Source organism: Oncorhynchus keta, chromosome 25, assembly GCF_023373465.1.
Source record: "Oncorhynchus keta strain PuntledgeMale-10-30-2019 chromosome 25, Oket_V2, whole genome shotgun sequence".
In the NCBI taxonomy this organism is placed as follows: Eukaryota; Metazoa; Chordata; class Actinopteri; order Salmoniformes; family Salmonidae; genus Oncorhynchus; species Oncorhynchus keta.
Window position 1 is genome coordinate 10350104 of NC_068445.1, and position 66137 is coordinate 10416240.

Consider the following 66137-nt stretch of genomic DNA (forward strand, 5'->3'; position numbering starts at 1 on the left):
CTAGATTCAATATTGACAAATGGTAGTCCTTATTTAAACCCATGATACTCTCTCACCATCTCATCATTGTGTGTGTGAGCCTGAGCCTGTCTCCATACTCTCCTTCTCAATCTATGCAAAGCTCTTATTCAAAAGTAGCCCTTGTTGAGAGACCAGACAGGGAAGGGCTATGTAAGAATTCTTCAGTGTTCCTACTCACATTACTTCATACTAATAATAATAATCTCTTTACACCATTCATTGTGCCTACCCAAACCATAATGTGCTAGTTTGAATTTTTTCCTTCTCACACTGCACCTCTGACCTTGGTCCCAATAATCAATCATGACATTTCTCCTCTCTACATTTTATTTTAAGGAGGCACGGCATGATAGAGAATAAATACAAAGAAGAACACCAGCCGCTTGCTCACGTTGCACAAGTACAGAAAATGCAGAAGAGGTATGGAAGGTAAGGGGGGAAAAAAATAAGCCCAGATGAAACCAAAAATGAAGACCCAAGGTAATTGCATATAAATAATGGCCAATATTTAGTTTGTCAAAGTCAAACTGCTGATCCCAGATCAGTTTTAAGAGCATAAATAAGATTGTATGAACAGGTGGAGTCCTGATATGGGACATTTAGCCTTTTTCTATAGACTTTATGTTTGATATTTATATTTGATTTTCAGATTGAGACTGGTGAGGATTCCTTCAGTCAGAAGTTACATGGTGACCCGCACTCTATTTGTCAGCCATTGTAAGTAGTCAAAAAGTCTGACAGAAATAAATGGTCAAAACTAATGTAACATATCCAAGTACTGTCATCTGAATCCAAGATATATTGATGCATTATAAACAAATTGACTTTAAGATTTTCTCAGAGATGAGAATCAAATCCGGTATGGATGTGGACTGAAAGATTATGTTCGGGTTCTGCACAATGGCCGACAGAATCATTGCAGAAACTGAGAAGAGGGGTGTGGCCATGGAGTTGCTGAATCTCTACAAGACGACACTTCTCTCACACAGAGGAGGAGGCTCACAATGGCAATTTTTTAAAATCCATGTTACTGCATGTAAAATGCCTTTCCAGCCTTTCTATTACACAGCCTCTAATTTTAGGTTTGAAGGTCACTGCAGCCATTTTGCGCCTCTTACCTCTTCAAAGAAGATCCAAGTGGGCTGTACGTCAGACAGGGTATGTATTTCCCAGCAGACAAATAAATGCAAAGTTAGTACTGTGTAAGGTATGCTGTGCAAGTCGTGCTGTGCTCAGTTTGAAATATGCCTTGAGTAACCTTTGACTTTTTATTTTTACTTCTTGAAATGTGTAAAATTCCTATCACTTACCAGACCAATAGAGGGGAATCCCTTTTCAGATGAGAGCCACATCCAGCTCTTCCTGGATGGAGAAAAGCTACTCACTGAAAAGCCGTAGGACATCTCCATGGGATTGGGAGTGGCAATGGGGGTCGTTTCCTTCTTCATATTGAGTATGCAGCATCAGTAAAAAGAACTATGCTGTTAATTCAGAAATGTCTTCTGGGAATTGATGAGGGGTTAAATGACCAACAAATGTTGTACGAATGGCAAACCTTTTGCTGTAGAAGGATAAGGGAGACCAGAGATTTCTGTGATGTCTGCAAGTGAGATTTGTGACCACTCAATGTAATTTGTATTTTGTTATAATTCATAACACCCTAAAAAAGGTGCTTTGAGGAAACTTTAAAAGGCTCCTCGGGGAAAAGGTTCCTGGGAGCACCATAAGGGGTTCCGTCAGTGTTGCAATCTGAGGAACCCCTAAGAAGGTGCCTCCAGGAACCTTTTCTTTTTACAATGTACACTAAGCACATCAACCTGCCTTGCCTTCTGATTTCATGCCCTATTTTACATCAAAGTGTGTTGTAGACAAAATATTGAAGAGCGGTCTGGTTGCCTCAGACATTTGTAGTTGAACAAGTCATCACATTTTTCTTTACTTGAATTGACAACTTGTGAATTGACTTGCTCTTAGAATGCACAACGTTACTCAACCCGTTCTACTTGTGACTCAGTCCCACCTTTGCACAGCTGTAACAATAGACAAATTCTCAGAATGTAATGGGGTTGGATTTGATGGTGAGGTATTCCAAATCGCGACAATCATACCATGAGTTATGAAACACCCCTCAGCCTTTAATTTTCCTGGAGTTATTTCTTCCTACCCGTACGATGGATGAGAACCCTGGTGGGTGAGTTGTTGGCTAGACACATTGAAGAGAGACCCATTTCTGCACAGATTGCAGTTCCTTATGTCCCTCTGAAAAAAGATCCTTGCACTGAGCTCGTCTAAACTATTTTACAGGGATTGTACATTAGCAAGTAATATACGCAGAAAGCCTTTGAGTCCTTTAAATCACGGACACCTGTACTTATTACCCTAGCTAATGTCATGCAAGGTCACTGACATGTAAATTATGGGCATTCCCATGGACGCTTTACATTTCTTTTGTACCTGATTCTATCATTTATTGCTGACTGTTTTTACTAATGTTGCTATGCCATGTGTTTCTGCCCCGCTGTGTTGTGATATTTGTTCTGTATTGACTTGTGTCATATGTCCCTATCCTTCTGTGTCATCTGTCTTTGCAATGTTATACAAATGTTCTTTATTTATCCAGGCGAGCCGATTTAAGGTTAAACAAGACTTGGAAGTCTCCTTCAAGCTCCCATTTAAAATAATGTCCAATGCAGCTGTTTTTATTTCTATCAAATCACCTGTTACAATTGAGTATCTTACTGTGATTAATAGTCCAAATGAACTGGAAAACCAGCTGTTATTGGCTGAGAGGAACAAGTCATTGGTCTATTAACTGAGACTGCCTAGTGACTTCAACAGGCGGTCCAAAAACCCCACCCAGCCAAACAAGCTGACATTTCAGCGGGTCTTTTCAAGCAGCTCTTACACTAAAGTGCATTCAGAATTTTAGTATGAAAATCAAATGACTGCCTTGTCCCTTTAAATGTAGCTTAACCCTTTACACTCATGGGAATTGGCCTATATGGATAGTGCAAAATTTAAATGTTTCTTAAACTATGAAAAAGACAAGTTCACCTGCCAAGCATTACACATTTACTGTACTTTGCCGCATTTGTTACGATACATTCAGTAACAAGAATATTCCTGGAGAATGTGGGTTAGGTACAACGTAAGACCAAAAATAATGACTCTGGTTTGAGAGGACTAACTACGGTCTGTCAGTGGTGCCACAAGTCCAAGGTGTGCCCAGTTTTAATGTCAATGCACTTTGACAACTAACCACATGACTCTCAAACTGGATGGAAAGGTATATTTATAAAAATGTTTTAAAAAAGACAGCTGATTGAAACAGGAAGTGTCTTTATAAAAGCCAGCAGAATTTGTTCATTTGACATGGTGGGATCTTTGGAAATGGCGGTGGAAACACCTATACGCAAAAATGTGAAAAGAAACATGAAGTGTTGGTCACATGTTTCATGAACTTAAGTAAAACATCCCAGAAATGTCCATATGCACAAAAAGCTTCTCAAATTTGACATACCTATTATGCATTGGCATCGAACAGCCCCCGTGATATGCAGCTGTTCAGGGAAGCTAGAAACCGTTATACACAGGCAGTTAGAAAAGCCAAGGCTAGCTTTTTCAAGCAGAAATTTGCTTCCTGCAACACTAACTCAAAAAAGTTCTGGGACACTGTAAAGTCCATGGAGAATAAGAACACCTCCTCCCAGCTGCCCACTGCACTGAAGATAGGAAACACTGTCACCACTGATAAATCCACCATAATTGAGAATTTCAATAAGCATTTTTCTACGGCTGGCCATGCTTTCCACCTGGCTACTCCTACCCCGGTCAACAGCACTGCATCCCCCAACAGCAACTCGCCCAAGCCTTCCCCATTTCTCCTTCTCCCAAATCCATTCAGCTGATGTTCTGAAAGAGCTGAAAAATCTGGACCCCTACAAATCAGCCGGGCTAGACAATCTGAACCCTTTCTTTCTAAAATTATCTGCCGAAATTGTTGCCACCCCTATTACTAGCCTGTTCAACCTCTCGTGTCGTCTGAGATTCCCAAAGATTGGAAAGCAGCTGCGGTCATCCCCCACTTCAAAGGGGGGGACACTCTTGACCCAAACTGCTACAGACCTATATCTATCCTACCATGCCTTTCTAAGGTCTTCGAAAGCCAAGTCAACAAACAGATTACCGACCATTTCGAATCTCACCATACCTTCTCTGCTATGCAATCTGGTTTCAGAGCTGGTCATGGGTGCACCTCAGCCACGCTCAAGGTCCTAAACGATATCTTAACCACCATCGATAAGAAACATTACTGTGCAGCCGTATTCATTGATCTGGCCAAGGCTTTCGACTCTGTCAACCACCACATCCTCATCGGCAGACTCGACAGCCTTGGTTTCTCAAATGATTGCCTCGCCTGGTTCACCAAATACTTCTCTGATAGAGTTCAGTGTGTCAAATCGGAGGGTCTGCTGTCCGGACCTCTGGCAGTCTATGGGGGTGCCACAGGGTTCAATTCTTGGACCGACTCTCTTCTCTGTATACATCAATGAGGTCGCTCTTGCTGCTGGTGAGTCTCTGAGCCACCTCTACGCACACGACACCATTCTGTATACTTCCGGCCCTTCTTTGGACAGTGTTAACAACCCTCCAGGCAAGCTTCAATGCCATACAACTCTCCTTCTGTGGCCTCCAATTGCTCTTAAATACAAGTAAAACTAAATGCATGCTCTTCAACCGATCGCTACCTGCACCTACCCGCCTGTCCAACATCACTACTCTGGACGGCTCTGACTTAGAATACGTGGACAACTACAAATACTTAGGTGTCTGGTTAGACTGTAAACTCTCCTTCCAGACCCATATCAAACATCTCCAATCCAAAGTTAAATCTAGAATTGGCTTCCTATTTCGCAACAAAGCATCCTTCACTCATGCTGCCAAACATACCCTTGTAAAACTGACCATCCTACCAATCCTCGACTTTGGCGATGTCATTTACAAAATAGCCCCCTATACCCTACTCAACAAATTGGATGCAGTCTATCACAGTGCAATCCGTTTTGTCACCAAAGGCCCATATACTACCCACCATTGCGACCTGTACGCTCTCGTTGGCTGGCCCTCGCTTCATACTCGTCGCCAAACCCACTGGCTCCATGTCATCTACAAGACCCTGCTAGGTAAAGTCCTCCCTTATCTCAGCTCGCTGGTCACCATAGCATCTCCCACCTGTAGCACACGCTCCAGCAGGTATATCTCTCTAGTCACCCCCAAAACCAATTATTTCTTTGGCCGCCTCTCCTTCCAGTTCTCTGCTGCCAATGACTGGAACGAGCTACAAAAATCTCTGAAACTGGAAACACTTATATCCCTCACTAGCTTTAAGCACCAACTGTCAGAGCATCTTACAGATTACTGCACCTGTACATAGCCCACCTATAATTTAGCCCAAACAACTACCTCTTTCCCAACTGTATTTAATTCATTTATTTATTTTGCTCCTTTGCACACCATTATTTTTATTTCTACTTTGCACATTCTTCCATTGCAAAACTACCATTCCAGTGTTTTACTTGCTATATTGTATTTACTTTGCCACCATGGCCTTTTTTGCCTTTACCTCCCTTCTCAACTCATTTGCTCACATTGTATATAGACTTGTTTATACTGTATTATTGACTATGTTTGTTTTTACTCCATGTGTAACTCTGTGTCGTTTTATCTGTCGAACTGCTTTGCTTTATTGCCAGGTCGCAATTGTAAATGAGAACTTGTTCTCAACTTGCCTACCTGGTTAAATAAAGGTGAAATAAAAAAAGTGAGCATTTTCTTATTTGCCAAGATAATCATCCGCCTGACAGGTGTGGCATATCACGAAGCTGATTAAGCGGGTGCACCTTGTCACAAAACAATGCCACAGATGTCTCAGGTTGAAGTGTGCAATTGGCATGCTGACTACTGGAATGTTTACCATAAGACACCTCCAGTTTGAGAATTTGTCAGTACATCCAATCTGTCTCAACTGCAGCCCTATGGTGTCGTGTGGGTGAGTGGTTTGCTGATGTCAAAGTTAACATAAGTGCCCCATGGGGGTGGTGGCGTTATGGGCAGTTAATAGTTGACAAATCACATTTTATCAAAAGCAATTTGAATGCCCAAAATACCATCCGCCTGAGATTCAATTAAGGTCTGACTGGAATTCTAATTCCTAGTCATGTGAATTCTAGATTATGGCCTAATTACTATTTGTACCCATTACATTCCTAAAGGACAATGTATCTTTTTTTTTTTACATCATACATTTGACACCAAGTACTCGTTATATTGACAGGAAAATGGTCCAAGTTACTTAAAGGGAACAGCCTTCATCTCTGCCTCCGATTTGGCGGACTCACTAAACACAAAATGCTTAATTTGTCAATTCTGAGTGTGCGCCCCTGGTTAGCTGTGAATAAAATTGTGCTGTGGTTCTTAATATAAGCTATTTGAAATAAATTTACATTTGATGAAGTTTTGATAGTACATTTAAAACCACTTGCTCAGGTAGTATTTTACTTGATGACTTAAAATGTAGAACCAGGAACAGATAGCCCTTGGTTCTCTCCAGACCTGCCTGCCCTTAAAAACATCCTATGGCGTTCTGCATTAGCATCGAATAGCCGTGATATGCAACTTTTCAGGGAAGCTAAAAACCAATACAGGCAGTTTGAAAAAGCTGTTGCAACCCCTATTACTAGCCTGTTCAACCTCTCGTGTCATCTGAGATTCCCAAAGACTGGAAAGCAGCTGCGGAACATTCTTGACCCACACTGCTACAGACCAATATCTATCCTACCTTTAGGGTCTTCGAAAGCCAAGACTAAACAGATTACCGACCATTTCAAATCCCACCATAACTTCTTCGCAATGCAATCTGGTTTGAGCTGGTGCACCTCAGCCACGCTCAAGGTCCTAGACAATATCTTATCCACCATCGATAAGAAACTGTGCAGACGTATTCATTGACCTGGCCAAGGCTTGACTGTCAATCACCACATCTTCATTGGTAGACTCGATAGCCTTAGTTTCTCAAATGAACCAGGCGACGTAATCACCAACTACTTCTGATAGAAGTCAAATCGGAAGGTCTGTTGACCAGGCAGTCTATGGGGGTGCCTCGGGGTTCAACTCTTCTGTATACATCAATGATGCCCGTGCTGCTGGTGAGTTTGATCCACCTCTACGCAGACACCATTCTGTATACTTCTGGCTCTTTGGACACTTAAACCTTCCAGACAAGCTTCAATGCCATACATCTCTTTCCGTGGCCTTCAACTGCTCTTAAATACAAGTAAAACTTAATGCATGCTCTTCATCCGATCCCTGCCACACCTGCCCCCCCATCCAGCATCACTACTCTGGACAGTTCTGACTTAGTTGTCCACATATTCTAGGTGTCTGGTTAGACTAACGCTCCTTCCAAACTCACATCTCCAATCCAAAGTTAAATCTAGAATTTGCTTCCTATTTCACAACAAAGCATCCTTCACTCATGCTGCCAAACTGACCATCCTACCGATCCTCAATGATGTCATTTACAATAGAGCCTCCAATACCCTACTCAATAAATTGGATGCAGTCAGTGCCAGCTGTTTTGTCAAAGCCTCATATACACTACCCACCACTGCGACCTGTACGCTCTCATTGGCTGGCCCTCGCTTCAAACCCACTGGTTCCAGGTTATCTACAAGACCCTGCTAGGTAATGTCTCCCCTTTTCAGCTCGCTGGTCACCATAGCAGCACGTCTCAGTCACCCCCAAAACCAAATATTCCTTTGGCCGCCTCTCCTTCCAGTTCTCTGCTGCTAATGACTGGAACGAACAAAATCTCCCTCACGAACTTTAAGCACCAGCTGTCAAAGCAGCTCACTGCACATAGCCCAGCTTTAATTTAGCCCAAACAACCTCATCCCCCTACTTGTATTTATTTTTCCTTCTACTGCAGATCTACCATTCGTGTTTAACTTGCTATATTGTATTTACTTTGCCACCATGGCTTTTTTGCTTTTACCTCCCATCTCACCGCATTTGCATAGACTTATTTTCCTTCTGTATTATTGACTCTGTTTTACTGTGTAACCGTGTGTTGAAATGCTTTGCTTTCTTGGCCAGGTTGCAATTGTAAATGAGAACTTTTTCAACTTGCCTACCTGGTTAAATAAAGGTGAATTTAAAAAAAAAACTTTTACTCAAAACAATGGAGTACTTTCTCCACCACTGCATACAACTTCAGAATCATAAGCACTCGTTTTATAATTTAAATACTTGCAATGTCAAAGTCAATATACAATGTGGTCAGAACCAAATGAGTTAGTTATTGCTGTTAATCCCCATAGATCAAAATTGATTGGAAATGTGTATCAAGAAAAAGCCCATAGAAAATGCAACATCTTTATTGATTAGGAAAAAAAATATTCCGTTTAATTAGTTATGCCACAGATGATGCCACTTCCTGTGAAATAAAACAAAATTGTATTAGGCAAACCTTGAAGTTCATTTGCTTTGAAATACAATATAAAACCTACTGTACCTCTGAAAAGTTAGTGTCGTCAGGTGAATGTTGTGTAGAGGGAGAATCTCCATGTTTCGCCAAGTCAATCATACTGGTCTGCTTTACCACAGGACTGGCTCGCCTAGGAATGGAAAAGTGAATAGGGTCAATCTATTGACAAACAGCTCACATTAGAAAGCATTCTGAACACCAGCAACCTAGTAGATTGACATGTTTAACTAAACGATGGAGCCACACAAGCAGTTGGGATGGCGTACCTTGCGTTTGCAGTCTTGCTCCTGACCACGGCAACGAGGACACTGATAACTACAATCGCAGCACAGAGGCCAACGGCCCCATAGATTAGTGGGCCTTGCATGGTGTTGGCGAGCTGGTCTTGGCAGGAGTCTCCACTGTAGCCTTGACCACAGGCACAGGAGGTGCCCCCATTGGTCTCTACACACTCCCCATTCCCATTACAGTGCTTCTCACTACACTGCTGCTTGACATCCAGGTTTCTCACCAGCCCACTGTTGTCCAGAGAGGTGGTAGAGCCAAGATCTGCAGATGTGGGAATGCTGGGGCTTGGAGGCAGGGTTGGAGCTTTGGACTGGACTTCAGACTGCCCTTTGAGATGGACACCTGGTGGAGAATCAGACTTGTTTTGTATTCAATTGAGGTTAGGTTATGACAGCAAATCATGGTCCTGGGAACCCCAAGAGCTGCACATTTGTTTGCCTTAACACAACTGAATTTTAATCAAAGCTTGTGTTAAAAACACTTCAGGTGTGTAGTGCTAAGTATCCTCTAGGAACAGGTGTGGGAAATGCTGAGTTACAGCTACGATTGTTAATTTCAGGCATTGCTAATGAAAATCTCACAATTCTCATCCGAGGTGTCAAGGCAGTCAGGATGCCCATCACAGAACTTCTCCAGGGGGAGGCATGTGTGCCCATCCAGACAGGGTCTACTACCAGCTGGGCAGTGCTGGTCTAGGGTGCAGTGTGTGGCATTGACTGGTCGATGGCCATGGGCACACCTACATGTCCTACCACCAGGGACAGCCAGACAGAAGTGACTGCAGTCCCCATTCCCATCAGAGCAGAAGTTGAAGCCTAGAAATAGATGTGTATGAGGAAGAGTAAAATGTGAAGAGTCTCAGTAAATAGAGTAGTGTGCAAATGTTGTGGCCTTTCTTACCCATCTGGCTGGACTTGCTGTAGGCCTTCAAACTGACAACTTCAATGTTGACCTCAAACCAAAGTGTCTTGATCAGTTGGTCATCTCTATACCAAACTTGGGTTGTGTCTGAAACATTTGAAATGTTCAACAGCAGTGAATCCAAAACCATGGTGAAAGAACCATTATCCTTAGTTCTAATTTGATTAAAGTATCAGAGCCATCTCCTGGCTACAGTAATGTGACACTGAGTACTGGCGATGGCAGCGGTGTTAAGAAAGAATGATCTAGAATAATCTAAATTACCAAGGTCTGTCACCCAGAGAAGCATGCGGTTGCTGAGTGCAAATGCAATCAGGCCATCCCCAGTTGTAAACGCAATGTATCCAGAACCATCAACTCTGACAGAGCCGATCACCCCAGCGCCTGGAACATAAAATCCAAGTATTCCATCACCACCTATAGATTGACTTAAAGTGAAGGTTTGTGTTGTATAACAATGGTTCCTCACCGATGTCAGCCCAGTAAATCTCCCCGCCATCATTGGAGAAAGTCAGGGAGGTGGGCTGCACAGCATCCTTCCAAACCTGCACTCGCTTCCCCCCGTCCATGTGAGCACACTCCACATGAGCACCTTCCCCCTGCTTGGCAAAACAGAGTCTTCCACTAAGTGGGTGAAGAGCTATGGACTCCAGACTTCCAATATCGTCAATTAACACAGCAGTGTGTTCCCCATTGGAAGAGGTGACCTGCAGGCGTGACTGTTTGGTGCTACTCCAGTACACGTTGAGGGTTATCCAGTCCAGAGCCAGGGCTGTGACAGTGTCCCCTTTAAGTTGCAGGAACTGGCCGCGAGGCACCAAGCTGGTCTCCTTCAGCTTGAAGAGGCCTACAGAGGACTGGCCGGAGTCGGCCAGGTACAACATCTTTTCTCGTAGGGTGTAATCCAAAATAGCTGCCTCATTGACATTGGCGAGAGGTAAAGAGAGGTGCTCAGGCCAGGTCTTCAGGCCCACAGCACTGAGCATGGTCTGCAGGTAGATCTAGAGACACACATGCATATTTCTAAGTACATGGTGGAGAAGTTTGTCATTTACTCCTGAATAACTGCACACAAGTCCAATCGGGCTCGACTCAAAGTACAGGTTATTACTGAGAGCTTAAGAGCTTTTCATTTTAGAGGACAGACTTCGATTCATTAACATGTAGCTAGTGGCATTGAATATTGTGCAGTATCAAGTGAAGTGGGTAAACCTGAGTGGGCAGAGTCCTACCTGTGTGACAACTGTTGGAGACAACACCAAGAGGAAGGCAGAGTTGACCAGGTTGGAGCAGTTGAGGCCATCCTCTGCTAGGAGCAGACCAGAGGGACACTTGCAGACCCCTTTGGGGCCAGGGGCCAATACACATAGGTGAGAGCAATGAAGTTTCTCACAGGGACTATCAGTGCTTGTTTGCAGCAGTGGATGAATGACCTGCATCCCCAGATACATGCAAATCATTACGCACACATTTGAATATAAACATGTTATTTTTGCAATTACAGGAAACCCATGAGATTGCCATCTTATTTATGTGAAATGAAAACTTTACAATTCACACATTAAAATTGGGGAAAAAGATACTTGCTTTGAGTCCAAAGGGTTGTGCTGATCGTTTGAGTAGGACTTTGCAGTTCTTTCCAGTGATTTTATTAGCCCCTTGAATAGTTCCCCTCTTGGCGTCTGACCAGTAGAGCAGGTCATTGAAAACTGTGACCGAGAACGGGTTGGTGGTCTCCGTCAACTGCAGAATCTTCAGGAGGGAAAGGAATAGATAGCGGACATTGAAATATGGCTTTAATAGGTTATCCAACTCCGGTAGGATTTAATTTAAAGTACAAGTCTGATCTAGTCCTATGCAAACACCCATCCATTTGTAGTACCTTGACATCCCCGCCATTCAGGGTGGCTGAGCCAATGCACCCAAGCTTCTTGTCTGTCCAGTAGAGCCGCTCCCCTATTGGGTCCACAGCCAGACTGCCTGGCCAGCCGAGGCTGTGACTGACCACCACTCTCCTCTCAGACCCATCCATTCCGGCCCTCTCAATCTTTGCCTCGTTACTCATCTCCGACCAGAACAGGAGCCTGCAATGAAATCCAAATCAATGTTATTGTTGATTACTGAAAAGGTCGGTCTCCTGAAAACACAATACATAAATCAATAAATAACTTGAGCCTACAATAGGACAGCAGTTCAGTGGAAACCAACTCAAGACCCTGATCAAGAATGTTTAGCAGCATGTATTAATTTAGTCAAAATCACCTCTCCAAACACAAAAGCACTAGAATGTTTGGGTGGGTGCTGTTCAGTCACAACTCCAAAATATACTTGCCCCTTCTGTGGCAGGAGTGCCAGAGAGAGAAGTTGTTCAAATTCCTTGTCAAGAATGACAGTGAGATCCAGAGCGCTTGTAATGGTTGAGTTTAATCCAATAGCAATAATCCGACCACCTCCAATACCATCAATCCAGTACAGGTTTCTCCCTACCCAGTCAACAGCAATGCAGTCAGATTTGATGCCTGTAGAGATTAAAATTGTTTAAGGTTTAACAATTGAACAAAACTTAGCACTGTGAAAACAGGTCTATTTACAGCCTCAATTGTTGTGCTTAGTTTAACCATAATACTAACCTTTGAAAAGAGTTCCTTGTTTTTTTTGGTCTAGAGAGGACCACTTTATGCCCTCTGAATCCAGGCTGACCCAGAACACCCTCTGATCCTTCCAGTCATAGTCCACAGACAGGATGGCTTTCTTAGCAGAGGACACCAGGACATCCAGACTACTGCTTCTCAGCCCAACAAGGAACAAGTCTGTCTGCACAGAGGCCAGAAGATAAGGCTCACCTGTGGGAAAAGAAAGTGGGTTGGTATAGACTGACTGTGTGACATACGAGTACTTCGGCCAACATACCTTGCATTCCCAAAGTCAGTTCACTGTAGTGTACAGTCATTCCCAATTTAAAAAATAAAAATCAAGGAAAGGGAATTTCCATGATTGTCACTAAGCCTTGATATTTCACTACTTTTACCCATGATCTTGCAGTGGCGGCCATCAGATTCCAACAGGTAACCAGGGTTGCAGTGACAGTGGAAGGAGCCCTGAGTGTTTACGCATGAGTGGCTGCAAACACCTCGTTTACCACCGACACACTCATCAATATCACCACAGGACACTGCATCCTCGTCAAGCTGGTAACCAGCCTTACACCCACACCTCTTTATGGGAGAGAAACAGAATCAGTAGAGGTGGTCAAACACAATGAGAAGCAGATAAATATTTGTTTTCACTTAAGAGCATTTCCCCATTACTCACTGTTCCCTGTGGTGTGCTGTCGCAGTTTTGGACACATATGGCTTTGTCTGGACACGTGGTTTTGCAGTCGCCACCCTCATCAGAACCATCAGCACAATTTCTGACTGAGTTACACACCAGGGCCATGTCCAAACACTCTGACGTATTAGCACACTGGAACTGGTGAGAGGGGCATGTTGCCACCTGGCCACCTATTAACAAATGTACAAAACCACCAAGTTAATTGATTTTTTACAAATGTCTAAATAATTGAGAGGCTTATTCATTTTGTATTACAAAGTCAGTTTCAACATAACAATCCAGTAATTAACAAGTCATACACAGCTGGAATAAGTTTCGTTACGCACATCCTGCCTCGTCACTTTCATCAGCACAGTCCTTTGTTCCATCACATCTCCATGCTTTGGGAACACATTGGCTCTTTGATGTACAGGCCCACTGGAACTCGCCACACTTCAATTGGACCATCTCGCAATTCTGGAAGAATTCAATATACCGTATTATATATTATACTTATGTCACATCACGAAGTAAAAGCACATTAGCTACTAGCCTTGCAACTACCACTGCGCTATTGTATAGCGAACAGCCGCGCAAGTGGCTATCCTAAGTCATTCACCAGCAATTGAGTACTAAGGCTGTAACCCATTAAAATAACTCAATTCTACCTATCTAATATTAGACATCCTGCCGGTCAGTTTCTGCCAACTCCTTATGGAATAGCCATGCGAAACAGACTTGCACCCAGGCCAAATATTCCCACCTCTTCATCAGAGCCATCTTTACAGTCCTGCTCCCCATCACAGACCCACTCCTCCAGCAGACACTCCTGGCTTTGTGGGCAGCGGCGGTTGGTGGTGCACTGGGGGAGCTTGTGGCAGCTCTCCTCGTCAGAGTGGTCCCAACAGTCAGGATGCCCGTCGCAGCGCATGCTTATAGATACACACTGACCAATGGTGCAACGGAACTCCCCACTGCTGCAGCTCTCATCAGCTATGGGTAAAGGAGACCAATCGGAAATTTCTTAAATTGAACTTCCTCTAAAATCGAGAAGTTTGGACAAGATTTGACAGATTCAACATGGCCACAGTTCTGCTTAACAGTTTAGTGGTCCCTTGGAAATGGAACAAACCACAGTTGGCCTCGTCGGTGCCGTCCAGGCAGTCCCTCTCGCCATCACAGAGGAAGGTATCAGGGAGGCAGCGGGTCTTGTTGTCACAGTGGTGAGCACAGCCTTCCGTGGGCTTCAGGCAGTGAGTCTCATCAGAGCGGTCCTGACACTGGGCCACCCCATCACACACCTGCCTCTGGTCAATGCACTTCTTCCCATGGGCACACTGAAACTGGCCTGAACATACAGCACAGTTTAAGAGCAGTCAATAACAATGAAATGGTGACCTGTGAGGAATATGTCTAAGATGGAGCTCTAAACATGCACACCATGCAGTAGCCTATGCAACTATGTTCTGTGTGTATATGTTCTATTGGTATATGAGTGAATTCCAGCTAGTTAAAGGTTACAGTAAAGATGCATTACACTAGAGAGCAGTATTGTCATGTACAGAACAATAAAAGCAGGGGGAGGAATATACTTTTCAAAATGTCAAACAATTTGTATTTTTAAGTTGACTGATTCTTACCACTTCCACATTCTAATGAACACTCTTCCTCATCGGAGCCATCTTTACAATCTGCCTCTCCATCACACACATGGCTGTAAAGCACACACTCAATATTGTTCTTGCATGGTTTAGTGCCAAAAGTACACTTGAGGGGTGCTGGTACAGACATTGAGGTGGAATTCCCTTCGTTGGTGCCGTCATCATCTTCAGCAACAAAATAGCGATGATTTTTATGATCAGTGGAGTCTGAATCTAAGGATGAAATACTGACTTTAGTATCAAAGGACAAGAGGCAATATATTATAATGCAACTTGTGTAAAGATAAATAAGGACAATTTTGAGCAAAGCTCAAGCAGCAAGTGTGACAGTGGGGGGGGGGGGCATTACCACAGTTGGCCTCGTCGGTGCCATCCAGGCAGTCCCTCTCTCCATCACAGAGGAAGGTGTCAGGGAGGCAGCGGGTCTTGTTGTCACAGTGGTGAGCACAGCCTTCCGTGGGCTTCAGGCAGCGAGTCTCATCAGAGCGGTCCTGACACTGGGCCACCCCGTCACACACCTGCCTCTGGTCAATGCACTTCTTCCCATGGGCACACTGAAACTGGCCTGAACATACAGCACAGTTTAAGAGCAGTCAATAATAATGAAATGGTGACCTGTGAGGAATATGTCTAAGATGGAACTCTAAACATGCACACCATGCAGTAGTCTATGCAACTATGTTCTGTGTGTACATGTTCTATTGGTATATGAGTGAATGCAAACAGGCTAGCCAGTTCAAAATGTTGCTACAGTAAGCATGTATTACACAAGATGAACTGGTTCCCACCTTCTGCGGTTACTGTACCACCGACTGAATTTCTCTGCCTGAAGTACCCCCTCATGTGCATTTTACCAGTAGGCCTACGGACTCATTAGTCTTGAAGTACCCCCTGTGGATAGGCCAAGTAAAACCCAGGGATCCTAGTAGCCCTGGGTGGGAACCACTGCACTAGAGTAGCATTGTCTTATACAATATAAAACAGGGGAGAAATATGCTTCTCAAAATGACATACACATTTCTATGCACCGATTCTTACCATTGTCACATTCTAATGAACATGTCTCCTCATCTGAGCCATCTTTACAATCTGCATCTCCATCGCACACATGGCTGTAAAGAACACACGCAGTCTTGTCCTGACATGGTTTCATGCCAAAGGGACATTGGAGGGGTGCTGGTGCAGACATGGTGGTAATCCCTTTATAGTTGCTAGAGTCATTTTCAGAAACTTCATCATGATGATTTTTGTGACCATCGGAGTCTGAATCTGGGGAGATTGTGAAACTGACTTTAGTGTCAAAGGACAAGATTCAATAAAAATCTACATGCGTTTACATAAGTTGAAAGACGTAGTATGGACCATGTTAAAGCTAAACTCAAGAAGCAATAGTGACATTACCACAGTCTGCCTCATCAGTGCCATCCAGGCAGTCCTTCTCTCCATCACAAAGGAAGGTGTCAGGGAGGCAGCGGGTCTTGTCACAGTGGTGAGCACAGCCCTCCATGTGCTCTAGGCAGTCCACCTCATCAGAACGGTCCTGACACTGGGCCACCCCGTCACACACCTGCCTCTGGTCAATGCACTTCTTCCCATGGGCACACAGAAACTGGCCTAAATGAATGGATGAAACACTAATTCAAAATGTTGGAGGGACAGAGATGTAATTGAAACTGATGATTTAAAGACCCTGGAATCCATCCTTCCTTGAGGAAATCATTGAGCTAACACTAGATTGGTGAAAGCAATGGAAAGCAAGTGGAAACCTTTAGTGCATGTGACAGTGCAGTCCTCCTCATCAGAGCCATCCCTACAGTCAACTTCACCGTCACACACATGCTGGTAGAGAATACACTCAGATCCATCCTTGCAAGGTTTGGTGCCCAGGTTGCATTTCAATGGAGTCCGCACAGCAACACTCAAAACTATTTGGAAGTAGAGAATAAATTACTCTTTAAATTTGAGAATTCTGAACAAATATACATAGGAATTAAGAGTAATCATTCTGTGAATAACAATGTGGATTGTAGAGGGCGGTCTAGTCAGTTTTAGTACAACTATTGGGCTTTCAATGCTGTTGGGAGTTATCAGAAGTTCAGAGTTATGACTGAAAAGTTTCACTTGAATGACTAAGTAATAATTACAAGTTAGAACCAACTAAAGTTAGGTACTGACCTTTCACCTGAACCAAAGACAACAAATCTAGTGACAATTCCAAACAATATTGATAACATAGTTAGCCAAATGTATTATTAGCAACATTGGCTACTTTATGAAGCTAGCTAAATTCTTACTGGTGGCAGATTTAGTCCAACGTCAAAAACAGTTAAATACAAGCGTAAAGGATTGGTGAAAGCCGTCAACCACAAGCATGCCCCATTACTCACCTGAGATTTCCAAAATTGATATACTCAGAAGCAGATAGAAAGCCATGCCTGATGAATGCAAGATGACCAAATAATGCAATAATGTTCAGGTCAAGGATTTTTATAATGATGCCAGGTGATACTAATTGAACATTGAGCCAATCAGTGAGGGTGAAGGAGCTCTATGAGGACAGATGACAATTTTTTAAAAATTTTACTACTAAAAAACAAGATTACAATGTCTTTGTTCAATGTCCGATTACAATGGCCTCCGACTAACTGATCTACAAATGACCTTGCATCATAAATAACAACTCATTATTTGTAGAACAGTCAGTCATTCACAATTTACCTATGATAAATTGAGGTTTTGATCCTCTCGAACGTAACCTATGAGGACGACTTGTGGAGTGTGGGAGAATCTCAATTTGATTTCCTTGATTCCTTGGATACTCTCTCCTCACCTCCTTCTAATGTGGTTTGAGAAGGAGGTGAGGAGAGAACACGAGGAGGAATCAAGGAATGCAATTGAAATTCTCCCTGTGACCCAGTAGTCGACATTGGCTTCCTCTCTTTGGCAGTGTTCGAATGGATCAAAACGAATGTATAATGGATAAATTGTGACTGACTGATCTAGAAAATAACAATAAGTAGTTAGTTATGATGCAAGGTTCTTTGTAGATCAGTCAGTCGGCAGTTGGCTGCAATATTGAACGCCCAGGGCTTACCTACTTTAAAGGCGATTCTTTTGACATTGCAGCTGACTTTAAAGGTTAGTCGAGACTGACTGAATGATCTACAAATCACCTTACATCCTAAATAACTACTCAATATTATGAGTTGATCAGTCAGTCAGTCTAAATTTACTCATCATGGTTTTGATGCTCCCTAGGAGGAAAGGAAGCCACTTAGACTATTAAGATGATACCATGGTGGTGAATTCGAGGCCCTGTTTGAACACTTTTTAAATTGCTTCTTTCATCCCTTCCTTGATGTGGTCACGAACATATACTAGTGGTGTGGGGGCTGTGCTTTGGCAAAGTGAGTAGGGTTATATCCTGCCTGTTTTGCCCTGTCCGGGGGTATCGTCAGATGGGGCCACAGTGTCTCCCGACCCCTCCTGTCTCAGCCTCCAGTATTTATGCTGCAGTCATTTATGTGTCGGGGGGGCTAGGGTCAGTCTGTTATATCTGGAGTATTTATCCTGTCTTATCCAGTGTCCTGTGTGAATTTAAGTATGCTCTCTCTCTTTCTCTCCTTTCTTTCTTTCTCTCTGTCTTTCTCTCTCTCGGGGGACCATGCCTCGGGACTACTTGGCCTGATGACTCCTTGCTGTCCCCAGTCCCCAGTCCCTAGACCTGCTGTTTTCAACTCTCTAGAGACAGCAGGAGCAGTAGAGATACTCTGAATGTGATCAGCTACGAAAAGCCAACTGACATTTACTCCTGAGGTGCTGACCTGTTGTGTAACCACTGTGATTATTATTATTTGACCCTGTTGGTCATCTATGAACATTTGAACATCTTGGCCATGTTCTGTTATAATCTCTACCCGGCACAGCCAGAAAAGGACTGGCCACCCCTCATAGCCTGGTTCCTGTCTAGGTTTCTTCCTAGGCTCTGGCCTTTTTAGGGTATTTTTCCTAGCCACCGTGCTTCTACACCTGCATTGCTTGCTGTTTGGGGTTTTAGGCTGGGTTTCTGTACAGCACTTTGAGATATCAGCTGATGTAAGAAGGGCTTTATAAATAAATGTGATTTGATACTGTACTAGCGTGCTCAGCCCCCTCCTGTACTCCCTGTTCACCCATGACTGTGTGGCCACACACGTCTCCAACTCAATCGTCAAGTTTTCTGACGAACAAGTGGTAGGCCTGATTACCAACAATGACCAGACAGCCTACAGGGAGAAGACCCTGGCAAAGTGGTGCCAGGACATTAACCTCTTCCTCAACGTCAACAAAACAAAGGAGCTGATCGTGGACTTCCGGAGCCAGCAAAGAGTACGCCCCCATCCACATCAAGGGGTCGCAGTGGAGAGGGCAAAAATATTCAAGTTCCTCTGTGTGCACTGACAACCTGAAATGGCCCATCCACACAGACAGTGTGACGAAGAAGACCCTCACAAACTTCTACAATGCACAACTGAGAGCGTCCTGTTGGGACTGTATCGTCTCCAGAGGGTATCACGGTTATTAATATGAATAGGATAATGCCTTTCCCAGCTAACCAATGAAAGGAAGAAAACCAACAGAACAGGAAAATAATTCATCAGAAACCTGTGAATTTCTGAGTCAGTTGACAGCCTCATTTATCTGTTCAATAGTGGGCCTACCAATAGTTTACCTGCACAGTACAGCTTGGGTTGGCCTGACTGTTAAAGACCAATATGGGATTGATCATTTTCAGAATGTCTGCCCTATGTACATAGTGATTGAACACTGGTCACATTAATAATGTTACATACATACAACCCACTTCATCTGTAAATCCTATATAATTAGTGTTGTACACACCTTTCCTATTTTTATACTGTCCATACGCACCATTATATACATATATATTTTATATTCCGGACTCTGACATATCTTGTTCTGATATTTCTTAAGTTGTTTATTTTATTTTGTGGATTTGTGTATTAATGTTTTGTATTGTTAGGTATGGTGCGTTGTTGGAGCTAGAAACATCAGCATCGATGCACCTGTGCGGGGGTACAGGTTCGTCGAGGTATGTGTAGACCTATGCGACCAATACAATTTGATTTAGGAAGAGCTTTGAAACCTGCCACTCAGATGTGTTAGATCAATGATTTCAACGGAGGAATGGGAGATACACAAGCCGCGGTTGCTACTTTCAAACAGAAACATCATATAACGTTGTCTCATCAACCTGTTATCTAAAGGTGCCTTGATTTTTTTCCGCGTGAAATCTTATCTTTGAGTAACCAATTGTGCATCATTTCAAATTAGGGGATGCCGCTACATGCAATATTTCTGACCTCACCTCTAGTCTTTATGGACTATGAGAAAGGTTTATCAGTTATATCAATTCATATAAAAGTATGTATCGCAAGCTAGTTCCTCACTCTGACAATGTCAACGACAGATTCGAAAAATAAACCATGCTGTCAAATAAACAAAAAAGATTGACATTGCTGTAGGCCAATCCGATATGCTAAAATAATGTGATTGTCTTCTTTGATCCAATCAGGAGGGATTAAGATTCTGCGTGCAGCTAGCCTATTAGGGTGTCTTTCTTGTTCAGGTCTAGCTAACTTGTGAAGCTAAGCGGCTAGCCAGGTATCAGACTTGAGAAAATACAGCAATCTTCTCGTCGAGATAGCGGCTACATTTATAGTTGGGTTTAAAGGAAAGGTTTCCCCTTTGTCTACTGCATATATCGTTACACGGAGAAGAGCTCGAGATTCTCATCATCAAGGGGTAATGCAATGCTTTTAATTTTCCCTCGACTTCTGTTTTGTGTGATGTTAGCTGCTATGATTTTTTTTTAAACATTTGGTATAGCTATCTTATTTATCACTTCAAGGGTTAATATAACATGTAATTGTTATTCTAACTGGCAATGGTGGTGGTGTATCATGTCGCCATCAAATAATTGTTTCATTATAGCTTACGTTAGCGAACTAGCTAGCTCGTCATTTAGCTAACGTTAGCTGTATTTAGAGTAAGCCTGGGTTAGCTAACATTGGCTAACTAGCTAATTGTTGTAGCACAACAATAGGAATGGGCGATAATGTACTCCAACCATACAAGTTACGTACTCAATAATTTCCTTAGCTTTTCATAGCTACCTTATATGAATAATCAATTGTTAACTTGGCTATCTAATTTGACTAGCTATATAGTTAACGTTAGTTGATTTACTGCTGATAAAATGGCCATCAACCAACTGGCCTGGAAGTGCTAGCTAGCTAACGTTAGCTATGGCCCGGATAACTAGCTAGCCCCCCTTACTTAAGCCGAGATAGCTAGCTTGCTACTACTTGTACCTACAATAAATAATCTAACCAGCATTGGAGTTTATCAATTGAACAGTTAATCACTGCAGCTTGCTAACCACCCGGTAAATTAAGATGTGGTGTTATACAGAATCCACCCGCACTGTTAGTATTTAAATATTATTTTTGTACATGTGTATATTCTCAAACAATGGTAGCTATGATGTTAACTTGTTGCTATAGCCAGCAGATCCGACCCACTTGCTTACAGCTGCACTAGGGTTGGACAGCATTCTTGTGTATATTAAAGGGGAATGGAAACACTAGGCTTTAGAACACCAGCTAACTAACGTTAACTGTAAATCGCCATAGTGGCATTGTTGCATCACTGGCAGGTTTTCCAAACTGTCTGAAAGACCATGAACTCAGCGTGCATTACAGAGCAACATTACGAATATCAAGCAGTACATGAAAACATGATACATTTTGAAAGTTGAGAAACAGCCCTTTCAACTATGACATACAATAGCACCACATAAATCAAATGGCAATCAGTCAAGACAAAACATGTGAACATCTATCTTATACGAACATCTACGCTTTTCCCCCAAACTGCCATTTACACAACATGTGTAGACAACATAATGAAGATAGAGGAAACACTTGAATATTGAGTCTTCCTTATTTTTGTAAGGATTGAAACTCAGAATAGTAATATACTACATGGCCAAAAGTACACTACCATTCAAAAGTTTATGGTCACTTAGAAATGTTGTTTCAATGTCAACAGTGAAGAGGCAACTCCGGGATGCTGGCCTTCTAGGCAGAGTTCCTCTGTCCAGTGTGTGTTATTTTGCCCATCTTAATCTTTGTATTAGCCCGTCTGAGATATGACTTTTTCTATGCAACTCTGCCTAGAAGACAAGCATCCCGGAGTCGCCTCTTCACTGTTGACGTTGAGACTGGTGTTTGCGGGTACTATTTAATGAAGCTGCGAGTTGAGGACTTGTGAGGTGTCTGTTTTTTAAACCAGGCACTCTAATGTACTTGTTCTCTTGCTCAGTTGTGCACTGGGGCCTCCCACTCTTTCTATTCTGGTTAGAGCAAGTTTGCACTGTTCTGTGAAGGGAGTAGTACACAGCGTTGTACAAGATCATCAGTTTCTTGACAAGTTCTCGCATAGAATAACCTTCAATTCTCAGAACAAGAATAGACTGATGAGTTTCACAAGAAAGTTCTTTGTTTCTGGCAATTCTGAGCCTGTAATCGAACCCACCAAGGCTGTTGCTCCAGATACTCAACCAGTCTAAAGAAGGCCAGTCTTATTGCTTCTTTAATCAGTACAACAGTTTTCAGCTGTGCTAACATAATTGCAAAGGGGTTTTCTAATGATCAATTAGCCTTTTAAAATTATAAACTTGGTTTGGCTAACACAACATGCCATTGGAACACAGGAGTGATGTTTGCTGATAATGGGCCTCGGTACGCCTATGAAGATATTCCATAAAAAAATCTGCTGTTTCCAGCTACAATAATCATTTACAACATTAACAATGTCTACACTGTTTTTCTGATCAATGTGATGTTATTTTAATGGACAAAAAATTAGCTTTTCATTTCTAAGTGACCCCAAACTTTTGTGTGTGTGTATAAAATACGTGTATATGTATGGGAGAGAGATGGAAATATTTGTCAAATGCGTTATGGAACCATTGTCATTCTCAATGGTTTCTGAAAAAGGTTACTTGCTGTTTTGAGCAGTAGTGAGTTAATTAGATCAGCAATACTATCAGAGCTCCACAAATGGGCCAGGTAGGCAAGGCCTACTTCTGTATGCGCAATCGGGTGCGTACTCAACATTGGCGTAATCGGGTGCGTACTCAACATTGGCGTAATCGGGTGCGTACTCAACATTGGCGTAATCGGGTGCGTACTCAACATTGGCGTAAGCGCACCAAATAAAAGACAGTGAATAAATTGACAACTCTTAAATAGAATTAAATAAACCAAAACTTGTTTCTCAAATGTAGCATAGGTTGTGTGCTCTGCAAACAACGTGTCCACCCTGACAATGGGAAAGGTACATGACTGTAACAATATATTGAATGCATTAAGAGAAATTACCTTAGCCAAACAAACATTGTAGATTTAGAACTGTAAATGTACTACTAGGGTGCCAGCCACACAGCCTCTGCACTTAGACATGTGTGAATCAGGCATGAATGTATTAACAGAAATTACCATAACCAAAGAAATATTGTAGATTAGAAATTATGGGAATTAACTGTAAATGTAGGCTACTACTGATATGTGTAATGGGGATAGACATTAAAAATCAAAGGGTGAACTATTCACACAATTTAAGTTATGAAATGCTGATTGAGCACGAAATGGTGAACGAGCACATTCTGGAGAGAGATGTGCCTTGTGCATCTTACATTTACATTTAAGTCATTTAGCAGACGCTCTTATCCAGAGCGACTTACAAATTGGTGCATACACCTTATGACATCCAGTGGAACAGCCACTTTACAATAGTGCATCTAAATCTTTTTGGGGGGGGGGGGGGGGTGAGAAGGATTACTTACCCTATCCTAGGTATTCCTTGAAGAGGTGGGGTTTCAGGTGTCTCCGGAAGGTGGTGATTGACTCCGCTGTCCTGGCGTCGTGAGGGAGTTTGTTCCACCATTGGGGGCCAGAGCAGCGAACAGTTTTGACTGGGCTGAGCGGGAACTGTACTTCCTCAGTGGTAGGGAGGCGAGCAGGCCAGAGGTGGATGAACGCAGTGCCCTTGTTTGGGTGTAGGGCCTGATCAGAGCCTGGAGGTACTGAGGTGCCGTTCCCCTCACAGCTCCGTAGGCAAGCACCATGGTCTTGTAGCGGATGCGAGCTTCAACTGGAAGCCAGTGGAGAGAGCGGAGGAGCGGGGTGACGTGAGAGAACTTGGGAAGGTTGAACACCAGACGGGCTGCGGCGTTCTGGATGAGTTGTAGGGGTTTAATGGCACAGGCAGGGAGCCCAGCCAACAGCGAGTTGCAGTAATCAAGACGGGAGATGACAAGTGCCTGGATTAGGACCTGCGCCGCTTCCTGTGTGAGGCAGGGTCGTACTCTGCGGATGTTGTAGAGCATGAACCTACAGGAACGGGACACCGCCTTGATGTTAGTTGAGAACGACAGGGTGTTGTCCAGGATCACGCCAAGGTTCTTAGCGCTCTGGGAGGAGGACACAATGGAGTTGTCAACCGTGATGGCGAGATCATGGAACGGGCAGTCCTTCCCCGGGAGGAAGAGGAGCTCCGTCTTGCTGAGGTTCAGCTTGAGGTGGTGATCCATCATCCACACTGATATGTCTGCCAGACATGCAGAGATGCGATTCGCCACCTGGTCATCAGAAGGGGGAAAGGAGAAGATTAATTGTGTGTCGTCTGCATAGCAATGATAGGAGAGACCATGTGAGGTTATGACAGAGCCAAGTGACTTGGTGTATAGCGAGAATAAGAGAGGGCCTAGAACAGAGCCCTGGGGACACCAGTGGTGAGAGCGCGTGGTGAGGAGACAGATTCTCGCCACGCCACCTGGTAGGAGCGACCTGTCAGGTAGGACGCAACCAAGCGTGGGCCGCGCCGGAGATGCCCAACTCGGAGAGGGTGGAGAGGAGGATCTGATGGTTCACAGTATCGAAGGCAGCCGATAGGTCTAGAAGGATGAGAGCAGAGGAGAGAGAGTTAGCTTTAGCAGTGCGGAGCGCCTCCGTGATACAGAGAAGAGCAGTCTCAGTTGAATGACTAGTCTTGAAACCTGACTGATTTGGATCAAGAAGGTCATTCTGAGAGAGATAGCGGTAGAGCTGGCCAAGGACGGCACGCTCAAGAGTTTTGGAGAGAAAAGAGAGAAGGGATACTGGTCTGTAGTTGTTGACATCGGAGGGATCGAGTGTAGGTTTTTTCAGAAGGGGTGCAACTCTCGCTCTCTTGAAGACTGAAGGGACGTAGCCAGCGGTCAGGGATGAGTTGATGAGCGAGGTGAGGTAAGGGAGAAGGTCTCCGGAAATCTTATTAACCACACTCCCCTTCTAGGACCGTGGCTTCCCTGCAGACTCAATGAATTAGCCCTCTGAGAAAAAACATCTATTTTGCTACTTCTCGACCCCAATTGTTTTTATCTCGGCTGACCAACAGCCTATCAACCAAATAATCGACCAATGGACTAATTGGGGTCAGCGCCTGAACCCCTATTTCATAGTCCATGTAACTTATGTGATTTGTTAAGACATTTTACTCCATAACTAATTTGGCTTGCCTGAACAAAGGAGCTGTGGCTACATTTGAGTAATTACTTTGTATTATTTAATTTAAAAAAAAAATGCATTTTTATTTCACCTTGACAGAGTATTTTGAGTAGATTGTTGACAAAAAAAATACAATTTAAATAAGTTTTCATCCCACTTTGTAACACAATTTGAAGAAATCCAAGGGGTCAGAATACTTTTGCAAGGTGATAGTACACAACGACCATTACCAGCTAAACCAGGATGATTTTGTTGCAAAACTGACTACCAGCCTAAGCTTTCAAATATCATAGCTATTAGCTAGTTTTCATCATAAGGGTTAAGCTTCAGTCTTAGTCTACATTCATTCTTGCAATCATCAGCCAGCAGGTTTGCTATTTTTAGGAATCATATCACATATATAAACAGACACCTAATGATCTAGCTAGCTAATAATTATATGGGTATCATACATTTTACTGGTAAAATAGCAATCCTGCAGCCCTCTTAGTTGTGGCTGGTAAGCTATCTGCTGTAGCTCGTTAGCTACAAATCGAATCAGACACTAGCCAGTTAATTTTTAGCTCTTAGCTAGCTAATACTAATGATAATAAATGTTCTTCAAATGATCAATATGAGCACTTAATTTTAGTTATCACAGTCTACATTAACACAAAGACACAAAATGAGCTAAATCAAGTCGGCTGGCAAACTAGCTACCTTGTTTTTGGCTTACTGTCAAAAGTACATTTCACAGACTTGTCTTATCAATCAAAGATGTATATGTATATATTATAATTACTAACATAAAATCAAATTGTTGTCCTGATCTCAAAGCTGTCAAATTTGTGAGAAACCTTTCAGGTCCAGTGGAGGCGAGGAGACTCCCGGTAGTAGCATTCATTCACTTTCAGTCCCCGTACCAAAACTCACAATTTGCTCAAACCTGCCAATAACGCAATTGGCGTCAATCATTACTATGGCAATTCAATATGGCGCTACACATACCTCAAATAAACGTTCAATATAAAAATACTAAAAAAAAAACGTGAAAAGTGTTGGTTTTATGAGCTGAAGTAAAAGATCCCTAACTGCAGTTTGGTGTCGTAATGAACTTTAGTGGACAAATGCTCACCTTCGATAGACACTGGCATACGAGAGAAGTGTGCTCTTCATGGTTGAATCGTGGTTTCAATTGTACCGGACATCCAGCCAACTTGACACAACTTTTGTAAAGCTTTCGGCACCTTGCGAGTCCATGCCTGACAAATTGAAGCTGTTCTGAGGGCAAAAGGGGGGATGCAACTCTCCATCGATAGACACTGGCACGCTAGAGAAGTGTGCTCTTCACGGGTGAATCCCGGTTTCAACTTAACCAGGTAGACGGCGTCGTGAGGGGTTTGATGATGTCAGCATTGTGAACATGGTGGGGTTGTGGTACGGGCCAGCATAAACTACGAACAAAATTGCATTTTATCAATGGCAATTTCAATGCAGAGGGATACTGTGACGAGATTGAGGGCCATTCTCATACTATTCATCCGCTGCCATCACCTCATATTTTAGCATGATGATGAGGATGCATGGCCCCATGTCACAAGGATTTGTACACAATTCCTGGAAGCTGAAAATCAAAGCCTGAGCAACTCTATGTAAAGATGTGTCGTGCTGCATGAGGCAAATGGTGAGCCACAACCCTACTTTTTTAAGGTATCTGTGACCAACAGGTCCATATCTGTATTCCCGTTCATGTGAAATCCATAGACTGATTTTCTTAAATGAACTAGAGGTTGACCGATTAATCGGAATTAATTAGGGCCGATTTCAAGTTTTCATAACAATCGGAAATCTGTATTTTTGGGCGTTGATTTCCAATTATTATTTATTTGTGTTATTATTATTTTTTTTTAAATACCTTTTTATTTAACTAGGCAAGTCAGTTAAGAACACATTCTTATTTTCAATGACTGCCTAGGAACTGTGGGTTAACTGCCTTCTTCAGGGGCAGAACGACAGATTTTCACCTTGTCAGCTCAGGGGTTTCAATCTTGCAACCGCACAGTTAACTAGTCCAACACTCTAACCATTGCACTCCACGAGTAGCCTGCCTGTTACGCGAATGCACTAGAAGCCAAGGTAAATTGCTAGCTAGCATTAAACTTATCTTCTAAAAACAATCAATCATAATCACTAGTTATAACTACTAATCCAGTTTAGCAGGCAATATTAACCAGGTGAAATTGTCATTTCTCTTGCGTTCATTGCACGCAGAGTCAGGGTATATACAACAGTTTGGGCTGCCTGGCTCATTGCGAACCAATTTGACAGAATTTTACGTAATTATGACATGCATTGAAGGTTGTGCAATGTAACAAGAATATTTAGACTTAGGGATGCAACCCAGAACGGTTCCGTATTTCACTGAAATAATAAACGTTTTGTTTTTGAAATTATAGTTTCCGGATTCGATCATATTAATGACCAAAGGCTCGTATTTCTGTGTGTTGTTATGTTATAATTAAGTCTGATTTGATAGAGCAGTCTGACTGAGCAGCACCAGGCCCGTAATCATTCATTCAAACAGCACTTTCTTGCGTTTTTGTCAGCAGCTCTTCGCAAGCGCTGTTTATGACTTCAAGCCTATCAGCCTGATGGCTGGTGTAACCAATGTGCAATGGCTAGCTAGTTAGCCGGGTGTGCGCTAATACTGTTTCAAACGTCATTCGCTTTTAGATTTGGAGTAGTTATTCCCCTTGTGCTGCAAGGGCCACGGCTTTTGTGGAGCGATGGGTAATGATGCTTCGAGTGTGGCTGTTGTCGATGTGTTCCTGGTTCGAGCCCAGGTAGGGGCGAGGAGGGGGACGGAAGCCATCCTGTTACACTGGCAATACTATAGTGGCTATAAGAATATCCAATAGTCAAAGCTATATGAAATACAAATGGTATAGAGAGAAATAGTCCTATAAATACTATATTAACTACAACCTAAAACCTCTTACCTTGGAATATTGAAGTCTCATGTTAAAAGGAACCACCAACTTTCATATGTTCTCATGTTCTGAGCAAGGAACTCAAACGTTAGCTTTTTTACATGGCACATATTTTACATGGCACATATTACTTTCTTCTCCAACACTTTGTTTTTGCATTATTTAAACCAAATTGAACATGTTTCATTATTTATTTGAGGCTAAATTGATTTATGTTTTATATTAAGTTAAAATAAGTGTTAATTCAGTATTGTTGTAATTGTCATTATTACAAATGTTTTAAAAATGGCCGATTAATCGGTATGGGCTTTTTTGGTCCTCCAATAATCGGTATTGGCGTTGAAAAATCATAATCGGTCAACCTCTAATATGAACTGTAACTGTTTTTGAAATAGTTTGTTTTTGTTCAGTGTACGTTAGTGTATGCACATGTTTATTATTAGTGGATGGAATATATCTATTTGCTTGGCTTGACTTCCAACGGTGTTTCCATTCCCCCTTTAAGACACCACAGAGCCAGCGTGAGATATGGCTCGGAAAAAGTACCTCAATCCAGGGATGTACTCTGAATTGTCCCGTTACACCGAGAAGATTGAACAACTGTTTTCCAAGCCACATCGTGTCTTGATATACACTGTGTACCAAATATTAAAAACGCATGCCTTCTCCATGACCTAGACTGACCAGTTGAATCCAGGTGAATGCTATGATTCCTTATTGATTTCTCTTGTTAAATCCACTGCAATCAGTGTAGATGAAGGGGAGGAGACTGGTTAAAGAAGGATTTATTTTTAAGCCTCGCGGCAGTTGAGACAAGGAATGTGTATGTGTGCCATTCAGACTGTGAATGAGCAAAACAAAATATTTAAGTGCCTTTTGAACGAGGTATGGTAGTAGGTGCCAGGTGCACTGGTTTGTGTCAGGAACTGCAACGCTGCTAGGTTTTTCACGATACACAAGGGGGGTAACTGTTGAGCAAGAACGGTCCACCACCCAGATGACATTCAGCCAACTTGACACGAGAACATCCAGCCAACTGTGGGCACACGTTGAGCGCCTTGTAGTGCCCAAAAAGGGAGGGTGCAGCTCAATATTAGGAAGGTGTTCCTAATGTTTGGTATACTCAATGTACACAGGAAGGCTGTCTGTGACCCTAGTGCAGCTGTAAGCAAGCGGGTTGTATCTGCTGCCTAATGTAACTGCAGTTGTTGCTGATAAAAGGATGTGATAGTGGGATTGAATGACTAAACTCAACTCTCTGATTTTATGGGTGGTCTTGAAAAATCCCTTATCCACCATAGCCGATTAGTGTGGGCACACTGGAGCTCCGATGTCGCATTTTTACATTTATTTCAGCACACAAAGAAGAGCCCGCTATTACACTAAACTTCGGAGCTCCAGGTCACCCACACTAGTCGCTGCTCAACTACATAAATTGTGGGGTTGAGTTTAATCGGCTATGGTGAATAAGGGATTTAACTAGTTTTTCAAGACCACCCATTCACTTTGTAAAGGACCCCACACACACAATTTAATGCATTATCACACATCACAATCTCTTTTTTTCAGACATTCATTACTGAATTCCTGTTTGATTTCCCCTCAGGTGTCATCTCTTCTGCACATATCTAGCTCATCCTCACACCAGCCCTGTGATTCCTCACGAAACAGAGGGACCACACCAGAGAAAGGGCCAAACTGTGCCTCCCTTCCTCCAGGTCCCCTCTGCCTCCCGAGTGTGTTTGAGTTTTCTCAAGAATCCTCCTCGCTATACCCAAAATGTCCTCCATCTTGCCTTTCACCCCTCCGGTCGTGAAGAGGCTCCTGGGGTGGAAGAAGTCAGCCAGTGGCCCTGGGGGAGCAGGGGGTGGAGAACAGAATGGCCAGGAGGAGAAGTGGTGTGAGAAGGCTGTCAAGAGCCTGGTTAAGAAGCTGAAGAAGACTGGACAGCTGGATGAGCTGGAGAAGGCCATCACCACCCAGAACTGTAACACCAAGTGTGTCACCATCCCCAGGTATGTAACCCCATGCCAGGTAACAACACAGAGCTCTGCTTACAGTCGTTGTATGGTTCTGTAGAGTGAACAGTTGACCATGCATCAGAGAACTTTGTATGGGGATGATTATATACGGTGTATTTTACCTGTGTTTACTATCGGCTAACCCTCTAGTGGCCTCCTTCTTTAAACAGCCTCTCGAACATACAAGGTCCTAAAACATAAAGGTATTATAACTCTCAAATTATTAAAACCTCTCTGACCAAGGTCCTTATTGCCCGGTTGTTCCATATTTTTTCCATTTCCCAATGGAGGCCACTGTGCTCTTAGAAACTTTCAGCACTTTAGAAATGGTTTTATATCCTTCCCCAGATATATGCCTCATCACAATTCTTTCTCGGAGATCTACAGACAGTTCCTTGGATTTCATGGTATAGTTTCTGCTCTGGCATGCACTGTCAACTGTTGGACCGTTTTATATAGACCGGTGTGTTTTATTTCTAAATCATGCCCGAACAATTGAATTGCCCACAGGTGGACTCCAATCAAGTTGTAGTGACATCTCAAGGATGAGCAAAGGAAATTGGATGCACCTGAGCACAATTTGGAGTGTCATAGCAAAGGGTGTGAATACTTATGCAAATGAAATATTTCTGTATTTCATTTTCAATAAATTTGCAAAAATGTCTAAAGATATTTTCACTTTTGGCATTGTGTGTAGATGGGTGACAAAATACATTTTCAATTCAGGCTGTAACAACAAAATGTGAAATAAGTCGAGGGGTATACTTTCTGAAAGCATTGTATGACATTTGTCTGAGGATGTAAGGTAATCAGCCAGTTAACCTTGATGTCCTAGAGTAGAACATGTTCTCTGGGTATGTTGTAAAATACCCTTTTTATTCGTTGATGACCTGCTTAGAACAGTTCAGATGTTTGTATGTTTATTAGATAATGAGTAATTTGGTATAGATCTTGTTGACAGGTGGAATCAATATTGTGTAGATGGTCTTGCAAAATGTATTGCAACCAGGGCTCGGAAGTTCAACCATTTTGTTCACACATGCTCCTAAATATTTTGCTGTGCTACCAGACATTCTATTTTGGGAGCACCAGTGCGGAGGGGGAAAAAATCTCCCAGACAGTAGTTCGCTGTACCGTTTCCGAGTGCCCTAGAGAAAAACCACTCGTAGGCATTTGTTTGCACCTTGTTCAATCATGTTACTTCATTAGGTAGCGAACAGCCTGGTTACTTTACCAGTATATCCAAGGAGATCAATGAATGAATGACTGATCTCTTGCATGTTGTCTCACACCAACCTGGCGCTCTTTAAACCCTCTAAGATCGATGTCCGCGCCTGTGCGCCTGTTTTTATTAAATACAACCCTGTGTTTGCGCTACAAATTTCCGGGGCTTTGCATGGGCTGCGTCTCAGTCTGTGGAATCGCTGGTGTCAGGCATCTGAATCTGCGGTAGTTTGGCGCGGTGTTTGTCAGACGTGAGACGATCCCAAAACGTTACGGTTCACGAAAACACCCGTAAAGTCGTCAGTGGTTTGAGCTACGATTCCACTATCGAAAACTGAGATTCTCACGAACACAGACATGTTGCCTGTTTTGCTATACGACGCCCACAAGCTCCACAGGAGTCGTGTGACGTCAGTCCTTTCGGTGTGCTAACTTTTTGATTTCTTCTCAATAATGTCTGTAAACTCAATGGTTTGAGCTCACTAGGGTTGGGTGATTTATTACAATTGCATCGTCTATCGACGATGTTTGACCGCTATCGTTGATAGTGATGACATTGTGATGTTACAAACAATGGTTTAGCATATTTGAGCTTGATTGCACACAGTCGGGCATCGCATTGAGAACACAGTAGGCTGCCATGCCAAGTGGCCTATTCCCTAATTGCCATAGCATTAATTTTCAATACATACTGTAAGAGGTAGCTAGACTACTAACATAATGCAAGAGAACAATGTAGAAAGAGCGAAGCGCACCAAAGCAGCGCAAAAGGTCAGTTGGGGCCTAATGTGTGTCTCTCCAAAGTCTGATCGTGGGCCTTTTGCAGCAGACAAGTCATTGTCTGGCTTATCGTTTTAAAATCGTAATTTTCTCCCCGTTTTGATTTGAACGTGACTTGTTGGCCTAGGCATAGCCAACTCTTTCATGATCAACCATTGACTGAATCTGTAGTCCTAACGGATTTGCATCTTAAAGTTCTTTGCTAATAGCCTAAATAAGAACATAGTATAGTAACATGGAGCAAGAGAGAACAAACAATTGCAAGATGGAGTAATCGAATAGGAAGTTTAAACAAACCTGATGCGTTTCTGCTTTGCTTGACCAACGTGTAGGCAAAATAAATTGTGCCGTCAGAAAATCCCTCTTTGCAAACCAAACAGCCAATAATATAGGCTAAGACAGGCTACTGTCAACAATTTCAGTAAACTTGACTTTGACAGTGTTTTTTTTTTCATATTTTTGAATTGCACAACGTGCTTGGAAAAACTCCTGCAGCAGCACTTTAAGTGTGAACACTTTTTAAATTTTATTTTTTTTTTTTTTTTTGGGGGGGGGGTTTGTCTCAAACAACTTTTTTAATTTGAATGACTCATTTATATAAAAGTCAACAATCAGATAAAACCACGTATTATTACATTATTACATTATTACACGCCTATTACACGCCTATTACATTATTACACGCCTATTACATTCTTTAACAATTGAATGAACACTGAGCTAAAAACGAATAGTCCTGTTATCATAAGGCTATGCCTTTTTGCTTATAAAACTTTAAAAATCCTAAATATACAATCGGATAAAACAAATAATTCATAACATTCTTTATAACAAGGATCACCATCATGTTCTCCCCCATAGTAGCTAACTCTGCAGGATGACGGAGGTTTGTAGTCCTTTGCCCTGATAATCTTTTTGCAAATTCTGTAAGTGACTTCTTCAGACTGAAACTGAAGAACTGCCGAGAAGGTGAACACGTAGTTTTCTTTCCCACCAAGTCAGCCATCATACGAAGGCAGCCTATACTATTAAGTTAGAGTGAAATCCTGTCACTTGTTTATTTTTGCATATTGGAATGTAGCCTGATGGAAGAATGTTGCAAATGCGCCAAATCACAGTTCTTATATAACCAATGTATCCTTTTTGATTGCTTTCTCTCCCCCCCCAAAAAACAAAAATATATATATAAATGATACAATCGTATATCAACGATGTTTGGACCGGACGATGTGTCATTGCAGACACTGTCCAACCCTAGAGCTCACGCCCACAAGCTTCACAGGACTTTCATGAAGGTAACCCGGTACCGGCCAGTATAAAGGAATAAAAGTTAATTGAAGTAGAATATGCACAAACGCGATCCAGATTTTCATACCGTTTCTGTACCATACCGGGGTATACAGTATTACCGAATGTGCACACAAGGGGTGCTATTTCAAAACGACACACAAAACAAATTAGGCAACAGGGATCTTTATCCATGAGGGGATTGAATGCATCTGCTGTAACCAAGAAGCATGATCTTGACATCTAGCCACTTCGATAGCAAGCTAGCAAACCAAATGCAAAACTGGAGCCCTCGGGTGGACATCATTTATTTGACGCTAGTTATAAGCACTGGCGTAGCACGGTTTTGATAATCATACCGGAATTCGATATATCGCACAACTGATATATTTCTCAGATATAAGGCAGACACTTCAAAACCATACTTCCTTTTGATATCATTTTTTAAAATCTGTTTTGGCATGTGTGAAAGTTACTCAATGTGTTTCTATGGGCTAATAGCAGTAAGGCCAAATTCAATGTTTCATCAAATAATTGTTTTTATATATATATATATACCTACAGGGTTGCTACCAATTTCAAAAAAATAATATATATATATATATATATATATATATATATATAATTATTTATTTATTTAGAGCCCTGATTGCAACTCGCCAGTCTCCATGTGTCATGCTTATCATGTATTAGAGGGAAGTTTAGAACCTATTTCAGAGCTCTTTTAGGAACATAAACATACTAGCCGAGCCTATAGTTTAGATTCAGTCCCACTTCTGAGGTAGGCTATATCAGCTCTGAATTCTGATTCTGGATATTGTATCAGAAGCAAATATCACATCATATTTCGCCATTCCATTTTTATTTAATTTCTAGAGTTAATTTTCTGATCATTCCTTTCTACGTGTCCATTAGAATCACAAAGTGAATTGTAGAGGGTGGTTAAATGGAAATTTACTTTTTTTCCAAGGTTGCGCCCTCCTTTTCTTTTAGTCCCATTGTGTGTCTTCTGTGTTTACTTGAATGTCTCAAGATAAGTTAAGTGCTTCCAACCGACACAGCTGTGGTGGAAAAGTTTCACAGTTTTTCAGAATATTTGGTACAATGCCACAGTAACATTAATGTTTTTTTTTTGTCTTGCATACTGTTTCTTTGTATATACTACTATACTCCAGAGGCGGCTGGTGGGAGGAGCTATAAGGGGACGTGCTCATTTTAATGCCTGGAATGGAATTAATGGAACCGTATCAAACATATGGAAACCACATGTTTGACTCTGTTACATTAATTCCATTCCAGACATTACAATGAACCCCTACTGCTATAGCTCCTCCCACCAGTCTTCACTGCTGTATTCCCATCTTATGCCGTTTTTCTTTATTCCGTCAAAAGGCTTCTCTTATTTGGCGTGTCTTTTTTCAGTTCCTGACTGAAAGAATGAAATACCTAATTGAAAATGACTCTAATAAAAGAGGCCTTTTAATGTTTACATTACCCATACTGGTATTTCTGAATGACTCATGCCCCATGTTTATCATTTGTTTTTGTTTTGTTTGGTTTTTCTGTGCACAGCAATTGCTCTGAAATATGGGGACTGAGTACACCAAATACGATAGAACAGTGGGATACCTCAGGCCTATACAGCTACCCTGACCAAACCAGGTGACTATCTATCCTCAACTGTCCTGTGCTACATACTGTTGTACAACCTTGATGTGGGAAGTAATCATTCCAGGGGGGTGAGAGACATTGAGAACACAAATTCCATTCATACCTCATCACTCCCCTCTCCACACCGCCACCTTTTGTCTTCCTGGCCACATGCGTCTCCATCTTCTTCTCTTCCTCCCCATTTCTTCCTTACACTTTCAATTCTCACATCTATTTCCTCTATTGTCCATCCTGTCAGATCCCTAGATGGGCGCCTGCAGGTATCTCACAGAAAGGGTCTTCCTCACGTCATCTACTGCCGCTTGTGGCGATGGCCCGACCTGCACAGCCACCATGAACTGCGTGCCATCGAGGCCTGCGAGTACGCCTTCCACCTCAAGAAGGATGAGGTCTGCATCAACCCCTACCACTACCAGAGGGTGGAGACCCCGGGTAGGTTGTCTTTTGAACCAGTGGTGTGTGTGCTGACTTGTAGGTGCCATAAAAGCCTATGTTAACAGCTAGTTCTGCGATTCTTTCTGCTGGCATGAGACATGAAAAAGGATGGGATAAGTGGGAATAGTCTTCATTGATATTTTGTAAAGAACTTTGTTTGACATTTGAAGAATCTTCTCTCCTCTAGTTCTGCCTCCTGTACTTGTGCCAAGACACTCGGAAATTCTGACAGAGCTGCCCCCATTGGACGACTACACTCATTCCATACCTGAGAACACTAGCTTTCCTGCGGGGATCGAGCCTCCAAATAACTACATACCAGGTTTGTGCATCTACCATGAGTTGATGTGCAAATGGCCTTCATGATAATGATGTATCAGGTTCAGCTCATCAGTAGTTTCCCCCCTCTGTTACTATAGAAACACCACCACCTGGATACATAAGTGAGGATGGGGAAGCCAGCGATCAACCGATGAATCAAAGTATGGACACAGGTATATTCCACTTACCTCAAATAGGATGTTCTAACATAAAATAAGAAAGAAGACAGTTGTCAAACTGTCAAGTTTTGATTTGTTGATTAAATATCTTAGTGGATTCTTTGCAACAATAAGTCCGACCATGCGATTTTTTTTTGTTTGTTTCTTTTTTCTCATCAGGTTCTCCTGCTGAATTGTCCCCTGGCACCCTCTCACCTGTCAATCATAGCATGGGTAAGAATAACTGTCTGTCTAAAGCATCAGTCATTTGTCAGTCACTTGTAATCTGACCAAATTTGACAACATTCATTGAGTACTATTTAGACAGCCCAGTGCCTACTTTGGAGATCATTGGTCTACTCCCGTCAACATGTGTACTTGCTTTTTATAATGACATCCCCCATGTTTTTCAGACCTGCAACCGGTGACTTACTCTGAGCCTGCGTTCTGGTGCTCTATAGCCTACTATGAGCTGAACCAGCGTGTTGGAGAGACATTCCACGCTTCGCAGCCCTCTCTGACCGTGGATGGTTTCACAGACCCCTCCAACTCAGAGCGTTTCTGTCTGGGCTTGCTCTCCAACGTCAACAGGAATGCCACTGTAGAGATGACCAGGAGGCACATAGGTACAACGGGCTACGCCACAAGAGGCACACTATTCCTTATGTGGTGCACCACTTTTGAAGGCTCTGGCCAAAAGGAATATGGTGCCAATTCAGATTTGCACAGGATTTGTTCTGTAATTTAACACATGTTTTGTTAGTGCTGAGAGATTAGTGCTTTTTGAGTTCAGTTCTATTATTTTTTTTAAAATATCACTGTTTTGATAATTAAAAAAACAAACATTAAATGTATTGTGAAATAGTGAACTTCAATTTCCAAAATATTGAAAATATTCCATTGTCTCTGTCAGGTCCACATTGGGTAGATGTAAATAGAAAAATATGAAATAATATATTTGTTGTGTATATTACTTTGTTTTTATTTTATGACTTTACATTTTTTTGTATTTTACCCCCTTTTTCTCCCCAATTTCATGATATCCAATTACGATCTTGTCTCATCGCTGTAACTCACCAACGGGCTCGGGAGAGACGAGGTCGAGTCATGCGTCCTCAGAAACGGACGACCTAAATCAGCCTGCAGGCGCCAGACACGCCACAAAGTGTCGCTTGAGCGCGATGAGCCAAGTAAAGCCCCCTCCCCCCGGCCAAACCCTCCCAACCCCGACGGCGCTGGGACTCCCAGTCACTGCTTGTTGCGACACAGCCTGGGATCAACCCGGGTCTGTAGTGACGCCTCAAGCATTGCGATGCAGTGCAAGCTTAGGTCCAAAATAATCCCATAGATTGGGTTTATTTTAGAAAGATTTTGGCGAGAGTGAAACCTCTCGCTTCGCCTCTTCCTCTGATCAGTCTCAGAGCTAGAAAAAACTGGCGCAATGGATTATGGTCATTGTAGTTAATTACCACGTTTCTGCACTGAACTAGGCTGAATATTTGCGTAATGAAAACTACAGCTTCCTTCAGCCCAGCGTAGTTCTTGACCTGATTTCCCTTGTGAATTATTTGATTTCTCTCTAAAGAAACTACGTGGACTCACAGAAAAACCTATAACTAAATGGAATTAAAGTAATTGAACAGCACTGTCTTGTAGCTGAAATACTCATGCTTTCTGCACTGAACTAGGCTGAATATTTGCGTAATGAAAACTACAGCTTCCTTCAGCCCAGCGTAGTTCTTGACCTGATTTCACTTGTGAATTATTTGATTTCTCTCTAAAGAAACTACGTGGACTCACAGAAAAACCTATAACTAAATGGAATTAAAGTAATTGAACAGCACTGTCTTGTAGCTGAAATACTCATGCTTATTTACACTGAACAAAAATATAAACGCAACATGTAAAGTGTTGGTCCCATGTTTCATGAGCTGAAATAAAAGATCCCAGAAATGTTCTATACGCACGAAAGGCTTATTTCTCTCAAATTGTGTGCACTAATTTGTTTACATCCCTGTTTGTGAGCTTTTCTCCTTTGCCAAGATAATCCATCTACCTGACAGGTGTGGCATATCAAGAAGCTGATTAAACAGAATGATCATTGCACATTATAAAAGGCCACTAAAATGTGCAGTTTTGTCACACAACACAATGCCACAGATGACTCCTTTTTAAGCGAGTGTGCAATTGGCATACTGACTGCAGGAATGTCCACCAGAGCTGTTACCAGAGAATGTAATGTTCATTTCTCTACCATAAGCAACCTCCAATGTCGTTTTAGAGAATTTGTCAGTTTGTCCAACCGGCCTCACAACCGCAGACCACATGTATGGCGTTGTGTGGGTGAGCGGTTTGCTAATGTCAACGGTGTGAACCGAGTGCCCCAAGGTGGCAGTAGGCTTATGGTATAGGGAGGCATAAGCTTCGGAAAACAAACAATGGCATTTTATCGAAGGCCATTTGAATGCACAGAGAGACATTTTCGTGCCATTCATCCGCTGCCAGCACCTCATGTATCAGTGTGATAATGCACGGCCCCATGTTGCAAGGATCTGTACACAATTACTAGAAGCTGAAAATTATCCCAGTTCTTCCATGGCCTGCATACACACCATACATGTCACCCATTGAGCATGTTTGGGATGCTCTGGATCGACGTGTACAACAGCATGTTCCAGTTCTCGCCAATATCCAACAAGTTTGCACAGCCATTGAAGAGGAGAGGGACAACATTCCACAGGCCACCATCAACAGCCTGATCAACTCTGAGAAGATGTTGTGCTGCATGAGGCAAATAGTGGTCACCAGATTTCTGATCCACGGCAAATTTCAATTTGTTTTACACGGTATCTGTGACCAACAGATGCATATCCGTATTCCCAGTCATGTGAAATCCATTGATTAGGGCCTAATGCAAGTATTTCAATTGGCTGTTTTCCTTATATGAACTCTAACACAGTAAAATCTTTGAAATTGTTGCGGGTTGCATTTTTTTTGTTCAGTATATTTTGCATTATTCCACAGGAAGAGGAGTCCGGCTGTACTATATTGGCGGTGAGGTGTTTGCTGAGTGTCTCAGTGATAGCGCCATCTTTGTTCAGAGTCCAAACTGCAACCAGCGGTATGGGTGGCACCCAGCAACCGTTTGCAAAATTCCTCCAGGTAACTTAGACAAACACCATCTCTTTTGATTTCGATGTGCTCACTCCTATTATCATTTCATAGTATTACTAATATGTTTTCTGTTGTCTCGGGTTTAGATTATGTTTAGTTAGTCTTCCTACTTGTTTCTACAGAAAATATAATATTGATAGCAGGGAGGTTCTGCAGGCTTTACTTATGTTCTAAACAAAGTCCATACATGATTCCCAGCTGACTCTCTCCTCCCCTCGCTCACTCAGGTTGTAACCTGAAGATTTTCAACAACCAGGAGTTTGCAGCACTGCTGGCCCAGTCCGTAAACCAGGGCTTTGAGGCTGTGTACCAGCTCACCAGGATGTGTACCATCCGCATGAGCTTTGTCAAAGGCTGGGGGGCTGAATACAGGCAAGCATGATGACTGACTATTACAATAATATTTGTATTCTTGCAGTTGTACACATCTAAGTAGTTAGTAGACGATGTATAGTCGGAGGAAGACAGTAATATTAATATACTCATCGGCATACATTTAAAAAACAAAAAATAACATTATAGCTTGCTAATGGTCCGCTTTTCTGGATTTATTAGAAGTTTGGAATGTTTGAGGAGCTGGAGGGGTATTCAAATGTTACTTGACCCTCTTCAACAATAACTCTGTTACAGGGCACGAAGTTTAAAAAAAGTTCAGGCTAACCTTGGGTTTTGGGTGATGTTCCTGTGCTTGCATGCCGAGTGATTTCACTAATTTGGCTTTGTTGTGGTCTTTCATTTGTCTCCCAGACGGCAGACTGTCACAAGCACTCCCTGCTGGATTGAGCTGCATTTGAATGGACCCCTACAATGGCTGGACAAAGTGTTGACTCAGATGGGATCCCCTTCTGTACGTTGCTCCAGTATGTCATAATCCCAGAAAACGACCCAAATAGTCGCCCACTCAAAGATCATAAAATTCGAACTTGAGTCCCATCGTGAAAAAAATCTGCAGAATACATTTCTGCTGTAACATACTTCATAGTATTTGTGGCCTAGTGCCACTTCCCTGTCTAAACGCACAGACGCCGTGAGACAGACTTTTCCGAATATAATTTGGCACTTTGTTACCCATCTTTGTGTTGCACCTTGTTAAATTGCTTTTCCCCAAATCCTTAATATTAGATCTATTTGTGGTACAAATAAAATGTATATTGGTTTTAAAGTCCAGGGATTAATTGTTGTAGGCAGGGGAAATACCAAAAAATCTTCTACACATAGTTTCTCAGTAAGAGAATGCTTGTATAAGTAACACAAGCGTAAATGCTAAATATATATTCCTCCATCTTTTTGACCATGAGGTAACTTTTCTCTGGGAAACATGGATACATCTTTTTTTTGTCAGGGGGAGTTAGCTTGGTTAAGAAATTATGATGGCCTTTGTTGCTTTCTCCTTTAAGGGAAATGCTAAATTATGTTTTTAAATGTAATTGCTTAATTGACGTAATTAACTCTCTTACTCTTTTGTCAGAATATTTCTTTTTTTATTCCAGATGTGTGTCGTTGTAAGATTCACTTCTTAATGGACATATAGGAATGTTTAGCACAAAAAAAAACTAAACAAGCTGCAAAATCAATCTGGCCAAAGCTGACATTCATTTGAGCTCTTTGTCATTATATGGCATCCTCAATGTTATTATAGGTAGCCTATGTTTCATTTCCACCACACACAGCCTCAGAATGCAGGCTAGTGAGTCCTGAACTTGCTTAAGTTTGGATGCACAAAGCAGGGACCAGAGAATATCAGCTCCAAAAGCTTTTTCTCATGTTTCACTGTGTGTCTAAGTCTCTCGAGGTGAATTATTGAAAGGTTATTTCACTTGGAGAATTAAAGGTATCAGTGAATTTCATTCTATATTGTGTTTAGCCTATATCCCCTTTCTTTTGCTACTTTTTTGTATTCTCATGTATTTTTATATATAAATATACTTAAATGTTCTTCTGTCATTCACTTTTTATTAGAGTTAATATTTTCAAGACTGCCTGTTTTTAAGTGACATGGCTCGCAATCTATGAGGAGCATGGATCATTCCAGTTTATTTTTTTTAAAGGTTAAACTTTAATCTAATTCCAAAAAAACACTGCCCCATGTAATGTAGACAGGTATATTCTCAACAACAACAAAAAACACATCTGGTACATCAAAAGTACACAAATCAAAGCATAAATGCCTGTAACCTGATATCTGTTTTCCTGCAATGTATGGTTAGGTTATGTGACTCAGAGGCATGTATGAACCTTTTTTTGACTCATTCATCTCTTCACTCTTGGAAGCCATTTGGTGCTCAATAAAGGATAAAAGGTCAAACATAAAACTGATATTTTATTTTTCCAGTTTTTTTTTTTAGCTAAATGTTACAGAAACTTGGCAGTATTCCATGTTCTTACATGAGAGATGAAACTGCACACTGGGACATAAATTCTGTATTAGTGTATGTATTTGTTCTTGTCTATAAAATACAGTATGTACAACAAGACTGAGCTTGCAGTATGCCATTGTCATTTTGTGGCTGTTGCAAGATTTTTTTAACATCTGTTTTCTCCCTTCTCCTTTATTGATGTTATTAATCTGTTAACCTTACGGCACTAGTGATTGTACTTTGTAAGTGCAACTACTGTAGTGAGTTTGGATTTGGGAACTGAACCATGTGTTAGGGTCCAGTGTTGAAGCCTTGTACCATTGGCCTACAAGATATGAATGTGAAGAGTACATAACAAATCTGAAGTGGACCAGACGTACATAACAGTAGAACAGTAATATGTGTATTTAACAGTAAACTATTTGCAAAGCAGTCAGTATAGTAGTTGTCACAGTTGTTTTACCAGTAGAGGGCGTTATTGATAGAGCAGGGTTTTTTTTCTGACCATAAGCTTCTCAGGCGTGTGGCATATTATGCAGACTTCATAAAACACTAATAAAGATTTTTATTCTCATGATGACCATGTTTCTGTCATCTTTATTAACACGAATGTTTCCCACTGATCTCAGTCTACAGTGGCGTACTCATGTTTACCTTTTCTTATCTACAGAAATTCAATTTGACCGTTATAGTAAATCGTTGCAAATTCAGTGTTTGATCTTATTAAATGAGAGCCATTCAATTATATGTCTTTTTACATCCCTAGCCTCCCAGGAATATTCGTTTTTGGACAACGTTGTCAAGCACTAACACCGTCAAATCAATAGCTACCCCTTTGGCCATGAGTATGGATTATTATTATTATACATTATTGGTATTACATTGGCCGTTTACTGTGTCCCTCGCTCTTCAGGAAGTCACGCTTTCGAACTGCTCGTTCAATTCGTCCTTCTCATGCTGCCATAGCTGCATTTAGGCAACGTCACAAGAAATACGTGAAGCTGCTAAAGTTAGCTAGCTAATACTTTACAGATATCAATGGCGTTTACATTATATTCCCTTATTCAAGCGGTGATTTTGTGTGTTAATGCTGTCGCCGTATTGCACGAAGATAGATTTTTAAGTAAAAGTAAGTGGCTGTGCATATGTTGTTTAACATTACTTTCAACAGTGTTTTGCTAACGTTAGCTAGCTACACCAGTAATAAGTGGAAAAGCTTGTTTATTGATACAATGATATCTCTTATGGTCTAGTATTTGCATATAATATAGCATTTTTTCCCCTCTAGTTGGCTGGGGTGTGGACCAAAGTGTTGGTGGATTTGGTGATGAACCAGGCATCAAAGTGCAGCTAATGAACCTTGTCCGCTCTGTGAGGACAGTGATGAGAGGTATGACCATAGAGATGGATAGAGGACTTTAGCAAAGATGTGTATGTATATTATAACTAACCCAAGATTCACTACATGATCAAAATTATGTGGACACCTGTTGGGTGATTAGGCCTGGCTTGCAGTTGGCATTTCAATTCATCCTATAGGTGTTCGATGGGGTTGGCATCAGGGCTCTGCAGGCCAATCAAGTTCTTCCACACCTATCTCGACAAACTATTTCTGTACGGACCTCATTTTGTGCACAGGGGCATTATCATGCTGAAACAGCGAAGGGCCTTCCCCAAACTGTTGCCACAACATTAGAAGCACAGAATCATCTAGAATGTAATTGTATGCTGTAGCCTTAAGATTTCCCTTCACAGGAAATAAGGGACCTAGCCCAAATGATGATAAAAAGGTCCCAGACCATTATTCCTCCTCCACCAAACTTTACAGTTGCCACTATGCTATGCATTGGGGAAGGTAGCTTTCTCCTGGCATTCGCCAAACCCAGATTAGTCCGTCGGACTGCCAGATGGTGAAGTGTGATTCATCACTCCAGAGAACATGTTTTCACTGGCACTGAGTTTTACACCACTCCAGTCGACGCTTGGCATTGAGCATGGGAATCCCAGGCTTGTGTGCTGATGCTCAGCCATGGAAACCCATTTCGGGAAGCTCTCGACGAACAGTTCTAGTGCTGACGTTGCTTCCAGAGGCAGTTTGGGACTTGTTAGTGAGTTTTACAACAGAGGTCAGACTATTTGTATGCACTTCAGCACTCAGCGGTCCTATTCTGTGAGCTTGTGTGGCCTACCACTTCACGGCTGAGCCGTTGTTACACATAGATGTTTCCACTTCACAATAGCAGCACTTACAGTTGACCGGGGAAGCTCTAGCAGAGCAGAAATTTGATAAACTGACTTTGGAAAGGTGGCATCCTATCACGGTGCCATGTTGAAATTCACTGAGCTTTTCAGTAAGGCAATTCTACTGCCAATGTTTGTCTATGGCGATTGCATGGCTGTGCGCTCAATCGTATACACCTGTCAGCAATGGGTGTGGGTTAAATGAATCAACTCATTTGAAGGGATGTGCACATTCTTTTGTATATACAGTGTAGTTCATCTGTGTCGTTTTCAATGGGAGCAATGAAGCATAGTGTGTAGAAAAATGCAAGGAGGTGGGCAGAGCCAAGCACAATCTAGTAAGATCCTATTGGCACGTTCTGGCATGTATTTGCATATTTCCATTAGGGAACGCCTTCTCTGTGAAGTGCATGTATGCAGTAACTCAATTTGCCCTTGCACTCCTTGTAAACAACGTACTTTCTAAAAACTCTGTCAAAGGGTCACATCTACAAAACTTTGGAAGTTTTGGAAACAGAACTGTATTGAGGTTGGGCTTTTCTTCGATGAGAAAATCTGCAGAATGTCGACCCAGTTCCATCTCGCTTCATACTCTCCCACTGCCAACCACTGGGCTTCCTCTCCTCACCATATTTAGTGAGGGGTGAAAATTCCTTCCGGATGCTTCAGATTTATACATCCGGTGAAACATCTGGCTCCTTGTTCTATCTGTGACTTTAGTGCCCAAAAGCTTGTTTTAGACTGAGCAGCGCCATTGATTACTTTCACCATTTTGAAGTAGTCAACTGGGTGGGACTTCATATGGGTTGTAGTGATGTGCAGTTGGTGAATGATTTATGCTTTTTGTACTGACTCGAAGAGTCATGATTAGTTTTTCTGAGTGACCTGTCATTTTAGTTGTGTGTTTGATCTGCTGGCCATAATAGGTCCCACAGCATGATTGATACACACTCAGTGGCTCCAGAGACGTTCTCCGACCAACAACTGCCTGTCATATATGCGCACAGGAAAATAGATCATGCTGAAGGCAGCATAGATAAGAAAAAACTGATAATTAATCGCATGGTGCAATAATTATTTAATTAAAGCTGCAATATGCGGGAAAACGCTCTGCCATTTCCTGGTTGCAAAAATTCGAATAGTTTTCCTAATTTCAGTTTGTGACAAAACAAGCAATAGTGTAGAGAATCCTTGTACCGTCTAAACCGCTGTGAAATATATTTTCAATTACCAAAAATACTGTAATTTCAGCTGTTTGAAGCTGGTGTACAAAACCAAAAGTAAGACGCAAAAATGAAACTTAAGGACAGGAAGCATAGAAATAGCGTACATAGAACAGATGTACTGCTTCTTAGACTGGCTTTCAATGAGAATGATGGATTTATAACTCACATTTCTATGTGAATTTGATCAGGTTGCGGAAAAGTTATGATGGACACAGCTTTATAAACAAACTTGAACTCGAGAACAAATCGCTTGAGGTGCTGCAGTTCGCTAACGGTATAGTGCTCATCACCCTCACAGCAGTCAAGCAAGAAGGAGTTGGCATAGAATCAAAGGATTGTTGACAAAATGTAAACTATGTTTCCTTTCCTAATATTTATTGAAAACAGAAATAAATCTGTACAATGAGCACTTGCCTTTTAAGTTCATCGTTAGTTGTTGGTTAACTTTGGTTAACTAGCTAGCGACATTTAGCCATATTGGCATAGGTGTGACAAGTCAAAACACCTCAACTAGACATGTTATCAATAGCAGGATAGAACAAGCTAAAAACGAGCCACCTGCAATTCCCCACATTGCAACTTGTTGTAATTTTTAATAGTTATCTGATCATCCAGAATCATAACACACAGCATTTCGCTCCATTGATGCCCGGGCATCATTTTCGTGCGGTTGTAGCCTAACCCATCTATGGGTTAAGGAAGGATTACATAATTCCATCAGGTTACCAGGAGGGATCCGGCAATGAATTATACTCGTGAGAAAACATTCCATAACTGCGGGTGGCAGTAAATTACCAACCTTTACTTTATACCTGTTCAAACCACACATTCTACGTGGCAGTGTCCAGCCTTTCCATTTGTTTGACAGTACAAAGTAGTAGTAGAAAAATGTAATTGTTGACGATAGTTAATACAGCCACAAAGTCTTAAACTCTTCCTATTTCGACAATTTATATCTTCTTAAAATCTGACTTTAACCTAACCCTAACCACACTGCTAACATTGTCTAACACCTAACCTTAAATTAAAACAAAAATGCACATTTTTGTTTTCATACATTTTTTTTCAATATAGACAATTGGCTATGTCATCTAGTGGAAACCCTTCAAAATGGAGATGGCCTCAGTGGCGCTGCACGTACTCTCACAGACGCCATAATGGGACAGATATAATGCAATGTCCATCTAAAAATCAATACCATATTCAAATATCAACAACAAAAATATTCTGCATTCATGTTGCTTTTTTAAATAGATTATTCTTGTTTTCCTCTTAACAATTTGATGTTAACCAGACTGAACTGAGACTGGTCTGACTTTGGCATAATTCATAATCTTTACTCTCTCATCTTGCAGTGCCCTTGATTGCTGTCAATTCTGTCTGCATTGTGTTGTTGCTGCTTTTTGGCTGAAGAGAAGACTGGACTGAATTTGGACGCTGAACTAAGAGAAGCCACTTTCAGGGGTCAGGAGGATGTCACCCTGGCACCTGGAGGAGGGACCCTACATGCACCAGGAAGAAGAGTACACCCACACGTTTATGTATCTCAAGAGATTCAGCATTACATTTGATTTCCTTTATTATTATTATTATTCCTTACCTCATTTGTCAAACCTGTTGGTCTTAGGTCAGGCTAAGTGACAGTTCAGATGCAAGAACAATCTGAGTTTACTACATTCACAGTTTCTTTTACAGACACCCGTTAGCCAATGTTATAGCACAAGGCAGTTCAAAAGAGCCTACGGTTGCTTTTGGAAGATTTCTTCATTGTAAAAGGATAATTGACTTTGATCTTATGATTCCACTTTCTTTCTCCTTATTTGAAATTGTGGTTCGTCACAGTTCTGATGGTATATTCTATGTCTTGCTTTTAACATATTCCTGGATAAAAAGTTGTCATTTTGTGTCCCATGCACAATCTAATTATGTACGACTTTTTCTAAGTAACTTTCTATGAATTACTTGAAAAAATAAAGATTTTTAAAAAATCTACCACTTTTGAGTTTGTTCATAACCCAACATTAGCTAAAATAATAATAATTTTAGCAGGCGCACTCATCCAGAGCGATTTACTCTCAGAGCAAGTTGAACATTACATCATTTTCTTGTCCCAGAACACATTCCCTACTTACACAACTTTTCTTTGATCATGGCTGTGTCAAAAGCACATTAAGAAGACCAAAGAGACCTTGCTCAAAATATATATTTGCTGAATGGCTAATTGTTTGCATGTAAACAAAATTAATCCTTTCTCTGGCAAATCTGTAAAAAAATGTTAGCAATGCCCTGTATGAATGGCATCAATCAGTGCACTCTTGAACTAGCTGCAAACTTGAGCACAAGGGCGACCAAATAAGGTGGGTGCTTCTCACTAGGTGCTTTTAGCAACGCGGGTGTATTTTCATACACTAGTGTTGCTTTCAATTGTTTAACTGTCGGTGTGCAGGCGGGTTGGTCATGACGACGGGAATAGAGCTCCACGTTGGAGGTGTCAAACAAGGAAATGGTTCCAATCATACATTTTTCCCATAGGGGATTTTAGAAACACTTCAAATAAGGGCTGTGTTTCGTGTAGGCTTACCCTGGCGTGACGTTTTGATAACCATACAAATCTCTATCGGACAAGGTGACTTTTACCCATATAATCTTGGAGTCACACGATGATTTGTTGTGTGGTCCATTCCGACTTGGGAAAGCCTGCAGTTTATTAGGCTACAGATTAAATAAGTTATGAGCTTGATGCTCCTTTCCAATTAATATTGAGGGTCTTATTCTGGTGACATGATGATCGATGCTTGGCTGCCCTTTGACAAATAAAAATAATCTTGCTCTTTTGTCCATAGTAATCTCATCATATAGGCTATACCCACACAGTATCTGCGAGCTGTTGGCTAGAGCACATGTGCCAAGCCTGGAGTGGGCACATTCGCTATATAACACGTTTTTTTTGGTGACAAAACCATCAGTAGAGTTGAAAACAAGATGGAAACCCATTGTAAGTCGCTCTGGATAAGAGCGTCTGCTAAATGACTTAAATGTAAATGTTAATGTAACTCGGTACATTGGAATTTAACCGCAAAAGTAATGTTTATGTGCGCTACGTCATCACGCACATCCTTTCCACTGGGCACAGACGTCAATTCAACGTCTATTCCATGTTGGTTCAACGTAATTTCATTGAACGGACGTGGAAACAACGTTAATTCAGCTAATGTGTGCCCAGTGGGTTTTAACTGCAGTCAATTTGATGGAAGCACATGTTTTTATTCATGTTTGACTGACAGACCTCAAGCTAGATTCCATGCTACATGCAAACGAATGAATTAGATAGGTTTATGAGTAGGAGTACGAGTAGCATTACAGGTTTTCAGATACAAAAACTACAGTCATGCTGATTCAATTCAATTCAATGGGCTTTATTGGCATGGGAAACAAATGTTTACATTGCCAAAGCAAATTAAATGGATAAACAAAAGTGAAATAAACACAAAAAAGTGAACAGTGAATCTTACACTCACTCAAGTTCCAAAAGAATAAAGACATTTCAAATGTTCTCCCATCTTCACTGAGGAACTCTGGAGCTCTGTCAGAGTGACCATCGGGTTCTTGGTCACCTCCCTGACAAAGGCCCTTCTCCCTCGTTAGTTCATTTTGGCTGGGCGGCAGCCAGCTCTAGGAAGAGTCTTGGTGGTTCCAAACTTCTTCCAAACTTCTTCCCAGATCTGTGCCTCGACACAATCCTGTCTTGGAGCTCTACGGACAATTTCTTCGACCTCATGGCTTGGTGTTTGTTCTGACATGCACTGTCAACTGTGGAACCTTATATAGACAGGTATGTGCCTTTCCAAATAATTTCCAATCAAATGAATTTACCACAGGTGGACTCCACTCAAGTTGTAGAAACATTTCAAGGATGATCAATTGAAACAGGATGCACCTGAGTTCAATTTCAAGTCTCAAAGCAAAGGTTCTGAATACTTGTGTAAATAAGGCAAAAACCTGTTTTTGATTTGTCATAATGGAGTATTGTGTGTAGATTGATGAGGGGGGAAATAATTTCATCAATTTTATAATAAGGCTGTAATGTAACAAAATGTGGAAAAAGTCAAGGTGTCTGAATACTTTCCGAATGCACTGTATATAATGGAAAATATTACAATAGCTTTTTGGTTGATAGACAAGACTGAGACCTTTCACTTTGAGGTTTCTTCCATCACTTTAGCAGTCTGAGGTAATTCAACTCAGAGAGAGTGCTCTCAGTCAGGCCAACTTGTAGGGGCCTTAACGATTTGGGGGCAATGCTATTGAAGGCCCCACTCACCCCAAATTGGACATCGGATCAGTCAATAGGGCCCCCCTATGTTTAATTTGAAACATCTGTATATAGATTAGTCTCAATGCCTACCGTTAACTTTGTGCCCTGTTATACAGTGAGTGTAGAAAACATTAGGAACACCTTCCTAATATTGAGTTGCACCCCTTTTGCCCTCAGAACAGCCTCAATTCGTCAGGGCATGGACTCTACAAGGTGGCGAAGCATTCCACAAGGACGCAGTGCCTAGAAAGTCTGTACGTGTGTACGTGTGCAATGTGAGTTATCATTATCATTATTATCCTTAGGGTCTTTATGGTGGACATGGACATGAAGGAAGTGGGGGCTACAAAATAAGTGTTCCCAAATGTCCACATCCTTCTGTGCTGGTATCACGTCTCGCAGGTAATTATTATTGTAAGAATGTTTTTAAAGAACACCTTTGACATGAATCGTGTTCACTTTTAGGCTAGGATAAAAAGATACACTGAATGACAGCGTTATCTTTCTGCAGGCTGTAAACAACAAAAGAATCTGATATGACAGGAATGGACCATCTGGAAGACACTTCAACAACACTGGAGGAAGTGCTTCTTGTAATCCTTTTGTCCTGGCCTACCTGAGGAAGTACTGGCTTTCTTGTGCCATGAGAATAGCAACACCAAACATCTCACTGAGAGCTATTAAAAGGCATTACTGTCTGTTCCATGGCCATTTTAATTCATGGTAAGAAGCTATCCATTGATTGTGGACAAATAACAAAGCAGTCAGGGTCATATACTGTACCTGTCCACCCCAGTAAAACCCCAAATATAAGGAATTATTCCTCCGTTGTTAGGAATTTCTGTTGTCATTCAAGTCTTGTTATTTACACAAATGATTTAACACTAACATGCTGATCCCTGTCAGTCCTTGTCTTTGAAGTATTGTTTTGTGTATCATCACAGGCTTGGAATACCATATTACTTACTGTATGTTGTAGATTCTTCCTGCGACTAAAATATCAGTTCCTGAAAGGCACAGCCAGCCGGAGATGCAACCATTTCCTGAAACTTCTAACGCGTCAAGTCAATGGAGGATGGACATTACTGCCTCAATTCTATGTCTGACTGTCAGAATGTGCATTTCAGTGCTCAGCTAGTCACGCTCTTATTTGTTGGTCCCGTCTGCAGTGCAGACATTCATCTTTCATCAATTTTCATCCTTTGAATCTCATCATTCCATTATTGTTAACATTTTGTCAAATGATCACAATAAGTGGATTGTTTGGTTACTACAAGCAAAGTATTTACACTCGGTAGTTTGGGTCCTGGATGCTGATTGTCTGAAACGTGTGATATTTCAGACAATATACCAAGGGTATGATGCAAAAATACTTGTTTACTGTTCTATTTATGTTGGTAACCGGTTTATAATACCAATAAGGCATCTCAGGGGTTTGTGGTATATGGCTGATATAGTCGGAAGTCTGAGATTTCCGAGTTCCCAGTCCATACAATTGAAAGCAACGCTAGTGTACATAAATACATCAGCATTGCTAAAAGCACCTAGCTTCTCATCAATTTTCTGAAAATTGGAAATATTCTGATACATTTTTTCATTGCTGGGCTTCCAGCGTGTGCCGTATATTTTCATTATACAAACATGTATTGCTTTTATAAACTACTCTGACAGTCATCAAATAATTTTATGTTTCCCTACCTTTTTCTCTCTTTTTAAAAAACAGGGCCATTTATACTCCTGCGATGGTGGTGTCAAAGGTAGAGTCTCTTGACAATGTAGCAGTCAAATTTGTTCTAGGGATATGATTTCATTTCATTATGATCATAATTTCAAAACAGCACGCTGCCTACTAAGATGGCTGTTTATTTGTTCACGTTTGGAACAATTATCTTCAATGTGCTGATATTGTTTCTCATATTTACATTTACATTTAAGTCATTTAGCAGACGCTCTTATCCAGAGCGACTTACATATGCACTACCGTTCAAAAGTTTGGGGTCACTTAGAAATGTCCTTTTTCTTTGAAAGACAATAAAAAATGTTGTCCATTAAAATAACATCAAATTGATCAGAAATACAGTGTAGACATTGTTAATGGTGTAAATGACTATTGTAGCTGGAAACGGCAGATTTTTAATGGAATATCTACTATATATGCCATTTAGCAGATGCTTTTATCCAAAGCGACTTACAGTCAGTCATGTGTGCCATACATTCTACGTATGGGTGGTCCCGGGAATCGAACTCACTACCCTGGCGTTACAAGCGCCATGCTCTACCAACTGTGCTACAGAAGGACCACAGTTGAAGTCGGTAGTTTACATTCAAAGTGCCTGTTCCATCTCCTCCTGATCTATCTCAGATAAGAAATAACAACAAGACAATCACTGAACCCATGAGAACCTGTATCACTTAGTGGCACGCTGTATCACTTAGTGGCACGCTGCATCACTTAGTGGCACGCTTGCTTACAGAGCCATATATAGAGATATGATGTACTGTGTAAATGGTGCAGCACACTTAGTGATGGAATCTCAGAACAAACAACATTGCAGGTTGCTAGATCCTGTATCCTGATATAAGCAGCCACATCTTCAGTGGTAGAACAAGCCAAGGAATGTACCCCAGATATTAAAAATACATGGTATTATCTATCTAGTCTTACCCTCACACTGGTGAAAGGTCAATAGGTGACTTACTATCTATAGAGTGGAGAGATCTGCTCAGCTGGGAGTTGAGAGGAGGCCAGACAGAGCTGGGTCAGGTTGGGCTTGGAAGAGGGGGTGAGGGGTAGGTCCATCTCCATCTGAGTAGGCAACACCAAGTGATCTGATAGGAGGGGGGTGGAAATTCTAATAATTCACACATTGATTTGGTTATACCATATGTCAATAATAAAGTTGTACAGTGTATGTAGCCAATCTGTTGATTTATTGACTCTTGACACATCATGAGAATATACAGTAAAGTGAGATCTACAGTAAAATAAGATCTACAGTAAAGTGAGATCTACAGTAAAGTGAGATCTACAGTAAAGTAAGATCTACAGGAAAGTGAGATCAACAGTAAAGGGAGATCTACAGTAAAGTAAGATCCACAGTAAAGCGATAGTTTTGTACCTGATGACTTGAGATCCAGCAGCATTTCATTAATCTCACAGTGAGTCATTGACTGGCAGCCTTGGCACTACAAACTGGGATATGTCCACTGACTCCAGTGCACCAGAGGGAGTTGCTGAAAGAAAGAACATAAAACAGGTTGTTATTGGTAAGAAATATTTATTTTCAATGACTTAACTGGCTAAAGGTTAAATAAACAGATGACACAGGACTTTGCAATTAGCCTCAAACACAGTCATTCTACACGGTAAATGCTGTTCCTAGATATTCAGTACATAGGTGTACAGAGGCCCATTATCAGCAACCATCACTCCTGTGTTCCAATGGCACGTTGTGTTAGCTAATCAAAGTTGATCATTTTACAAGGCTAATTGATCATTTGAAAACCCTTTTGTAATTTTGTTAGCACAGCTGAAAACTGTTGTCCTGATTAAAGAAGCAATAAAACTGGCCTTCTTTAGACTGATTGAATATCTGGAGCATCAGCATTTTTGGGTTCGATTACAGGCTCAAAATGTCCAGAAACAAAGAACTTTGTCAGGCTATTCTTGTTCTGAGTAATGAAGGCTATTCCATGCGAGAAATGGCCAAGAAACTGATGATCTCGTACAACGATGTGTACTACTCCCTTCACAGAACAGCGCAAACTGGCCCTAACCAGAATATAAGTGGATTGGGAGGCCCTAGTGCACAACTGAGCGAGAGGACAAGTACATTAGAGTGTCTGGTTTGAAAAACAGACGCCTCACAAGTCCTCAACTAGCAGCTTCATTAAATAGTACCCGCAAATCACCAGTTTCAACGTCAACAGTGAAAAGGCGACTCCGGGATGCTTTTCTTCTAGGCAGAGTTGCAAAGAAAAAGCCATATCTCAAACTGGCTAATAAAAATAAAATATTAAGATGGGCAAAAGAACACAGACACTGGACAGAGGAAGATAGGAAAAAAAGTGTTATGGACAGACGAATCTAAGTTTGAGGTGTTCGGATCACAAAGAAGAACATTTGTGAGACACAGAAACAATGAAAAGATGCTGGAGGAGTGCTTGCCCCATTTGTAAACCATGGTGGAGGCAATATGATGGTCTGGGGGTGCTTTGGTGGTGGTAAAGTGGGAGATTTATACAGGGTAAAAGGGATATTGAAGAAGGAAGGCTATCACTCCATTTTGCAACATCATGGAGCCCATTTCCTCCTACAACAGGACAATGACCCAAAGCACAGCTATGCAATAACTATTTAGGGAAGAAGCAGTCAGCTGGTATTCTGTCTATAATGGAGTGGCCAGCACAGTCCCTGGATCTCAAACCTATTGAGCTGTTGTGGGAGCAGCTTGACCGTATGGTACGTAAGAAGTGCCCATCAAGTCAATCCAAGGAAGCATGGGGTGAAATCTCTTCAGATTACCTCAACAAATTGACAACTAGAATGCCAAAGGTCTGCAAGGCTATAATTGCTGCAAATTGAGGATTCTTTGACGAAAGCAAAGTTTAAAGGACACAATATTTAAATTAATAATTATTATTTATAACCTCGTCAACATCTTGACTATATTTCCTATTCATTTTGCAACTCATTTCATGTATGTTTTCATGGAAAACAAGGATTTTTCTAAGTGACCTCAAACCTTTGAACGGTAGTGCAGGTTCAACAAGGATCTACTGAGGAGGTTCTGTAAGTGCTGCTGGATATGGCTGGGACTACCCAGACACTGAGTTCAGGGATATTCCTCTGTGTTACCCAGAGACCCTCTGTCTGTGGCTGCTTGTCATGGTCATACAATGTATGACCCTTCAAATTAGTTGATTCGATTATTTCAGCCACACCCATTTCTGAAAGGTGTATAATATTGAGCACACAGTGATGCAATCTCCATAGACAAACATTTACAGTAGAGTAGAATTGCCTTACTGAAGAGCTCAGTGATTTTCAACATGGCACCATCATACGATGCCACCTTTCCAAAAAATCAGTTAGTCAAATTTCTGCCCTGGTATATCTATCCCTGTCAACTGTAAGTGCTGTTATTGTGGAAATGTCTAGGAGCAACAGCGGCTCATCCGCAAAGTGGTAGGCCACACAAGCTCACAGATTTGGACTGCTGAGAGCTGAAGCAAGTAGCACGTAAAAATCACCTGTTCTCAGTTGCAACACTCACTACTTAGTTCCAAACTGCCTCTGGTAGCAACGTCAGCACAAGAACTGTTCATCGGGAGCTTCATGAAAGGGGTTTCCATGGCCAAGCAGCCCCACACAAGCCTAAGATCACAATGCGAAATGCCAAGCGTCAGCTGGAGAGGTGTAAAGGTCGCCATCATTAGACCCTGGAGAAGTGGAAACACATTATCTGGAGTAATGAATCACGCTTCACCATCTGGTAGTCCAACGGACTAATCTGGGTTTGGCGGATACCAGGAGAATGCTACCTGCCCGAATGCATAGTGGCAACTGTAAAGTTTGTTGGAGGAGGAATAATGGTCTCTGGGTGTTATTCATGGTTCAGGTTAGGCCCCTTAGTTCCAGGGAAGGGAATTATTATTGCTACAGCATACAATTATATAGTCTAGACGATTCTGTGCTTCCAACTTTGTGGCAACAGTTTTGGGAACGCTTTTCCTGTTTCAGCATGAAAATGCCTCCGTGCAGAAAGTGAGGTCGATACAGAAGTGGTTTGTCGAGATCGGTGTGGAAGAACTTGACTGGCCTGCACAGAGCCCTGACCTCAACCCCATCGAACACCTTTGGGATTAATTGGAACACCGACTTTGAGCCTCATCGCCCAACATGAACACATTAGAGCCAGATGAAGTGAAGACAGTAGATATCAATGTTCCCTGGACTACAGAGCTGAAGTTTTTGTGGGCTTTCCCTACTACTCTCCACATTTTCTCCTCCTAACTTCCTGCCAAACTCTCAGGCTACATCCACATCTCTGTCACTGCCAAAGTTCAAGAAGCCGTTGTTAGTACCAGGAATAGTGACCATTTCGTTTTGGGAGAGTGCACGAGTGCAATCCTCTCCAGTGTGTCAGCTTCCAAATGGAGCAGTACGGGAGGAAGATACCTCATATCATGGGACAAATCTGCAGGACTACAGTAGAGAAAGTGAATTAAAATGATCAGTTATGACTTTGTATAAATATCATGTAGATGAAAGTCGTAATAATAAGGATATGAATTTGTATGAATCTCATCTTTGCCAATATGTGGCATCATAGTCAGTGTGGCATTGGCTTTATGGTCCAGCAGGTTTTTTTTACACAAATGCATCTTCGATCCAAAGTACCCCAAATACTGCTACCGTGTAGAATAAATATTTGCATCAAACAATAACTGAGGTGTAAACGCATTTTCTGTGTCCTCCTCTACAACTCCAATGCTGCTTTGTTCACAGAAGCGGCATAGGCTACAGGGAATGGAGACTTTAGAATATTTGATATCCTTGTCCATTGCCTTCATGTATGTGAAAGTATTTCCTCTTGTATTATTCATTGTAAAACATTTGTTCATAGGGGACGAAGGAGAAGGATTTGTCATGCTTCCCTGCACTAGTGTGATGTTTCTTAGAGGGGGAGACTGTTCCTAACATGTTATCCCTGAGGTGTGGACAGGGTAGATATGTAGAGGAACATCAAACAGTATTGTATCGTGGAAATGCTTTGTAGAGATCCATTAATTAAACTATACTAATGTTTCATGTCAGTGTCTCTACTCAAGCATCTTTTCTGATTGGAGATTTAGATTCTGGATTGTATGTAAATGTTCAATAGATATAAATACAATTAATTGCAGTTTCAGCTAACGTGGTAAAGAAATCATCTTTATTGTGAGCGGATTAGGTGGCGTAAAACCATTCTATTGTCTGCACGCCCATAGAGATGTAATTCTGCTGTTGTAGAGTTGTAAATACCATCTTTAAATGATGTGATCAGTAGCTCAGATCTCTTCCGCCTTACTGCATGTGGTAGTCGTGTGAGTGTAATCAGTGGAGCATCCCATGACTGCCTATCCTTGCACAGAGAGTATATGTATTTTCTGAGTGCATGAGATGAGGGAAGGAGAGGGGGTTTGTGAAGAAAGGCATCTCTGTTTGTAGACCTTCATATCACTGGAAAACTGAACCGCGCCTGACAATATTTACTGTCTGACTGCCCACTGATCAAATCCTGACAATATGTCCTACATGTGATGTGACGTGATTTACATAAACCCCCTGACATCTTGAAGAAGAAGCTGGAAGGAGGTTTACTGCTCAATGGAGGACTGCACAACTTTTGGTAAAAGAAAATTATAATCACTTTGCCTGCAGCTCTTGTACATTCTGGAAACATTGCTCAGTGATTGTTGTTGAATGGGATTGAGGAAACAGTAAATCATACTGTACCTATAGCTTGATTGTAGGTAACATAATGGCATGTTTGGTCTTACTACAGCTTATTAGGCTGTGTAGCAAAGCTTTGAATGAACCATACTTGTGTTTTTTGTTGCGATGAAAATACACCAAATTCCCCATTTTCTTATTCCCCACACAGTGACCACAAAGCAGCATTTGCACTTCATGTATCATCATGCAGAGACAGGTGGCTGGATTCTATAACTATTCAAGGACATATGAACATGACTATCCACTATTTTAATCAAAGTAAGTGAAAAAAAAAAATGAAAATGTATTTCAATTCCATGATTGTGAAACCAAGCAAATTAGCTTTGATTTCGTTATACACAATCAGACTTTGTGCAACTGTTTCTGACCTGAAATGCAAGCCAAAAAGCACACTGATGCCAAATGGGTGTTCACTGGGAAATTATTGGGACCCCATTTTCCTTCCACATTTGTCTTCACAGTCAGATCTACCATACCGGTGTGAAAGTACACTGAACACAAATATAAACGCAACATGTAAAGTGTTGGTCCCATGTTTCATGAGCTGAAATAAAAGATCCCTGAAATGTTCCATACGCACAAAAAGTGTATTTCTCTCAAAATGTGTGCACAAATTTGTTTACAGCCCACAATGCCACACAGATGTCACAAATTTTGAGGGAGCTGCAATTGTCATGCTAACTGCAGGAATGTCCACCAGAGCTGTTGCCAGATAATTTAATGTTAATTTCTCTAAATTAAGCAGTCTCCAATATATTTTTAGAGAATTTGGCAGTACCTCCAACTAGCCTCACAACTGCAGACCACATGTATGGTGTCATGTGGGGGAGCAGTTTGCTGATGTCAACGTTATGAACTGAGTGCCCTATAGTGTCGGTGGGGTTATGGTATGGGCAGGCATAAGCTACAGACAATGATCACGATTGCATTTTATCGATGGCAATTTGAAGCACAAAAATACCTTGACCAGATCCTGAGGCCCATTGTGAGGCGGATTTTTTTAAAGGTGTCTGTGACCAACAGTTGCATATATCTATATTCACAGTTATGTGATAACCATAGATTAGGCACTAATACATTTATTTCAGTTGACTGATTTCCTCATTCGAACTGTAACTCAGTAAAATCAATGAAATTGTTCCATGTTAAGTTTATATTTTTGTTCAGTATACATTTACTTTCTTACAGGTATGGGACACAAGTGGCACACGCAGTTTTTTTATACTACAAAAATTACATGGTAGCCTCTCACGGAGGATATGGCTAATGTTCTCCGCTGGTGCCAACAAGATAGGCCACTGTTTTCTCAATTAAGTTACACATTTTGATAGGCTAACTAAAATATTTATTGGAGTATTTTCATTGTCATCTCTTTACAACAATAGCCAATTACTCTCCAAACAGTTTTTCCACAATTGTATTTTTAAATATTGCGATATGCCTGGCTGGGTCTCTCTGCTTTTCACTGAATATTGTAATTTAACAATCATCTAGTAGGTATCTGGAGCGCGCGCTTCCCAAATTGCGGGCCCTTCCGACTTCAGGTTATGCCATTTAAATCATTTTTTAAAAAACTAATTAATCCTCTGTGGCCAAATCATGCTTGCTGGTGTAGTAGGCTATTTTTTATGATTTGTATTTATTTATGTAAAGACAGGAGTAAGCCAATTAGACTATATACTTTTGACAATTCATTTGATTTAGCTTCCCCTAGCAGTATGGACACGGCGCCTATGGCTTTTAATGTGGCATAAACAACCAGTCATGATGTTTTCATCAGATTGTCAAACAGTCACAAAGGCGGTTCTGTAGACTATCCGCGCACGTTCGTTCACTCACAAAATACTTTCAGTATCCAAACCCCAACAGTGCACTGTGCATCCGCAATTTGATGAATGGAAAGGGACGTCAGTTACAAAACACCTACGTGTAATGTAATGGCATTCTGCGATTGTCATTAGGCCTACATTTGTAGCCTTATTGATGCATACACTGTTGTTAACGCGCGCCTCGGTCTCCGCCACTCATCTCCGCATTGTCCGCGAATGTTTCTGCCTCTGCACCTTGACAAAATGCAAGTGTTCTCCTCAAACCACAAAGCAATTTGGAGCTTATACCATCCGGTTTCCAGTAAATTGTCACATTTATCATGCGGCTGACATACAGTAATGTTAAATAATGGTGTAATCGCCTATAGTTTTCTGGGCATGTTGTATTAATTGTGATAGGCTCACGTTTTACCAGCATGGCGTACCCCCACTATTTATTTTACCGGGACGCCATAAAGGACCATACCGCTTTACTTTCATCCCTGCTTAATGCTCTCTTCTGTGGATAGCAGAACCCATTGTTAAACTACTGTACTGTATGTGCAATGTCACAGCATACCCCCTTACAATATAATGCAATAATTGTGTAATTTCAAATCAGATTTTCATTATTGATCCATTTTCCCTCCACCACTAATCCTTTTGAAATGTTGTATCATTCATTCATGGAGTCCCTATTGTGTAATGCTTAGAACCCAGTCATGTGTAACAGGGCCAATCCTTTAAACTATGGAATGCATTCCTGTTAGTGTGTCTGGAATGGCAGAGCCCTGCTGATGACTAAAAGCTTGTCTATGTCTGGTTGGATGATAGTGTGGTTTAATGTCCCATCATGCCCTGCCCACTGGGAACACACTGGTTGAATCAACATTGTTTCCAATTGTCAATTAAATTAGTTGAACCAACATGGGAAATAAGTTGAATTGCTCAGTGGCTAGTATCATTCTCCCTCAATTTAGATTATGTAAGACTTTTAAAACTGGGAAGCCTGGAGCTTTTTTAGCTCAAGTGAAATAGAGATGTCTAAGTTATGTTATGACAAAAGAGGGGTGCTGATAATTCCCTTTTCTCTTTCAGTGCAGCGCACCTCAGAGCAGTACATGAAGAAACAAAGGAAAAGCGAGAACAGCGCCATCCACCTCTCCTCTCCAGTGGTGGAGGGCGAAAGGAAGCTTGATGGAAGCAGTTTGACAGTTTATGGTGACGGCCAGAAGGGGACGGTGGTGTATGAGGTATACCCTGGTGATGTCCGCATCATGGAGAATGATGCCCACTCCCAAAGACTGTTCCAGGTCACCAGCAGAGATGGTGGACGTAGTCCTCCATCGGACGTAGTCACCAACGGCAGGGGACAGGACGACCTACTGGATCAGAATGCTCCAAAGGTCTGTAACGTAATGTTGATTTGTGATGCCTCCAGCAGCCAGCCCTGCTCTGGGCCTGAGGACAACTCAACAGACACACACGAGACTCTAACAGAGACTTCAACTATGACCTTTGTGGATGCACACACCATTGATGAGTCGGGGGAGACACACAGCCTACTCTGTGTAATGGAGGTACACATTAATAAGGAGTTTGTCCTCATTGATGATGATGATGACGGTGACATGTCCCTAAGAGAGAAGACTGTCACTAACATGTCCATCATGGATGGTAATGCTGCAGACCTGGTCTGTGGCAGACGGCTGTCCATCTCTACTGACACTTACTCTGAGTGTAAAGAGGAGAGTGTGGCCCCGGAACCCACTGCACAAGCAGATACACACACTAAAAAGCAGCCCTGTTGCTTCTGTTCCATTCTATGATCATTCTATCTGTTCCTTTTTATGACCATGTCATCCATTCACACTGTATCAGAGGCAGAGCACATACTGTAGTAATTTTTAGTTTTTGTAATTTTGTATACATTTTATATCAATCAACCGCTATTGTCTACAAAAGCTGCCCACTACTCTGCACAAAATGAGTGTGGTGATGTTAAAATCATGGTTATTTGTCATGTCATGTCACTGCACAGTATTTGCATCGATTTTGCATTCTTATTTATAGTGTTGGGTAATACGAAATAAAGGTGCATAGTGAAATCATCAGCATTTCTCTTAGCTACTTAGGACCACTTTGAATGCTTCTTGAATCAAACACTGTGATCTGAATAATAGGTTCTTTACAGAAAGCATTTGAGTGATCATGTGTTGATTTCCATTTATGTTCTGCTTGCTCTTCTTCACTTTAGATACACTTTTAATACTTGTACTTTATGTACTAATATGTGTCCTTTGTTTACTGTACATTCAATAAACTTAAATTGTTTTGCATTCCTAAATATTGCAGTCAAATGTCTTGAGAAAAGTCATCTGAAGTAGAGGCCCATGCCTGCTCTATGCATTCTATGCCTATTTAGTTACAATGTTGTGTTACCATACATTGCATCCTCCTCTGTACAGTATATGTGGAGAGACCCTAGTGGAGTGTTTGTTTGCTGGTTTTAGGGACAGGCTGGTGCTTAATCAGGCCTCTCCAGCAGGCACAGTGTGACATGGGCTCAATGGGAGAGTGATAGAGGGAGACCCCCTCTGAGTCCTGATGGGCTGGGTGATGATAGCAGCATGGTAGACTTATCTCCCCCTCCTACACTACTGTATACTAGACTAACTCGCTCCCCAAAAAGCAACTGGAAACACAGCTCAATGGTGAATGGGTGTTCTCACTGTGTTGACCCTATTGTTGCGATGGTGAGCCAGTCTTACTCCATTTCACACCTTGTTTTTTTAGCATCAGGGGATAGGGTTTTCCTTAAATACATGTGACAGAGCATCTAGTGTGGGTTGAAGTTATGATGGGTCTCACAAACACTGTGGATAAAGTGGATTCAGGAAAAGGTAGGCTGTATAAACAAGTAGGCCTGCCTACACACAGATTCATTTACTTCAATTCATTGTATATCACCAATTGTTCATGTCACTCCCATATCTATGTTAATCATTTATACATTGGACTGCTTATTTACCTTGTTTTAAACTTCTTTCATTCATAATGTTATGTTATGCCATATATAGTAGCTCTTATTGGCGTACACATCATAACTGTGGAATTTGCTAATGTGTTTTATATGTCTCCCAAAGTGTGGAGTACATAATCCTCCATATTAGCATCTCCTGCACTGCTAAAATGCTACTACAACCTCTGTGCTGTGTACAAGCCTGTGAATAGAATGTGTCTGACTATATGGTGGAAAGACTACTGTATTTATTTCATTTTTACTTTTGCGTTTTACTAAGAAAAGGCTGTATGTTTTTTATTTAAGTAGTATGTGTTCAGGAAGTGGAAATGTGTCTAATAAGCTATAACAATTTTGTTAATGGATATTTATATTTTGTGTTTTAAGTTATCATTTCAGTTGTAGTTGGTGTTATCACTGTTACACACAATACAGTTAAACTGAATATGTCAAAAATGCTGATGATGACAAACCACCATTGCCAACATCCCCATTGAGACAGAGCGGTGGTTGGATTTCATTGTGACCTCAGCTGACTCTGATACCCATCTCTCAAGTCTGGTTATCAAATCCGCTCAGCACCGTGGGGTCTGCAAAATGGAAATAAATAAAAATGCGGATAAAAGGATATGTAGAGGAGGTTGGTAAACGGGGCAGAGTTAGATAGGTACAGAATGGCAGGGTTCATGGTCAGGGCAGACTGAATGGTCAGAACCGGGGATACAGAAAGCAGAGAAATGGGAAAACATGCTGGTAAGACCTGACAAGACCAGATGAACCGCAACAGACAAACAGAGAACACATGTATAAATACACTGGGGAAGATGGGCGACAACTGAAGGGGGGTGGAGACAAGCACAAAGACAGGTGAAACAGATCAGGGCGTGACAAGACAGAAAAGATTATTAGGAGATGAAATGTTGAGTTCCTAACAAATTCAGAAAGCCAAAAGCTAGAGCTCTGTGAGACATTCACAGCGATGGGGGCAGACATTTTGATCAAGAAAGACCTTTAGAAAATAAATATACAAATATGTATTTTACAGTTATAAGGAATCTTATAGTTAATCATTTTCTACTTTGGATATACTATATTTAGAAAGCATACAAGTCAATCCAAGCCTTATTCATACAGATATTCATATTTTCACATTTGTATAATCTTTGTCCTGTGTACTTGAGCTTGTGTCCTCAAAAGTGATTACACCTCAGCAATTTATAACTATTTTTACCAGAAAAGTGAGATTTTAACCTTTATTGGAGCATGCAACATTACTAGTTATTGTTTATGGACCTTTCATGATAAAGTATTACTTTTGGGGATTACGTAGATGACATTTTCAATTACTGTTAGCCTAATTTAACTGGTTAAGTTCTAGATTGACTGTGGGGAGCCAGTGTTTATATCCCATGCTAAGATGCTATGGAACCGGACATCGTTGATTGGTAGTGTGGTTTATTACCGATGTGTTGAAGGATATCACACCACGAGTTGGAGAGAATACACTTTGGGAGGATATAGAACTTCATGAATGAATGTATTGAAAGACATGTATTTAAACGTACAGTATATTCAAATGCAAAATTGCTAAAATGGGTCATTTCCATTTTGAAATTTCAACCCCTATAGAAGGTGTATTAATTACAATCCACATAATAATTCACATTTCCTTTTGCTGCCAACCCATAAGGCAATTTGGTCATTTGACTGTAGGAAAGAGCTACCAAAAACACATTGATTTCAATGAGCAGAGGTAAACTATGGGGCTCCACTAAACCTTCCCCATACTAACATGTTGTGGGTCAATACAACTGGCCTGGGGAGAGTTATTGAGTATGTATGTAAGGATCGATTATACCAGGAGGGTGGAAATAGTCTCTCAACTTGTACACCATCAGGGTAGTGGGGAATTGTTTCAATAATATGCAAAGTTATATTAACAATATAACTGTGAACCCATTATATTGTGTTAAAGTGCTCACATTCAAATTGATGCTGTGTTGTTTGTCATGTTTGCACCTACCAATGGAAGAGAGACGTTCAGCACCTAGTACTCTGTACCAGAAGGGGGTAATGTTGTATTGGGTAATTGGTTGTATTGAGAGTGTGCGTCCGTGTTGTAAATTCATGTTTAATCATGATCCTGATTATGTTACAACAAAATAATGAAAACTAGTATTTGTATATACTGTATATTGTGATCTAATATTTTAAGGTAATCGTCACAGGATCTCTTTTGTATAATTCAATTGATATGACTTCTACCATGTTTTTTACAGCTAAATGCGGACCAGCCCCTGCTCTGGCCAACTCAGAGGAGATGTGGCAGAACACAAGTGTTGTGTTCCATCCCTGTCTGGAGGGATTCCACAGCTGGAGAGGAAGGAACACCTCTGTGTGTGACATCATCGGGAAGTGGCAGACTTCTACACTGCAATGCCATTCATGAATCGTAAACCATAGTTCACTTGAAAAACCTTTCAGTATATTGAAGGAATTTGCAAATCAGTGAACTTTTTTATTTACTTTTTAACGTTTTTTAACACGTTGTTTCTCATCTGTTGTGAATACCAGAAATCAAGCCTGCTATCAGTGACGGTTGTTTTAATGAAAAATGTTTGCGTTGGAATGCAGACAAGTATGAAGAAGACACAGAACATTACAGAGTAAGTTTATTTGAACAAGGACCATAAACTATACAAAATTGTTGATTAGAAAAAGTGCTCTCTGAACTGCATACACCTATGCATATACCTTGACATAGTTATTCCACTTCAGACCTCCCTGATATCTGCCTGAACCTGCTGCCTGTTACCAGCTATACCATCAGCATCACTGCACTGTGCAGGTTCACTTCCATGGGCACAGCTAACACCAGCCTACAAGGTACACTACAAATAACCTCAACTAATAACAGTTTGATGATTAAATATTTTAAGGTATTGTGAGAAATATGACGCAGAATATTGCTTTTAATTTAGACTTTGACATGATATTTAAATGTGTCAATAACTTCTTCTCTTATAGTTCCTCAAACCAAATACATCTTTATAGAGAAGTTGTGGCTCCATTGCCACTGTGGCTACACAGATCAGCTAACACTGTGGACCCAGTTAGATAATTAATAATTTTACCTCTATCCCTCTACCTCACTAAATGCTGATTTAATATCTTGAAATGGATCCAGTGACGCCTGCCACTCTCTATTATGACACAAACACTTTTCTCTTTTGTTCCTGGGTTTACAGTTTCTTCCAGGTGGCACTGGAGGAGACCCATGTGTTTGACTGCAGCTCTCCTAAGAATCCAGTCTCCTCCAGTCAGAGGAAGTCCCATGGACAGTGCGTCACTACCCAGGTCCATCTGAGGGATGAGGGGAAAGAGATGACCCTAACTGTGGCCGACGGAACCTACTATGATGTCTTCTACAACGCGCCGCTACAGAATGGCAGAGACTATTACATCATATCACATGCATTGGAAATAAATTATATGTGGAGTTTATTCATCAAAAAGGAATGACAGTTTTGAAGGTCTTTAACAAAGTTCTATTGATTGTTGATCTTATTGAACTCCTGTGCTATTAGTCATACTGTGCCATTTGAACTATTTTCTAGGATTTCAAGCACACTTGTGTTATTTGGGCAAAAGGGAGGGGTAAGGTTCCCTTTCCTCATCTTTATCCATTTGGCTTTGTTGTGGTTTAATCAGATTGTTGTAAGATGTTTTCTCTCGTTTGGTAGGTACATCCTCATAATGAAGGCTTCATCACTTTTTGCTGGAGGATCAATTGGAGTCTTTGCTTTGGTAATTTTTGTGTGTATGCCTATATATGACATGTTCTATATGTGCAATTATTTTTCAGTATATTGATCAAATCTGACTTAACACATCGCCTACTGAACCTTTTGTATTCCTTTGTCAGGTTTTGTAAGAAGACATGACAGTCATCGTGATAACTGACTTTTTCAGATGGGTCACACTTGGTAATGTCAGCATAATGTTCAATGACATCTATCTGTAAAATTGTGACTGTGTAAAAAAGGTTTTGTATTCTTATTTGTGATAACATGCAAGTGAATATGTTTTCAGTGTTTTTAATTGTTCATATAGTTTTATTATCAGCAATATCATAAATAATATGTTCTTAAAATAGCCTACATGCAATAAAATACACACTCTTTACTCTGGCAGTAGCAAAACCTTTTATAATTACATGTATTAATAACAAGTTCAGAATGAAATAGATGCAATACCAGTATTATG

At 41.3% G+C, this 66137-nt stretch overlaps 4 protein-coding genes across 8 annotated transcripts; 3 read left to right on the plus strand and 1 right to left on the minus strand.

Moving 5' to 3' along the window:
• Nucleotides 1-8440: 8440 nt before the first annotated feature.
• Nucleotides 8441-17302, minus strand: LOC118358126 (very low-density lipoprotein receptor-like). Of its 4 annotated transcripts, none has more exons than XM_035735607.2 (23): nucleotides 17136-17302; nucleotides 16515-16673; nucleotides 16150-16362; nucleotides 15787-16011; nucleotides 15098-15313; nucleotides 14728-14961; nucleotides 14220-14435; nucleotides 13851-14080; nucleotides 13435-13564; nucleotides 13088-13278; nucleotides 12804-12990; nucleotides 12406-12618; nucleotides 12108-12294; nucleotides 11658-11859; nucleotides 11363-11527; nucleotides 11008-11208; nucleotides 10245-10776; nucleotides 10040-10159; nucleotides 9755-9862; nucleotides 9436-9669; nucleotides 8833-9196; nucleotides 8594-8696; nucleotides 8441-8515 (listed from the first exon to the last, which is right to left on the minus strand). In XM_035735607.2, the coding sequence occupies exons 1-23, from the start codon at nucleotides 17179-17181 to the stop codon at nucleotides 8492-8494; spliced, it is 4500 nt and encodes a 1499-aa protein (XP_035591500.2). In that variant the 5' UTR covers nucleotides 17182-17302; the 3' UTR covers nucleotides 8441-8491. The 4 variants fall into 4 exon arrangements, with proteins under 4 accessions (XP_035591500.2, XP_035591499.2, XP_052334564.1 ...); XM_035735606.2 differs by having other exon boundaries at nucleotides 15787-16017; XM_052478604.1 differs by lacking the exons at nucleotides 14728-14961; nucleotides 15098-15313 and having other exon boundaries at nucleotides 15787-16017.
• Nucleotides 17303-20355: 3053 nt separating this feature from the next.
• LOC118358127 (mothers against decapentaplegic homolog 2-like) lies at nucleotides 20356-42338 on the plus strand. 2 transcript variants are annotated; one of them, XM_035735610.2, is made up of 11 exons: nucleotides 20356-20553; nucleotides 29937-30345; nucleotides 35215-35304; nucleotides 35552-35745; nucleotides 35936-36070; nucleotides 36168-36230; nucleotides 36408-36461; nucleotides 36641-36853; nucleotides 39252-39389; nucleotides 39629-39773; nucleotides 40149-42338. In XM_035735610.2, exons 2-11 carry the CDS (start codon nucleotides 30110-30112, stop codon nucleotides 40270-40272), a joined length of 1392 nt encoding a protein of 463 aa, XP_035591503.1. In that variant the 5' UTR covers nucleotides 20356-20553; nucleotides 29937-30109; the 3' UTR covers nucleotides 40273-42338. The 2 variants fall into 2 exon arrangements, with proteins under 2 accessions (XP_035591503.1, XP_035591502.1); XM_035735609.2 differs by having other exon boundaries at nucleotides 20358-20553; nucleotides 36168-36242.
• Nucleotides 42339-42706: 368 nt separating this feature from the next.
• On the plus strand, nucleotides 42707-47217 carry LOC118358129 (immediate early response 3-interacting protein 1-like). Its single transcript, XM_035735611.2, has 3 exons — nucleotides 42707-42887; nucleotides 43047-43148; nucleotides 46581-47217. Exons 1-3 carry the CDS (start codon nucleotides 42797-42799, stop codon nucleotides 46634-46636), a joined length of 249 nt encoding a protein of 82 aa, XP_035591504.1. The 5' UTR covers nucleotides 42707-42796; the 3' UTR covers nucleotides 46637-47217.
• Nucleotides 47218-56778: 9561 nt separating this feature from the next.
• LOC118357900 (paralemmin-2-like) lies at nucleotides 56779-61302 on the plus strand. The gene is made up of 3 exons (XM_035735209.1): nucleotides 56779-56934; nucleotides 57190-57299; nucleotides 59948-61302. The coding sequence occupies exons 2-3, from the start codon at nucleotides 57269-57271 to the stop codon at nucleotides 60676-60678; spliced, it is 762 nt and encodes a 253-aa protein (XP_035591102.1). The 5' UTR covers nucleotides 56779-56934; nucleotides 57190-57268; the 3' UTR covers nucleotides 60679-61302.
• Nucleotides 61303-66137: the final 4835 nt, after the last annotated feature.

What these genes read in the sequence shown, in the direction of transcription:
- LOC118357900 (XM_035735209.1), top strand. Translation starts at nt 57,269, where the DNA reads ATGAACATGACTATCCACTATTTTAATCAAA. An exon ending in TATCCACTATTTTAATCAAA is followed by an intron (nt 57,300 to 59,947) that starts GTAAGTGAAAAA and finishes TTTCTCTTTCAG; the next exon opens with TGCAGCGCACCTCAGAGCAG.
- LOC118358126 (XM_035735606.2), bottom strand. Translation starts at nt 17,181, where the DNA reads ATGGCTTTCTATCTGCTTCTGAGTATATCAATTTTGGAAATCTCAG. An exon ending in CACTGTCACATGCACTAAAG is followed by an intron (nt 16,363 to 16,514) that starts GTTTCCACTTGC and finishes CCATTCATTTAG; the next exon opens with GCCAGTTTCTGTGTGCCCAT. An exon ending in ACGACACTAACTTTTCAGAG is followed by an intron (nt 8,516 to 8,593) that starts GTACAGTAGGTT and finishes TTTATTTCACAG; the next exon opens with GAAGTGGCATCATCTGTGGC.
- LOC118358127 (XM_035735609.2), top strand. Translation starts at nt 30,110, where the DNA reads ATGTCCTCCATCTTGCCTTTCACCCCTCCGGTCGTGAAGAGGCTCCTG. An exon ending in ACCTGTCAATCATAGCATGG is followed by an intron (nt 36,462 to 36,640) that starts GTAAGAATAACT and finishes CATGTTTTTCAG; the next exon opens with ACCTGCAACCGGTGACTTAC. An exon ending in GGCTGGGGGGCTGAATACAG is followed by an intron (nt 39,774 to 40,148) that starts GCAAGCATGATG and finishes TTTGTCTCCCAG; the next exon opens with ACGGCAGACTGTCACAAGCA.
- LOC118358129 (XM_035735611.2), top strand. Translation starts at nt 42,797, where the DNA reads ATGGCGTTTACATTATATTCCCTTATTCAAGCGGTGATTTTGTGTGTT. An exon ending in AGATAGATTTTTAAGTAAAA is followed by an intron (nt 42,888 to 43,046) that starts GTAAGTGGCTGT and finishes TTTCCCCTCTAG; the next exon opens with TTGGCTGGGGTGTGGACCAA. An exon ending in TGTGAGGACAGTGATGAGAG is followed by an intron (nt 43,149 to 46,580) that starts GTATGACCATAG and finishes CTCATCTTGCAG; the next exon opens with TGCCCTTGATTGCTGTCAAT.